The sequence below is a fragment of the Nuphar pumila genome, chromosome 1, assembly GCF_984573655.1.
Source record: "Nuphar pumila chromosome 1, dmNupPumi1.hap1.1, whole genome shotgun sequence".
Taxonomy (NCBI): domain Eukaryota; kingdom Viridiplantae; phylum Streptophyta; class Magnoliopsida; order Nymphaeales; family Nymphaeaceae; genus Nuphar; species Nuphar pumila.
In genome coordinates this window covers 42595639-42667727 of record NC_143249.1, presented here as the reverse complement: position 1 = coordinate 42667727, position 72089 = coordinate 42595639, and the positions used below count along the sequence as shown (strand labels likewise).

The window sequence follows — 72089 nt, the reverse complement described above, 5'->3', positions numbered from 1 at the left end:
TGACGAGCTTGATGCGATTCGAGCAACAAGACCACAAAATCAGATCCACAAGAAAAGGAGCATCCTTGGGTTCGATTGCTGGAGCTAATGCTCCCCCTGCACTAGCGTACATGTGGTCTCTCTCTCTCTCTCTCTCTCTCTCTCTCTCTCTCTCTCTCTCTCTCTCTCTCTCTCTCTCTCTCTCACACACACACACACACACACACAAAAAAAAAAAAAATCAGATCCACAAGAAAAGGAGCATCCTTGGGTTGCACTAGCGTACATGTGGTCTCTCTCTCTCTCTCTCTCTCTCTCTCTCTCTCTCTCACACACACACATGCCCGCGCGAAAAGAATGAAAGAGCACCAGGAAAATATCAGTACATAAAATTGCAACTTTCTTCCATTGCTATACAAAGTGCCCTCAGAATTTCTGGATACAGATTCATGTTCATTACACTAACACCCATTGTGCAACACCAGATACCCCAACTACCCAACAGAAACATGTCTCTCCCATCAAGAGGTGATGCGTTTCAAAAACTTGCATCGCCCATGTATTGGCAACATCACAAAGGCAGCATTTGGTTGTAGAATAACCCAAGAAGGTTAACAAGAACAATGTGGGGGAGAATACAATTTCAATCAGAGAGCTTCCATATACCAAAACTACAAGCTCTCCAACAGTAAATCTTCATGGGATGACGGTGCCTAAGGGTCATCAGCTATCTATCGAGATGGCAATTTTGACTCGAGTGTGAAAGATTAAGCTACCTCCTCTACCGTAGAGCCTGTGTCTATTGATAGGCTTGCAACTTCATGCCCATCATTAAAATGGTCCCTCAGAAATTCCACTGCCATAAAGGTGAAAGCTGATGCCGGAACATACCAGATGATTCTGGGGACACTCCCTTTCAACATGCCTTTTATGCCTTCCACCATCCAAATCCTACGAACTGCATCTGACCAACCATTATACCTGCAATCAGAATGAAGCAAAAGCTACATCAAATTTTTAATTGTAACCAAGCAGGTGGCTTTCAAGAGAAGGAAAGGGAAGTCAATTTCACACTCAAGGAGAAATACTAGATTTCAAACTGAACAGCACCCTCATCTTTGATCTTGGACCATTTCAATAAACAAGCTCTAGCAGCATATAACACTCATCTTTAAAGTAAAATAATAAATGACAATCTCTGTAGTGAAAAATGGAACGGGCCAGCATCCCTCTATGGCAATGCTAGCTTTATCACTACCACAAAGGGCCGAAATAACCAAGACTACTGGTGTATTGTTCCACTAAATACTTAACAAATGTGTATGCAACCACATTACATAAAAATGTGAAAATGATGCCTGTGAATTGTTGTGTGGGCACTATGTATTGCACAATTGCCATATACTAAGGATAATAATAATGAGTGCAAGTAAACAAGTTTCACCCTAACACACTAGGCATACTAGGTACCCGGCCACTACATTGTCCAAACTTAGAAGTATGTGCCTGTGTGCAATATTTTCTTATGAGATAAATACTGGATGAGCTAATGGCAAAACAAATTAAGATTCATGTGATAGCCAGTGGATGTTTAAATAAGAACAATTCTTTGTCCCTTCCCGATGTGCACCTTATTCACAATATTATTTTCCTTTCTATCAGCATCAAGCATAGTCTAGAATATAGATACACTTCCCAGAAGAACACGAACTTAAGGATTGAAGCTGTTCTTGACTCATGAAGGAAAGCAACTAGATATGAGGGGTAGATAGAAAGGCTAAGGAAGATATTCGAGGAGTCCAAATAGTATAATTTAGGACAAGTACTGAAGAAAAACTTTTATCATTTGACTGAAAACAAAGTTGAAAACCAGGGATTTCATCTGGAACAGATATGGTCATACCTTATCCCAGATCCTTGCACTTGCATCCTTGTTTTGATAACATCCAAGGGGGTTGTCAGATACGCACTGAAACCTGCAAAAACAACATTTGAGAATTAATGATCCTTTAGCTGCCTTTATCCTTAAAAAGTAGAGAAATTCAAGGGCCTTGTAGGAATAATCAAGCTGCCTAAGGATGTCCGCATGTCTTGAGCCCAATTCCTAAATCGCAAAAAGTTGCTCATAGAAATCAAAAGATAGGCGGAAGCAGAGTAAATGAACCACGAAAAGAAAATAGTTAACCATATCATTGAAATCAAAAGGCAAAAAAGGTTTACCTCCAGCTACTCCTCCTAATAGCAGGCCACTGGCAGAACTGTGAGCATTATTATTCAGTGCATGAAACCATTTTTGCTTCCCATACTCGGTAATATCTTTAAGGGCTTCATAGAACATAACCTGCACAATGAATCAGAGACAATTTTCAAGGACAGCACTTGATATAAACCTGCCCACCTGACCTGTTTATTAAAGAAAAGTTGTGCAAACCAAGAGAAAAGGAATGGCATGGATGCCAATTGGCATATGTTAGCAGTGAATGCATACCATTAAACCAGCAAATGGCACATCTCGTGCAAGTGTGGACCAATAGCTGCAAAAAATGTCACCAAGTATCAGACCTTACTGCATATGGTTTAATGCTACAGACGTGAATGGAAGCACACAAATACTACAGATGTGAGCATAAGAACGTTCATTGCATGATGACACCCTAAATAAGAAGCACAAAAGTAAAGAGCAATAATTAGTTAAACCCGATTAGGTTTACATGCCTGCATACTTCAAGAGTTTGATGCCCAAGCTCCATCTTTCAGGTTTCACATGTAACCTGTGGCATCTTTTTCCTTAAGGCAAGCTTATTCCTAATCAGAATAACTACTAGGTAGATAAGAAGTCTCCACACAGAAGTTGTGATGCCACACAAAATGCTTGATGCAAATGTCTTCAAGACGGTTTATACAACAGACAATAAGGTTTTTGACTTTTTGTGAAAGTGAGAGAATGCATGCACTATTTTCTCTTCCCAATCTATGAACAAAAAGAATCACAGAGAAGAAAGGATGCATCCAAAACCATGAGACAGCTTTTTGCAGTCAGTACCATGATTATCATCTGCCAGGAAAATAAGAAAAGAAAAGCATTTGAGCAAATAGAACAAAGTCATAGCAAACAATGCTTTGTTCTCCATCTCTCCATCTTAGAGTAGAAGAGAAAAAAATAAGTGTTGCAGGCTATGTCACATTGGTGTAGGTGCGGGTGCCGATGCGGCACTTTAAAAAAACTTTGGTGCAGGGGTTCAAGGAGGGTATATATATATTTTTTAACAGTTTTAAGTTAACATTAAGTGTGTGTATATGTGCATTTATGTATTTATATATATAATATAGATAAAACTGGACTTGGTTAGGGTTAACTGAATCTACTTTTGGACAGAAATGGATCTCAGTGTGGTTGACTTCACCAGACACAAAGGAAGTTGTGTCCAAGTGTCGCACCCGCATGAGTGCAGGTGTGGTGCCCTGTTAAAAGAGTCCGTTTTACATAACTTGCACTTGATGTTGCATACATGGTTTAAAATGTAAAAAAAGTACCATTTCCTCATTGGTACACTTCTCAGTGTTTGTTAGTTTCAGCCTATTCCTTTGTGGAGTAATTGGCTGACCAGTTGAAGGGGATCTTGACTTCAATCCTCTCACTAAAACAGACCCAAGGCTGGATAAGAATGCAGCATCATTGCAAACAAGGCAATAAATTCCATTACAAGTGGGAGTATGCAGGCACTTATCTTAAATAAAGACAGACCTAGGGAAAGTCTCTGACTCAGTCAGCTGGAACTTTTTGTTTTGGTATGAAGAGTTTAGGCTTAAGAGATGACCATAAAAAAATTTCTGATTGTCAGCTGGAAATTTTTGTTTTGGTATGAAGAGTTTAGGCTTAAGAGATGAGTCATGACCATAATTTTTCTTTCAAAAGACGCCTAAAATCCACATTAATTTTTATGCCAGTCAATGGAGTAACAAGAAGAACCTTTTCTATCTCAAAGGATCTGCACCGACCTGTTCTCCCCATTGCTTTTCAACACTGTGTGAATGATGAAGCTTGCTCACAAAGAAAGCTGTTGGGATGGCTTTAGCCAGGGACTCGAGTTTTTAGTATCCCTCTCCTAACTCACCTGTTCTTCACCAAATAACATGTTGTTCAATACAGGAAGCAGGGACTACCTAGATGAGGAAAACCCCTTGATTCTCATGAACTTCAGACTGGTATTGGGCACATTACGTGCTTTTTTTCTCCATTAAAGAGGGCAAAGCGTGAAGCCGAGATTTAATGAGCATGCACAAAGCAGGTGAATGACACACCAAATAGCTGGCCAAAAGCAATAACTCAGGGGCCAACCAAAAGCCACCTTAAGTAAAATACCAGGTAAGAAGCTTTGATAATTTTTGGATGTGAATTCTGGCATTACCAGTCAAAAATCTTGGAAAGTCACCCTCATTATTGGATAACAAGGAAAAGTTATTGGTCAATCGTAAAACCGCTTAGTAGGAAGATACAGCTGTCACCTACAAGGCATCTGTGAAGGGCAGGTAGGGAAGACACAGCTGTCAATGAATCTGACGTGTTTCCTGCCAAGGGCAGCTGATAGATTATTTTCTTGCGAGGAAACAGTCAGATTCATTTCTATACAAGTTGTCCTTGTTGACTACCCTTAAAAAAAAGTGACATCCATAAACAGCAATTGAGATCAAGCCTGCATCTAAAACCTCCATTTAACATAATTATCATTCCATGATCTTTTTAAATGGACGCCAATGAATTGGTGGGAATTGCAACGAATTAACACGAGTTTTTGTATGAGCATCATGGCATGAGTAGCATTCAAACTGTCAAAGGAAAAATATACATTTGAAGAATGATAGACATGTTGAGCTAGCTCATAACTTTGTCAAGTTTTATGCATATAATTGAGGTTGATGGATTTAGGTTCTAATAATTCGCCTAGAAAATTGGTGGGAAATCTGCTCTGATTTTTATGGCAGCATAAAAGGAGTCAAGCATCATCATGAACATCATCGGTAACATTCTGCTTAACAAGTGACTATAGACAAATGTGGAGGATCTCGCATTAGAATCTAGAATCAAACAGCACGCCTAAATACAGTGACACCTGAACAAGGATACTGCACCGTAGTCACATTTAAAATCAACTAGTTAATTGGTAGTAGCTCATTTGCTGCTAATACCAACAAAAGAAACTAGAGAAGATGATTGACAGGAATGAACCCACATAGTATGAGTCTTGCAAAGAAATTTCTTTCTCTATCAGCAAATGCCAGAAGATGAATATAACTCACGTAAGCCAAACTCCAAAAGTTAAGAATAAAAAGCATACCCTGCATACAATCCCCTTAAACCTTGTTGCTTCCAAATCGAACAGCCAGCCTGAAGCATACTAGTGTAGTACCCATACATTTGTGCTCCAGATTTAGGACAAATATTTTCCTTCAATATGACAGCATTCCAGGACTTTTGGGTGCCTTGGACCTGCATACGTTGTTTCATCACTTCACATGGCACATACACAAATGATCCAAGTGTATCACCTGAAGCACAAAAATTGGCAAAGTCTCAGAGTTCTATCATTGTGTAACAGCAAGAAGACATCACATTGTCACAACCACCAAACTTGAAGAAACAGAAGTGCATGTGTTTCCCTAAGAGTGAATGTGAAAGAAGTGCAAATAAATGAACAAAATAATCACAATTCAACTCTTAACCTAAATGTACTTTCAGTCTTCCCCACAATAGTCCTTTACATATTGTACTTTATTTCTTGTATCCCTTATCATATTGTATTCATTCTTGTATAATGAATAGTACTTCACGATAACAAATCCAAGTTCACCTCCAATTAAATAACTTCCAGTAATAATGAAGCACAAAGTACTTACCAACTCCGCCGGCAATGAAGTGGGTCCAGTGACCTCCCAAGTTAGGATGTAATTCCTCTATCCACTTTTTTGTTGATTCAATGACACCAAAGTATGTTGCCCCTGTGGCTAATGACCCAGTCAATCCTGGAGCTATCCCTCGATAAAACCCTGACAGAATCATACATCCAAACTTAAATGCATAAGTATGATAAATAACGGATATGCTTTTTCCATATCTATCACCAAGCACGACAACACTATCTAAAAAACTATGGCAATGTAATTTTAAAATATATAAACCAATAAACAGCTTTGTCAGCATATATTGGTGAAATTTGCAAGTCACAGTTATTTCCTAAGGTAGAATGAAATTAGTTATCAGGTTGCAAGTATACAAGTGGACCCTTAAATAGGCAATGTCAAGTTGATTCAATAAAAATCTCTTGGATACTCATAAATCGCAAATTGTATACCATATCCGTAATCCATAACTGAAGCATCACAACATACTTGAAACAAGTTTTATGACTATATTAAGCATGTCAAATGTTACCTTTTAATCCATCAGCCAGCCATACTGTCCGAACCATTTGTAAGATGCTCTTCTGTGTCTAAGAGAGACAAAAGGAAAATTGGTGACTACCAAAATCCTAAAGGAAAACCTCCCATAGATGAATTGAAGAAATATTCTCTAGCTAAGCAGTAAATATAATCTCAATTATATGAAAGTAAAAATAGCAAGCAACAGTAACACCCAACAAAATTTGTCAGCAAATCCAATTATGTCACTGCCAATTCTATACTACAGCAAACAAGAATGTGCAAGTTGGAATTTTTTATACAAAGACTAGCCAAAACCAAGCATCAAAGGCAAATATGGAATGCCCATACTCACATTGAAAAGATTTTTTAAATACAAATAGATATTAAAATAATAAGGCCATTTTGTATTCATCTAGTAAGGCATAAAGTTGATTCTCGCTAAATACATTTCTTTAATTTCATTATGGATCTATTCTGAAAAATCTAGGAGTACAGACTAAGCTGAAGATTCAAGACAGACCATGTTTCTTCTTTTCTTATTATTGTGTATATTTTAATTGGGTTCATGCATAACCAGATAATTGATTACACCGTTAATTTTGGCATAAACGTGATTGATGTTTTTTTCAGCTTAAACTCCATTGCTAACCAACTTTATGCATCAAAGAAAACATTTCTGTCTTTAAACCAGAGATCTCCAAAAATGCCCTTTTTGATAGGATCGGCAGAAAACTAGGCAACTTCCTCATCCCTCATAGGCTGGACATATAGTAAACAGCAACAACGTACCCCAACAACAAGCAGATGTACAAAGTCATATAATAAGCAATCAGCATAAAGATGACCAAAGAAATAATAATAACAGCAACAATAGATAGGTACAACCATGCCAAGTTGCATGACAACATACCTCGCATCCACTTATTACAGCTTGACTTTGAATTCGTGTCTTCAATGTGTCGATTGGATGCATAATGCCTTCCCCAAAAGCCCCAGCAAGACCTCCCCATACGAATTCCCTCCAGACTACAATAATTAAAAAAAGAAAAAAAGAATATATTAAAAACTTATTGGTGATGAATCATAGATAAGCAATAACATGAACATAAATTTCATCATCTCACTTCCTACATACCTACTAAGCATTACGCTATCAACTTCTCATTTGTCATGTAAAATTGTCAACTTAATCCCTCCCAATCTTACCTGATACTACAGTCAGAATTCATTCAACTAGAGCTGGCTTCAAAGCCTCTCCATGGGTGGAAAAATGTAAAGTTTGAAATCTTCATCAATGAGTATGATATACATGCACTTATCATGAATGAAAAGGATTCTGGTTCATTGGCAATCGCAATTCACAAACTATGAATTTAATCTCAAATTGGTAAGCCAACTAAATTTGAGTGCCCGGTTCCCTTTTTTAATCCTACTGATGCCAGTATCCGGCATGTGACTGCTTCTACTTCATTAAAAAAGATGATTCATATCCTAAAAGTGTTATCACAAAGAAACAATGTTCTTGGTTTAAGCAATTTAAGTTTATGAGTTCTTCTCTTTTCTCAATCTGGTTGCTTTAATCACAGTGCCATGAACTCTATTCCATACAACAAACAACAACAACAACAACAACTACGCCTTCATCCCAAAACAATTGGGGTCAGCGATGTGAACCAAAAAAGAAATTCATTTTGGGTCTTCCACATGAATCCTTTTCCTCCAATCATTTCTATCCAACGCCATGTCCTCCAATGAACTCTATTCCATGTTATACAAAAAAAAATTATACGATGAAACAAAGAAAATAACAAGAGTGGGGCTTTTGACACAGCTCTCATCCATGCCCTTTTGGGAATAGAATTTCCGGGTATACTGACGTTGGTGGTAGAGGGTAAAGGAAACATCTTTGCACCAAATACGCTATCTTCCGCAACCAGCAATTCGTTCCATTCTAATCTAGAAGAAGAGAATAAGTATTTCTACATCATTGTCAATATTAACTTATCAACTACAAACTTCATGTCAAACTGGTACTGGAACGAAGTTCCGAGGAAACCGTCTTAGTTCATGCTCATTGTTGAAATTCCCCATATATAGCAATAAAAATTTGCAGACACACTATTGAGAGGTGATAAAATACCATAGTTTGAATTTAAACTGATTGCTCGTGTCTCCAATTGTATTATCAAGCTAAGTCAGACTGAAGATAATCTATCAGTAGATGGACCGTTAACCTCAGCAAAATGAGATGAAATTGGAGAGCATGTACTTAATGCGACAGCAGGACGTCAAGAAAATTTGTGCCTCAATCGATTCAGAAAATAGAAAACGAACAAATTCTTGATATTTCCAAACTATGTCTAAAGCCCAAACCACCAAATTTATCAGAAAAAATAAACAAACCCCATAAAAAAAAAGATATAAGCCGATGAAATTTTTTGTAGAACGAAGTGTTTCGGAGGGAATGAGTTGGTTGCGGTGTTGATTGTGAAAAAAAAAACTAGAGACGAGAAGGAAGTACCAAAGAAATGATGAGGGCTTCCGTCCCACAAATCGGCTCTCGAGACGCGAGCTCTCCGAGATCCCGAGTCGGATTCGGACGCCATGATCGGTCGATAGAAGAGAGGATCTTCGCTCCCTTTTTCTTCGTGTTCGTATCTTTCAAATTTGGGGTTTAGGGTTTTAGTCTCTCTCTCTCTCTCTCTCTCTCTCTCTCTCTCTCTCTCTCTCTCATGGAACCTAGGGAACCAAACGGATCGGATACAAGACGGATCCGAATCTAAATCTGAAGTGCAAACAGTAGATCCGGATCTAAGTCCGAATCCGAACTATACATGGTGAGGTAGAATTGAATCCGGGTTCGAAATCTATGTTGCAATACTGGATTCAATAAACAGAGAGAGAGAGAGAAAGAGAGAGAGAGAGAGATTAAAGCAAGCTCTTTACATGTGAAAAATGCAACAAAACCAGATTTTGATCCAACCTAAGATACTGATCCTAAAAAGACCCGGATTCCAGAACCATCCGATTATGCAGATATCTGAATCAAATCAGAATGTACTTTTGGGTCCTGCTTTCAGGATCCGAAACTGGGAAAAAATGTCATCGATCTTTTTGCGTCCATAGTGGAAGTGTGAAACGGAAACAGGTCCACTTTTGAAACTGGATCAGACTCCTATATCACAATAGAGTTTCAGATCCAGATCTGTTATATTCTGTGGTCTGGTGGAATATGATCCAGTGCAAATGCATAAAAGCTTCCTTTTTGTTCCTTTGGAAAAAGTAAAATGGGTCAACTTAGATCGAGTTCTGACCCAAATACTACTAAACGAGTGTGCTCAATCCTACTTGCTTCTAATCTAACCTCGATCCAGACATATGCTACCTCTAACAATATGGACCAGATCTGGTTCAGACACCCAGTCTTAACTCCAGCCCATTTGCTGTCCAATTAATCCACGAGAGTACTTGGGGCGAAAATGATTGGATTCGGACACCACCAATCCATATATCCAATATGCTAAACGGCAGCGGCTGCGTATCATGAGCGTACATGCATGTTCATGAGCCACTCGGATGCGTTGAGGGTTATTCATCATCACTCTATTCTTAGGTGCTTAGTTTCTATTATAGGGGTGTCAACGGGTTGGGTTGGGTTAGAATTCAGGTGGAACCAGACTTGAACCAAATTTTGGGGTATGCTATCGGGTCTGGACCCAAGTTTAATCGGATCCATTATAAGAAAAACCATACCCGGATCCGATAAGAACAATATGAACCAAATCCGGACCATACCGGGTCAAACCATATTTTTTTATCATTGTTACATTGAAAATTTGTGGGTCTTAATAGGGTCGGGTTGGATCGGGTCTGGGTCGGGTATAAAATTTCACATACTATACTCGGATCCATGCATTAATCGGATCTTCGGGTCTGGATCCCAAACTTAATCGGGTCTTTTTATTTATCACCATACCCGGACCCTAAAGGATTTGGTTCGGGTCGAGTCGAGGTAAACCTGGCCCGTTGACACCCTTAGTTTCTACTACATCATTATAAAATATATGTCAAGTGGCACATGCTTAAGTTTTTTTTTTCTTCCTTTTACTCAGAGAAACCACCCCAGGCGCAGAGACCTAGCCGTGCTGGCTCAGTCTGTTGTACTTATGGTCGTTGTCCTGTAAGTGTAAAACTCTAAGGGTTCACCTTCAACCCCACGAAATCACCAAGCTATGTCTTACGCAGGGCACATGGGATTTGAACCTAGGCTGCTCGTCAAATGGCCTAGGCCTCATCCCACTTCGCCAAACCCTCTAGCACATGCTTAAGTTGACTACCAAGAAATTGAAGTCTCATATTAAAAGCCAATGCCAAACATGAGAATTTTGGCAGTCCTAGACCATTAAAATACCCACGTAGTGAATTTGTCCAATGCTCGATTCCTATTAAGTTGAATGGATCCAGGTATTCCATCGATTTTATTACAACAATTCCTATCATTGACATTCTAGTTATATGGATTCCTAACATTAATACTTACATTGGATCTAAATTTGTACCTAAACCCATTTGATACCCAATAACTTTATCAACCAAGGAAAAAGTTTCTAATAAAACCCTTATTCATGTTTGAAAGCAAGAAAAATTCTCACAGAAAAAGAAAATTTTGCATATGAAAAGTTTTGATACGTTAACTTTTGTAAATGCAAAACTCGTTTATTTGTTTATTTGTGTAGCGTGAGAAAAATGAGAGAGAGAGATGAAAATAATGGTGGATGGAAGAAAGATAAAGACGGAGGAAGCTCTTCCTGTGGCAGCCCCATGGGATGAGATGTGATGTGGGTGAATGGTTGCTATAATAAAAAAGATTTTATGAGAGGAAAAATTCTTCCACCCCTTTAGGTGGAGGAATTTTTTTTACAAAAAACTATACTTTTTAAAAAAACTTTTTTTCAAAAATTTTCTCTCGTTTAAAACAGTTGGAAAAGTTGTCATTTTTTTTACTTGCATTTTTTCGGCCATTTTCTCATATCCAAACTTGCCCTAATCTCAAAATTTTTGCATGCTTAGAATAATTAGTCTTGACCAGTGTCTTTAAACTTCATTAACATATAATATGGTCCTGAGGATAACATCTAACTCAATGAGTCTTTTTAAAACATAGGATATTTTTAGCTACTCTCTCGATTAATTCATATGTATATTTTTATATTTTTGTCTAATAATTGATATTTCTTTGGTTAACAGCGAGCATTGAAAAAAATTCAGTGAATAGAGCAAAACAAACAATCCAACATACTAGTGGATTGTCTTCATACCTCGAGAGGTATCATACGAGGGTAAGTTTCTTATTTTCTAAGTTTATTTTTTTCACGTAGTATAGTAATAAATATGTTTGATCTAATAGATTCTTAATTTGTTATTTGCATACTGAAATAAATAGGTAGGAACTAACGGCAAGTGTATTCTACAAAAAGATGCATACCCATTCAGATCGCACGACATTCATCAGTAACGAAGCAGAAGATACCTTTGTAAGTAACATTCATTCATTCTATTTTGTACATTATCATTAGTTATTGATAACCAATTATTAACGATGTGTAGACGAAGTTGTAATCTGTGAAGATTGAAAATTCAACATCTTCTTCACAAGGAAGCCAATCGATGACGTAACAAGATGTCTTTGCCAAGGTCCTTAGGATACAGTATGGACACGTGAGAGGGATGAGTACATTCTTTCCTCCATCCTACTCCTGTCAGGCCTGAATTTTGCAATTATCTACTCAACTAGAAGTGATGTAGATAGAGGTCCAACATTTAAGGCACGAGAGAAAGAAGCAACTAGGAAGGTCAGAGAGAAGATGGAGGCATTTATAGATGTGCAAAGACAGAACCCCCATCCTAGATCTAAAAATTTTAAACTCTTTGCTTTTATGAAAAGTGTATATGTTTTGATGAATTAACTCTTTCCTATAATTGCTACAATTAAATTTTAATCTATGTGAATATTAGAAGTGTATATGTTTGTTGCAGGCTTAGAGATGATCAAATAAAGTATAAGGGGCTTGTATTTAAAGTGTATTTGTTGCAGGCGTGGAGATGATGCAGTGAGTTTGTATTTGAATTGTGTTTGTTGCAGGCTTGAAGTGGATGTAGGGGAGGTTTGTATTTTTGAAGTATATGTTTGATTTTTGAAATGTATTTGATGTTTTTGTTGAATGCACGTTTGAAGTGTATTGAATGTTTGAGAATGTATGTTTGAAGTGTATTGAATGTTTGAGAATGTATATTTGAAATGTAATGTCATTTTGCTGAATATATGTTTTAGTTGTTAATTTTAGTATATTTGAAGTTTTTGTTGAATTAAATATTTGAAATATTTAAATAAAAAAATTTAAAACTAATTGGTAGTTTTAATTTATAGTTCTATATTATATAACTATAACATTCTTGTCTTGTAGTTATAGGCGAGATCCCTTTCTTGTCATTATAGCCAGCCTATAATGGTGAGTTAATTCTCCCTGTTATATCCTATAATGGCGAGTTAATGCTCGTCGCTATAGGCTATAACGGCGACACCAAAATCTTATAACCTATAGGTAGCCTATAACGGCAATCCAAAGATCTAGTCATTATAGGCTACCTTGTCGCTATTAGTGTTCCTAGTTCCAATGAGTAATCTCGCTGGTATTGGGTTACCTTTAACGATGACCTATAAATGTCGTCGTTATTAGTTAACAAAGGCAATTTCTTTACGGCAACTTAACTGCAATAATTTTTGCCGTTATAAGCCAATAGCGACGAGAAATAGAGCAATAGTGATGAGAAAAAACACTGCTATTGACCCTCATCCTTGTAGCGATTGGACTGAATAAGTTAATTAAAGACAGAGAGATCATAATAGCCTTGTGATGTTATTTTTGGCATTTCATTTATTGGATGTGCAATTCTTAGAGCTATGCAGTCAGTGTAGCCTTATGATGTTTTCATACATTGCTTCAAATTTCAATAATAAAATAAGCAGATAGTGCATAAAACTACTAATTGGAAGAATTTTATTAGTGTTTGCTATGTTGTTGCAACCTCTTGAAGTCAGTTAGTGAAATAATAGTTTTGAAGACTTGGATGAAGTGAGCATGAAAATGGAATTATTGACTCGATTGGATTTGTATCCATGGTGTATTTCTTCAATGAAACATGTGGAGATCATAGGTAAGAAGAAAACAATCTTCATGTTTACTTCGATCGTGCAAATAACTGTCAGATTGATTCTTGAACAATGTGATTTATGGGTGGAATGTTGGTTGTCTTATGAGTGTTGTGCAAGGGATGTGGTTCGTGTTAGTTGGAAAGCTTTCAACTTTTATGATTATTGTGATGGGTTGAGTTTAAGTATGATTCATGAGGAATGTATTTAATTATGGAGCCAACACTAAACTCTTGTGCTAATTAGGACAAGGTGCAAATTTGCAATTCCTAATTGTGTAACTTGACACCAACATAGGGCAGCCAAATCGCTTATGCTGAACTGAAAGAGTCTTAGCCATTCTAATCTCAAAACATAAAAATTGAGTGGATGTTGGAGTTGCATAGGTGATTGTGTGCATCGATAATGTTCCGGAAGTTCAAGAATTTTGTATTCTTTCATATTATTATCTTTTTGAGGATTTAAAACTTTTATTTAAGAGTCTTTTTCCATAACCTAACATGCTTTCTAGAGTTGAATTGTTTCTTTATCATGTTATTGTGATGATTGGTTTTACTGCTCTTTATAGAATTTAGTGTTAATTTGGTTGAAATAACTTTTTCTTCTGGTCTTACTTTTGTTGCTACCTTGTATCAAATCTTTTCCTGAAGTTTCGACGTCCAATATTGCAATCATTTTGACGGGGTTGATTTTGTGTTGTGCTTGAACCCATGCATTGTATGTTGTCAAATCTTGGACTCAACTTCCTAACTGGAAACTCATAGTCATGTCATTGTATGCTTCTTGTGTAATGGGGTTACTTATTTGTTGTCCAATTGTTACTTTCATCAATTAGTAGATTAGAAGAAAGAGTTTTAGGCTTATCTATGTAAGCCTATCCTTCCCTAGCAACTTGTTATGTTAATTAGTAGATTAGAAGAAAGAATTAGTCTGTATAGGCAAGCTTGTGCTTAAGCTTACCGCATGGAAAAACTTCAATATGTTTATTATATTCACATGGAGATATCAATGGTTAAAAAAATTGGTTAATTTTCCATTAAAAAAATAGTTCGTGAATTTTGCTCTCTCTAGGATTCATTAAAAAAAAGTTATACCCACTAGGAGGAAACATGATTTGGACATTTAGAGTAGCATATAATTGGATAGTCTACAACTCTCTTGCAATTTGTTATGTCTATTCTATGAGGGAATTTGTTTGACTTACTTTTTTTAAAAGGTGCCAATGGAATCGAAGGACATCCTTGATAGCATAGTTGTTGTGGCTTTATCTCATCCATCATTGCTGGTGAGATTTGTGATGTAATTTGATCTTGTTCTATTTTATTTGACAATTTTTTATTGTTTGTCTTACAAAATCGGCCCTATCTTCATATATTGCCAGTTGCTCTATTATGTGTGAAGAAAATTATTAAACTGTCAGTAACTTGCTATGATATGCATTATGTATATATGTATGTACGTATATATGTGTGTACCCAAAACCCCATATTGATGGTCATCATAACCTGGTTTGCATGTATTAAAGCTCTCTCACAACTACTTGAAAATCCACCTGAAAGAAATTTGCATATTTTTTGCGAGATATGGTTGCCCACTCATTTGGGCAACTTGAAAATGGACATGAATTAAAGCGGGATACTTCCAAACACATGTTTGATTAGGGTAATTCAATCCATGAAAGTGATATGCTAGACTTTTTGTGATTGAACTTTCTGCACCATTTTATCCCCATTTTTTCAATAACAAGCCTTAGAAGTTCCTTTCATGAGGTACATGCCAAAATACTTCAAAGAAAGTTGTTCGAGGGAGAAACCAAAAATAATTGATGCAACCTAAGTGTGATCGGATGAGTTATCGTGTTAGTCTTTTTTTTACTCATGTTTGTCAATGTATTTGTATGCTAGTATTTTAGTCATGTGAGATTGTTTTGGTCATTTTGTGCTCTTTTTCTTCTAGTGTATGCTTTGGGTGTAATTCACATTATTGAAGCTAACAAAGTTCGACAAAACCTTCTTTTGTAACATGAACCTCTCTTGGAAGGACAAGTATTGAAATGCGAAAACCTGTAACATGCACAAAACCTCTCCAAATATATCATTTAAAGTAGTGTTTCTTAGAGTGTATCTTTTACTAAAGTTTGATATTTTTGCTTGGATGCATTCCATTGTGTGTCACCTGAAGTTCATGAACTTGCACTGGTTGTGAGCCCTTTCGTCTGACATGAAACACCATCAGAAAAATTCATTAAATGGATCCTCGTGTTGATTCTTATAATGTTTGTATTTGATAATTTCATAGTTGATTCTATTTTTTAATCGTATTCCTGCATCCACTATCTCCCACTTTCACTCCCTTAACGTTCCCAACTCCTGCTCTTGACTACTATGGTGGAAATGTTATGCACATCTGTTTTTTATGGTGTTAACAAGAATTTCTAGTTAGGTGAGCCTTAGGTACTTAAATGGTGTTATTGAATGACATTGAGCTGGTTGCTTATGCTAGCATTGTAGATCCATCATTTCTTGTCCTTTTGAAGTTGCTAACTTGCATATTTCTATATCTAGTTACTCATGTTCTCTCAAATTTGTTTTGAGTTACCAGTAGTTTTTCTAGTGGCAAATGTAAATTATGATCCATATGAACAAACTTGATATTTTTAATTTGAAGTCAACTGTTTGTTAGACTTGAACATTATGGTTCATGTATTGTTATTGAGAGTGGTATTGCTTGCACTTTTCTATGAAGGTACATGTGGAAACTTCTTTAGCATTGCATGCACTAACAAAAGTTAATCCTACTTGTACAGGGGTATCACTACAAGCCTTGAGGGAGAGTGCTTCCTTTGAAAAGGTTAGCAAATTGCCTGATTGGTAGCGAGATAAGTTTGTCTTCTATATTTTTCAAATTGTGGCTTGTTTGTTGCTTGTTTACTGAAAATCATTGCTTATCATCTAAATCATTTTCTGCTAAGGTTGGATGTATGCATTCTCAAAGTTTCTATGTTCTTTAATTTGTCTTATATTTTTGACATTTTCTCATGCCTTCAAACAAAAATTTATGTGGTCAGTGTTATTTTTAAACAAATTTAAATGTTGATATGTTTTTTACCGTCAAAGTTTTTGTTTTCTTATACTTTTAAATGTTTTTATATGTCCATCTAATATTTTTGTTGTTTTAATTTCATTGCATATTCTAGCTAGAAACTTCATAATATTAGATAAAATGAACTTCCAACGTTAAAATCCTTGTAAGAAAAAATGAATGTAAGATTCCCATTAAATTGATAGTTACCTTCCAGATACTATGTTGAAAGAATTTATGGCAAGGAGTCATTTTTTTCTAAAGGAGAACATGAATAAGGATAGAAGGTTTCATGAGGAGAGAAGGATAATATAGGTTTATATATGTAGCATGGGTGCTTCTGTCAACTTGTTGACACACCTGTATCGGCATAGTCCAACTGTTGTCAAAAGGGAAAGCAGAATAAAAAAGTGATATAGGAAGCAGAACCAAGAAATGAGGGTTTTATAGATACATGTGAAGTGGAAAGCATGAAGTTAATAAAACGTTAAAACCCATTTAAGAAATGAACTTATTAGAATTGCATAAAATTTTGAGAAATTATAGAAAAAATCATTGTTTATAATTTATTATTCAATTTAACTAAAAGTAGGTCAAGCATTATAAGAATCAAGGCTAATTAATTATGTAGTTTTGGCCACCACTGAACCACATCATTCTGGGTCTAGCTTGCCCAAAAACTGATATGGTGGATAATGCTTTTATGCATTCAGACATGGGTGTGTAGGTCATTTCTAGACATGTCCTTGACCGTTTAATATCACCCAGTAACTGTTACTTTCCAGCCAAACTAGTGCATAATTGATCCGCTGTCATTTGCTTTTAAGATTCTTGCAAGTTTCTTTCTACCAATTTTTAGAGGAACAAAAAAGCAGACGGTCCTTCTTCTTAAAGATGATAATGCAACAATTAAAGAAGACATAGTGCATGTTCTTGCTAAGGCTAGTGGAGCTATCAAAGATAAGCTTCCAATGTTAGCCAGGTACCACATCAATATTTGCACTACATGAGAGTGAGATCTTCACTAAATCTGCGCTTGATATATTTAGTTTCATTGTAGCTCAGTGGACCTTTTGTTAGAGAGACTATGCTTAGAATGAACATGGAAAATATTCTGTGCAAGCTCTTGCTACAATAACAATTGATGATGGCCTTAAGTCACTTTCGCTGCTTTATAAGGTTTGTCTGCCCTTAATTCTTAATTATTAATTAGTCTACACCATATATCTAAATTGCATTTGAGTTCAGATGAAAGCACTCTGTTACATTAGTTATTACATGGGGTAGTGTTTCTTACTTGAAGTTCAGAACTTGCTGGATATGCTAAAGAAAAAAATGCATATGCCTGCCATATTACAATCTTTTGGCTATATTACGTAAATTGTCATGCCAGTATTTGAAACCAAGGCGGAGGAAATTGTGAGATTTTTATCAAGCAAAATTTTGGATAGTGTATGCACACATAACTAAATCTTGGACATATATATACATTTATATTATATTTCTATTGTTTTTTTTCAAGCTAAGTGTGTTGCTTGACCTTTAAGATTGTAGAAAATATTTATGGAACAGACTGAGATGAAAGAAGTGCACAATGCTTGCAGAAGGCAATTCTAACTATGGAAGCTTTTATTTTATGATATATAGGATCTAAAGGATATTGTGCAGTAGGTTAGGTGTTAGATCTTGCATTTATTAATCTAGATAGCATCTTATCATCCAGTTAAGATGATTAAATGTTTTTGGATATTGTGAAATATAAGTTTTCTTTAAAAGGGACTTTCAATGATGATAATTATCATTGCCTTTAGTAAAGAGCTGACAATACATATCATCGTTGCTTTTAAATAGAGCCGATGATATTTATCATCGAATTTAATTATTATAATCGATGATATTTATCATCAAATTTAATTACTATAATTGACGATATTTATTTTCAGCTATTTGAACATATATGATTTTTCAATGTACATACGACAATAATTATATCTGACTTTAATATATAACCAACAATATTTATCATCAACTTAAAATAATATAAGAGACGATATTTATCGTCGGTTACAACTAACATAGGCGACGATATTTGTTGTCAGTTATTTCAATATGATTTTTCAATATCAATATAATGATATTTATCATCGCCTTTAATAAAGAGCCAATGATAAATATAGTCATTGATATTAAATAAAGTTGACAATATTTATCGTCAAATTTAATTACTATACCCGACAATAATTATCATAGACTTTAATCTATAACTAACGATATTTATCTTTGGCTTAAAATAATATAGGTGATGATATTTATCGTCGGTTACAACTAACATAGCTGACAACATTTGTTGTCAGCTATTTCAACATATATGATTTTAGATTTTTCAATATCAATACAACTATAATTATCATTGCCTTTAATAAAGAATCGACGATAAATATCATCGTGTATGTTAGAGTTGATGATATTTATCGTTGAATTTAATTATTATAATCGATGATATTTATCATCGAATTTAATTACTATTACCGACAACATTCTAGAGTCGACCGTTTTATAGCCACTATATCCATTGTTGAATTTATTTTCTATAAAAATGATGATATATAATTATCATCGAAAATAGTAATATAAACGAGCGTAAAAGGTCAATGCATTTGGCAACAATATTTATCATTATTTATATTATTATACCATAAATCATATATAACTGATGATAAATATCATTGTCAATGACCTGTTTTCTTGTAGTGAATGAACATTACCAAAAACACAGAGGACTAGGTGATACAGAAAACCAAAAATGTAAAACAAACACCCAAATATATATATATATATATATGTAAACCAGTAAAATATGTAAACTAGTATAAACCAAGATTTTCATAGGACTTTTTGCAAATCTAACCCTACAGATGCATTTGGTGTGGGTCCATTTGCTTGGAATCGACTATTGGATCATCATAATGGGATCAAGAAATGTGATTTTGTATGTTTCAATATTTACAAAAATTTTGAGTTGTTGATTTTCAAGCCTTAAGAGATCCTTCTTATACATGGTTATCAGATAATCTAAGAGTCTGTTTCTATAAAACCACATCTCGATCGCATTTGTATAGTAAAATTTAAAAAAAAAAAAAACACATGAAAATCTCGGTGCATACCAGTTTACATATTTTGCTGGTTTACATATTTCAGTTACTATATATATATATATATATATATATATATATATATATATATATATATAGAGAGAGAGAGAGAGAGAGTAACTCGTAACAGTGGACAGGCAAATCATCCATTGTTGGGCTAGACACATGCACATCGCTGATTACACGTGCGACCATCAGTGGACAAATGTTAAGCAAAAAATAGACATTAATGGTCGTTGCTATAGCTTGTTTTTTCATCGAGGGCATTAGCAACCTCTAGTTCCTTGTTTTTGTGCAAAATCAATGAACAAATGCTCATTCGACAAAAACCTGCCACTGTTATGAGTTCTCGTATATGTGTGTGTGCATGCATTACACACATGTATACATATATGGAGAGAGAGAGAGAGAGAAAGTATATTAATCATTAAATTAAAAGAATAAGCAATTGACAACAATGTATAGGACAAAACGAAAGCAATAAAAAAAAGAGGAACCAAGAAAAAAAAAACAAGCCTTGAGCAACACAGAAAGATGAAATATGATAGGAACAATAGTATACCTTGAATCCTTTACTACCTATGTTACATAAATGCGGGTCCAGATGCGGGTGCGGATACAGGTGTAAATGCAACGATGCAATACTTTAAAAAAAACTTGGGTGTGGAGAAGATATATATATTAACAATTTTAAGTTAACACTAATGAAATAAAACAATTATCATATCGTCAATTCATCATGCATAAATTCATATAATAAAACAAATTAGCAATCTACCTGATGAAAGCGGAGGAGTCGAGGATGTTGGAGGAGTGTGGAGCCTGATTTCTACTTAAATATAAATCTCTAATTTTTGTAGATCGAATTCTGTGGTAAGTTGGCAAGGGTTGCAGAGGGGTAGCACCCCATGCTCGTAAGGCAGAATTTTTTTTAGTGTAGTTTTGTAATTTTACCCAAAATAATTTGCCCTAGACTCCTATATAAAGAGGGCAATTAGTCTTTTGTAATTGTGGGTATCTCAATCTTAATAGTAGAACTTAGTGCAATCATGGACATAAGAAACTCTTGCAGAACCAAGTAAAATCCTTGTTCTTTGTGTGGTTGTCTTCTCTTCTGGTTTTTGTTTCTTCGATTTATCAATAGTGTATTGAGTTATTTCCTAATTGGAGAGGAGGTGGCACGATCATACCCTACCCCTTTCCTCAAATTTTATTTTTTTAGAAAAATATACCAAAATGGATTCGATCAAAGTTGAATGAATCTATTTTGGACAAATATAATCTTGGGTGCAGGTTGACCACAGCCAAGAGTATTTGACCGCACATGTTCTGTGTTGTGGAAAACATTAAATTGAAGTGGCAGAAAATGGATGCATCAATCGCTCACATGCGTGCATAAGTACATGAGCACAATGTGGTGTGCTTTGATGGTGCACAAGAATGGACGCATCGACCATGCACACATGCACATGCATAAGAGTATTTGGGTGCATAGGCACTTGAGGTGAAACGTGGCACTTTAATGATGCACTTTTAAAAGGTGCTTGGGGCGCAATGTGGCGCTTTGCTAGCATACAAGAATGAACATATCAACCACACACATGGGCGCGTTTGGGAGCATGGGCGCTTGAAGCACAATATGACACACTTTGCACTTCGCTCGCAGCAGCATGAGGCGCATTCAAAGGCACCTAGGTTCATTTTTATCGTACAGATCTCACCTTGACTTTTGACCAAACCAACTTTGACTTTTTGTTTCTTGATTTGATTTCACTTGTTTGAGAGCATTTAAAGAGCACTTAAATGGTGAATTTAAGGCTTTGGGATTGTTGGGCGGTTCTGCGGTTTTTTACCATTGGTCAAAGGCCGGTGGTCATTCAAAGTTAGTTTGTTTAATTTTTAAAATATTGGTTTTATGTTCATTTAATCTCATTTATCACACAAAATATTGTTAGCCTTTCTAAGTTTATAAAAAGTCTTCATTTTCATCTTTTTGGATCATCAGATTTTTTTTATTCTCAAAACTTTCTTTCTTTATATCATTTTGCTCTTGTTTGGCTTGTAAGTTCCCCTGTGTAGAGAGGTCACTTTCATGAAATGAACCTCACATTTGGAAGCAAGAAAAAGTCTCATATAAAAAGAAAATTTTGCTTATGAGAAGCTCTCACATGAGAACTTTTCTTTATCAAATATATTATCTTGCTTGTGTGACATGAAAAAATCATTTGGAAAGATGTTAAAAGTGTTTTGATTAGGGTAAGGGCTGCCCTCAAAACTATTTTTTTATAAGAAAAAAAATCCATCTCTTGAGATGGAGAAATATTTCCTATCAAAATTAAGGCAAAATAGATTTTTTTTTTCAAAAATTTTCTATTGTTTGGAACGAACGGAAAAGTTGCCACTTTTTCTTTCCCACTTGCCATTTTCTCGCTTCCAATTGTTTTTGCATGCTCTTTGGGCATCCTTGGAAATGAGAAAATGATAGGAAAAATGCAAGAGAAAAAGAAAGTGGCAACTTTTGCATTCGTTCCAAACAATAGAGAATTTTTCTATTTTGCCTTGATTTTGATAGGGAAAAAATTCTACATCTCAAGAGATGGAGACATTTTTTCTATCAAAAAGTTTCAGTTTTGAGAGCAGCTCTTACCCTAATCAAAACACTTTTAACATCTTTCCAATATGATTTTCTCACGTCACACAAACAAGAGAATATTTTTTATAAAGAAAAGTTCCCATGTGAGAACCTCTCATAGGCAGTGGCGTAGCTAGGATTCATGTGAGGGGGGGGGGGCAAAGAGGGGTGTAGCAAAAAAAAATTTGTGTGATAGTCGGGGGTTTGGGGCCAGCGCCCCCCAAAAAAAAAATTGGAGATAAAATAAAAAATGACTACAATTATTAATAAAAATCTAGTTCATATGGACAAATCAAACTATTTGTTGCAGTCAGGGCTGGGCTAGGACTGGGCTTTAAAAAAAAATTAACTGTTTCAGGAGGTAGGACTGGGCTACAGCCCAGTCCTGCCTCCCCCCCCAGCTCCGCCTCTGCTCATAGGTAAAATTTTCTTTTCTTATGAGATCTTTTCTTGCTTCTAGACTTTATTGTATTAAGGCAGGGATTGGATTGAACAAGGTCTGAGGTGATTGTCCTCTCTACACATGCAGAAGTGGAACAGAAGCTTCAAGTAATGACTAGAAGTGTAAAGTACAACCATGATAGCAAAATGGCAAAGACAATGGAAATACCAACTAGGTTTTTAAATTTGAAACAAAAGTGTCATCATTCATTCTTTTGACAATAACCTCAAAAAAATTACATTTATAGATATTGCGCAACTAAAGAAATAAGTCATTCAGAAACCTACAATTTTTAACATCAAATAGTTGAAGCCTTTTCTTTTTTCGGATCAATAAGTAAAATTTCTATATAAAATTAGAGCAAGACACCCTAAGGAATTTCATGCGTAAAATTGTAAGCAAACCCAATAAAGAGAGGGCTTTTTGCAAATTGGTCCCCACCTTATAGTTTGTTTGCAAGAATAGCCTCTTCTTTATGCCATTTTGCAAATCAGCCTTGGCTCACCATTATTACAAATTGGTTTTTCTGTCAATAGCTGTTAGTTTGACCACACTTAACTGGTCACCAAAATGCTCTTCATCAAATAGTTGTTAGCATATTAACTTTTTGCAAATTAGTACCTACTTTATGCACATTTTTGAAATTGGTCCTCCTACAAGGGCAGAACCATCAATTTATCTACCCGTTAGAAAAGCTAATAGTTGTTAATCTCAAGGACTGATTTTCAAGGGTTAATGAAATGGCATGGACCGCTTTGTAAAATGGAATAAGGTAGGTACTATTTTGTAAATCATCTCTAAGGCAGAGACCAATTTGCAAAAAAAAACTTAAAAGAGATGCACATCCAAAAAAAGAAAAAGAAGAGCAAAGGATGAGGAATGAAAACCAGTTTTCTACATGATATATCCAACCCATTAGCGGTCCAAACACATTCAACTTCATAAGAGCCCAAATATAATCACTTTTCATAGATGCATATACTTAATGGTAACTTCGCCAAATGCATATCAAGGTGCATTCCTCTCTTTCCACATGGACACCCAAGAGGCGACTATAATGCACCACCCCAAAGGAAATTACTCAATTGACTGCCAAAGAAATTACAAACATTTCTTACAGGCTATGTCACATAGGTGCAGGTGTGGATGCGACGGTACAACACTTTAAAAAAAACTTGGGTATGAGTGTAACACCCCTAATTTTTGTAAACCTTGTACATTATATATATATATATATGATGTTTCTTATGTATTGATGTGTTAATTGAATGATTTATGGGTTTTGGATCATTGTTGAACCGAAATTGGTTCAGATTTGATCCATTGTGTTTTAGTTATATAATTGTCATTATTGCCAAAGATAAAGGGCAATTTGGGCAAAAGATTTGTTTGGTATTTTTGTGTAAGGCAAATGACTTGTTTGTCTTAGGGATATGTAATAGTGTAAGGATTTTTATGAAATGACTTGGGTTTTTAGGAGAATGGCAGTTTGATAATAAGATTTATAATTAAGGACAAAATTGGTAGAGTAAGGACATAATTGAAAATAAACCTAGTTGTAAGGGCTTCTAGGTAATTTTTATAGGGGCAACTGTCCTTAAAGCTAATAACTCAGCCCCCACTAACTGATTTGGGATTGCCACCTTAATCATGAGAATTAAGAGGAGCTTTATTAAACCTAAATTCTCCCATATTTTCCCCATTTGTGCATACTATCTCTCTCTCATCTTCTCTCTCCCCTCTTCTTTTCAGTCCCTCTCTCTCAACTGCATGCTCTCTCTCCCCTACTACGTATTGTTGGATTGCCTGCATGTTTTTTCCCCAATCATGTTACTCTCTTCTTCCTTCCCTTCACATTGGAGATAGAGGTGAAGGGCATTTGACTAAAAGCAGATCAGTAGGAGTGTGGACCAGCTATCATTTTGGAGGATTTCAGATTCACTTTTGGGGTTATAGCTGACCTATTGATGTTCTCTTTGGTTTTGCTGAGATTATTCAAGGTATGCTCTTAAACTCTATATCCCTAGTGAGTACTATGTGTATAGGATACTTCATGCTTGAAATATCTTTAAAACATGATTATGAAAGAGGGGTTCCTTAAAGATATGTTTGAAAAACTAGTTGATTTTAGAAAGTATGATTTTCAGACTTAGAGATACAGTTTCTTGTTAAAATCCATTTTTGAAATAATGAAGAGTGGTTATCCTTTGTATATTTTGGTTTAGATCCTTGAGAATGGTGTTTTGAAGTTAGAAATCGAGTTTAGATGCCTCAGGGGTCGACTTCTGCAATGTATGGGTCAACTCTTGGGTTTCTATTTGGATGCCTGAGGAGTTGACTCCAACAATGTAAGGGTCGACTTTTGTCTGTTGGATTTGTATTATGTTATTTCAAGGGTCGACTCTTGCAATGTAAGGGTTGATTCCAAGAGAAATCATGAATGATATCAATAGCAAAGAAGGTATAGAAGTTATTTATAAATATTTCATGAATGAGAATGAACTGAGGAGTTATTATATGGTTTATTCAAAGAGTCTTTTAGAATGCTTTTCACCTATTTGAATCATTTGATAAAGGTTAATCGAGGATCGCTAAAGTACAATGAGATCGATTAGAAAGATTAATTTTAGTAACTATTTTTATCCTTCTATCCAAGCTTCAATAGTTTTTTTAAAAGATGTCATTCAATTCTTATGGTAGATGAAACATTCTTAAAAGAAAGATACACGGGTATATTGTTGTCGACCCATAGTATTGATCCTTATAGTGAGATATTTTTAGTAGCATTTGTAGTTATTGATAAGGAGTCAAAGAATTCATGAGCATGGTTTTTGAAGCATGTAAAGGAAGAATGAATATGTTTCAACTAATATAATGAGAAAATACAACTTACAATTATCTCAGATAGGCATGAAGGTCAAAGGTATGTTGTCCCTCACACATGGTTTACATATCGTGTTGAATATTGCATGAAGTATTTGACGGAAAACTTTTCTAAGAAATTTGGTTCACCACTCAGTACACTTTGGTGGAGTATAGCTTAAGCACCCACAAGATAACAATGCAATTATTTTCTTTAAAAACATTAAGTGCAAGATGAAGTCACATATAATTATGTTGTCACTGACGTAAAACCAGAATATTGGGTTAATAGTTATTTTTCAATAAAAAGATATGGGTGCTTAACGTCTAATATAGCAGAGAGATTCAATTCACGAATTCTTGTCATACGTGACAAACGCCTAATTCATCTTATTAAAAGGTTTTATCTCATGCTGATGAAACTTTTTGAGAAAAAAAAGAATACTGAGTAGCATATGTCAGGCATTGTGGTGTCGAAGGTAAAAAAAAAGTTAAAGTAACTGAAGAGAAAGACACAATAACTATGTGTGTAAGTAATGCATTACCATCGATGTCAGTACAAAACCCATGACCCATCTCACGGTTACAATATTAATCTTGAAAAGCAAAAATGCTCTTATAAAGAGTGGCAGGTTAGCGAGATTCCATGAGAATATGCGATCACATGCATTTTGTATGAGGGCAAGCTACCAAAAGATTATTTCAATAAGTTCTCCACAATTAAATCGTATCAAGTTGCATATAATGCATATTCATTCATTTCGATGGTGGATAATATTTCACACAACGCTCTATCAACTCTTATATATGTCTATCCACCAAAAGTGGTTCGTAAAGCAAGGAGACCTAAGGTGAAGAGACGGAGACCAAAACACAAGTATGTTGTTTCATACAAGTGTAATGTATGTGGTGAGGTTGAATATAATAGGCAAAAACACAAATAATTGTATGTTAGAGTACATATGCTTTGAAAAATGTATGATTTATTAAGTTGTTTAATAAAATATTTATTTGTATTTATCTAATATTTTTTAATTAATTACTCTAATGACTCTTGTGTCTTCTATGTATATGTTAGGTATGTCTTGACTTGATATATGATTGTGATATACTCGTCATACTATACATGCAGTACTTCAAAATAATCTAAGAATTGAACTTTATGCAGATACGTATTTATATGTCATGTTCTATTCCACATACATAACGACCTTAAACTCAAATTATGTTTTCTGTCAAGTCGAGCAACTACCACTAGGTTCTTTGGAAAATATACATGAAGGACAGGGTGTTCAAGCTGTAATGAATAGACAAAATGCAATGTATGAGCATGCTCATTTTTTTAATGAATGAAATAACTGCAATGCATGAACAAGTTTATTTTTTTTAATGAATGAAATGAATGTAATGTATGATTAGGTTCAATTTTTAATGAATGAAATAAATGCAATGCATGAGCAAGTTCAATTTTGAATAAATGAATGATTGTATGAACAAGTTCATTTTTTGAATAAATAGAATGAATGCAATGTATGATCATGTTTAATTTTTTGAATGAATGGAATGGATGTAATGTATGAGCAGGTTCAATTTTTTGAATGAATGAATGCAATGTATGAGCAATTTTTTATTTTTATAAGTAAAGGATGTTCTTTAAACAATTAACGAGGTTCTACAAATTTTGTAGGTGTAAATATTGTCAATTTGAATTCTGTAATTGTAAATAGATGAAACTGTAAATAAGTGAATTATGTAAATATTATAAACAAGTGAATTGTATAATTATAAATTGATGAATTGTGTAAATGTTGTAAATTGAGCAAGTAAAATTGTAATCTTGCAAGGATGAAAACGTTTGTATAAAATATAAATGAACAATGACAAATATTTGTGAAGATGAAGGATTTTTCATAAAATATAAAAAAATAATGACCAATATTTGCAAGGACGAGGAAGTCTCCATAAAATATACGCAAACAATTAACAACATTTGTGAGGATGAAAAAATCCACATAAAATATCAACAAGGTTATAAGGTTGAGTTTAATAAGAAGTTTGCATAAACTTCACATAAAATATATGTGAACTTCTTGAGGTGTATGGAAACTTAATCCAATATTTGCAAAGTTATGTGGTTCAGTTTAACTTCAAATATATTTTAAAAAATCTATATATATAGAAAAAAGTCTACACAACTATATTTTCAAACTTCTTATAACTGAAACATGTTGAAACTTCACAAATATTGTAAAGGAGATTCACAAATTTACTGAAGACTTAAATATAAACCTCCCCATATTTTTGCGAAAGTCCCTACAAGCATTAATTTTGATGCTTTGATTTTTAAAACGATGATTCTATAGTAAAAAACGATGATTCACAGTTTAGGGTTTGTTTTCGCCAATAAAAAGTGATGGTGAAAAAGATTTTAGAACATCAAGGAAAGGATGTCATGGTTGAGGTGGAGAAGATAGAAGGTAGAGATGTTGAGGTGGTGAATGATGTTGATGGTCCTTAACAAAAGAAGAAGGCCCCAATTGTGGAGAGTGTGCATAGGAGGCGATTTTGCTTCACACATTTGTTTGAGAGAAGAGAGGGTCTATGGACAAAAACAATAATCCAACTGAAATTAAGAAGCCAAAGATTGAACCTAAAATGTGATGTAGAGATATGTTTAATTGAAAATAAGCTATTGAAGAAACAAGTGCATGCTCTCAGGTCAGATTGTAGGATTCACAGGCTCAAGAGTCAGATTGCATAGGTGGTTTTGCCTCAATCATTTGCTCGAAAGAAGAGAGGGTTTGTAGACAAAAAATAATAACCTGACTGACATTAAGAAGCCAAAGATCAAACAGTCTAATATTAAGCCATGTACTATGAATGTTTGTAACATGTTTATTTTTTAATGAATGAAATGAATATATATATATATATATATATATATATATATATATATATATATATATATATATATGAGCAAGTTCATTTTTGAATGACTGGAATGAATATATATATATGAGCAGGTTCATTTTTTAATGAATGAAATGAACTTCGACAAGTTTTAATTTTAGGAAGTTTGCTATATATATGCGACTTTAGTCTAGTATTTTCAAAGTTACGTGGTTCAGTTTAACTTCACATATATTTTTATGCGAAGTTCATGATGTATATACAGATTAAGTAGGATATTTGTGAGGTTATGAGATTCAACTTAACAGGAAGTTCACAAATATGATTATGTGAATTTCGTATTATATATGCGAACTTAGTTAGGTATTTATGAAGTTTTGATGTTTGGGTTTAACAAAATGTTTGCAAATATTATTATGCGAAATATTATTGTGTGAACTTTGTGATGTGCATAAAAAAATATGTGAACTTCCTTTTAAGCGGAAGTTCGTGATACCCAACAAGCATATCGATATATCACACAAAATTTATGAGTTTCGCACATGCGAAGGGTAAAAAGGTCCTAACAAAGTTGTCTATTTGTGGTTTTGGTCATCGAATAAATTTTGGCAAATTGTAAAGCATTTAGAGAAAATGCATCATTTTTTATCGTACGATCATTTTACCAATAATGATTATGTTTGGACTTAGTACATGACACATGCACAAAGTTCAATGATTTATTGATCACAACTATTGGTTCAATTAACACATTCATAAGGGCACAAAATTCTACTCCTAGTACTTTAATTCTCAACACAAGTGTAGATGTATCAATATTCAATATACAATTGTTATTAACTTAATTAGAATGATCCATACACTCCTTTCAAAATTCTAGGCTACTCAATGCACAATGAAGTTTGGCATAAGTAGTTGAGGTTGATAGAATTGCATCACCAACTCCAAAATATTAAAAGCTTCACCAACATTAAGAAACTAACATTTGTTGCATTAATTACAACAAGCTATCCCCAACTTGAAATGACTTTGTGAGCAATCTCATTAAAATTACTGCATTAATCACTTTCATCGTGGTTGTTTTCCAGTATTCCTTGTTCTTTATGACCCATATGATGCACATAACTTTGACATAGAAATAAAGGGAAACTGGAATATGTTTACCAATTAAATATGTTTTCTGGCATGAATTGTGATTTTCATATTTTTTTTTTCAAATCTAACTATGGAGATGCATTCGGCATGGTCCATTTGCTAGGAATTGCCTATTGGATCACCATAATCTAATCAAGAAATGCAAGTTTTTATGCTTGAATATTTATGAAAATTTTAAGTTATTGATTTTCAACCCTTAAAAGATCTTTACTATACATCGTAATTGGATGATTCATGAGTCTGTTTCTTTGAAACCAAGCATCTAGATCACACCCGTAAAGGGAAATTTTTGAAAAAAAAAAAAACTATGAAAATCTTGGTTCATACCAATAAACACATTTGGTTGGTAAACATATTTCAGTTACCCTTGAAATGGAATCTCAACCATTAGATTAGAGCCCTGTAATTGTGTTTTAAAGTTATAGATAAAGTTGTACCATTTTTCTGTTATGGCACATAACTTCTGCTTTTTGAAACCATATATGAAGTTGCGCCATTTTTCTTGTATTTGTTGGGTATGGCGACAAGCTACCACCACAAAGAAGTATCCATCTAAGCAGATGAAACATTGGGATTTTCCCACTAGTTTACTTTGCAACTTACAAATAGTGTTCTATAGTTTTATGGATCTTGAACTTGGACCACGATATGAAATTGAGAGAGCCAACCTTTATCCAAGAGCTAACTTCTGGTTGAACCCAAATGACTTGAAGACAGGCACACAATAAAGTTGGTCTAGGTCTAGTTCAAACTTGGAGTTGTTGTCTGGCTTTCAATTCTGGTGCAGGTAGATCCATGTTTACACTTCTTAGAGACCATATCCAATATTATGACTAAACGAGTTGGAGTTGGTTAAATCACCATTTTTAGGTTACAAATGAATGTTTAAGTTTTCAATTTTAATTATTTGCTATATTGTAACACCCTGATCTGGGACCTCAGAAGTCCGAGTTCAATTGGTATTACTTCTCAAAGGGAAATAGTTCCTAAGTTCACACAGAGAAAATGTGGCTAAAAAAATTCATTTTATTCACATAATCAAATTTTTCCTTATAATGTTCATCGTGATATCTGCCCATTTCCATTCAGGTATGGGGAGTGGTTGCAGTAATCCACCGGGTCGTTGGTACTCAATCTTCACTTGCTGACACACCAGACACTTACTTACAAATTCAGCAATGTCTCTCTTTATACCGCTCCAGCAAAATGAATCTTTCAAGTTTCGATACATTTTGGTGTTGTCAGAGTGGATGACATATCTTGAGTGGTGTGCCTCATCCAATAACTAATGTCTGAGCTGATTATCCTTTGAAATGCACACCCTATTACGAAATTTGAGAAGTCCTTAATCATCAACTTTGAAGTTTGACTTCTCACTTTCAGAAATCTTCTGCCTCACTTGGGCTAACTTAGGATCTAAGGATTGCTTTTTCTTAATTTAATCCCACAATTCAGACCTCAATGTGGTTTGCACAAACAATAACCGACCTGGTAAGCATTGAGCTTCTGCTTTTTTATGCACGACTGAGAAAAATAAATCCCAATATGCGAGTCTGACTAATGCTTCTGACTTTCTGCTAAGAGCATCAGCGACTACATTTGCTTTATTCAGAGATACTTCAGCTCAAAATCATAATCTTTTAAAAATTTCAGCCATCTCCTTTGTCTCAAGTTCAAGTCTCTTTGCGAAAATAAGTATTTAAGGCTTTGATAATCGGTAAAAAACTCAAATTATTTGCCATATAAGTAGTGTCTTCATATTTTTAGGGCAAAAATGATTGTTGCAAGCTCCAAGTCATGCGTCAGATATTTGACTTTGTGTGTTTTGAACTGGCAAGATGCATAAGCTATCACTTTACCATGTTGCATCAGAACGCAACCCAATCCTTTGTGAGAGGCATCACTATAAATAGTGAAACCTCTAGATTCAGAAGGTAAGACCAACACTGAAGTAGTGGTCAAACGCTTCTTTATCTCCTGAAAACTTTATTCATACTTGCCATTCCACTCGAACTTTATGTCTTTCTTAATGAGCTTTGTCATTGGAGCTGCTAATAGGGGAAACCCTTCTATGAATCGTCGGTAGTATTCAGCTAATCCCAAGAAACTATGCATCTCGATAGGATTCTTGGGTCTAGACCAATTGGTGACTGCTTCAATCTTCGCAGGGTCTATCATAATTTCGTCTTTAAAAACAAGATGTCTAAGAAAAGACACTTGTTTTAACCAAAAGACACACTTAGAAAATTTGGCATAGAGTTGATGTTCTCTAAGTTTCTACAAGACTATCCTCAAGTGTTCTTTGTGTTGCTCCCGCGTGGTGGAATAGAAGAGGATGTCATCAACAAATACTACCACAAACTTATCCAAATATGATCTGAAAACTCTATTCATCGTATTGATGAAGGCTGTTGATGCATTAGTGTGATCATCGCAAAATTTTTCCTCTCGTTTCTCTTTTCCTTTCTCTTTGCCTTTCTAACCTCTATTTCCTTTTTGAAGGGAAATAAAAGATAGAAAAGAAGAGATAATGAGAAACAGAAGAAGAGAGAGGAGCTCTTTTGCAAAGTCTCACTTGACCTTAAATTTTGAAAGTATTTAAAAATTAACTCGCCTCCATTTTGAAATATTTGTGAGAAAATTGGGAGACGGGATTCGCTCGTCAGTACGAGGTTCGACCGTTCTTGGCGCCTTTACCAGGGGTAATCAAACCAAGGATCGAATTTATGCTTTTTTGCTTTGCTAAAATATGATCTAAGAATTTATTCTGAGTCTAAATGCAAAAAGAATCATGCTTGTGCAATGCAAATGCAGATATGTATGCTTTTGAGAAAAATGCTTTTAGAAATCTGAGATTTTCTAAGTGATTCTGAAATAAATATGATGAAGAAATGATTTGAAATAGTTGAATTTAACTTAGAACCTGAGATAGATCAGGAAAGAGATTTGAAGTTCTAAGTCTTTGAAATAATCAGAGTTTGGGAGAATAAATCTTGACTTTGAAAAGAATGATTTGAAGCTGAGATAAAAAGGAAAAGAAAGGAAGTTTCAAAGTCAGAAATGGACTTTGAATTTGAATTTTTGAACCTGGATTTAGGAGAAGAAATGAAGCTTGAAATGGAATTGAATTTCAGATTCGAAGTCAGAAATTAGAATGGGTTTTGAGAAATCCAAATTGGGTTTGAAAAATAGAATTGGGTTTTAAGACATCAAGAAGGGATAATGAGAAATGAAATTGGTTTTTGGAATTTAGAAATCAAGATAGACTTGGATTTGAAATCTGACATCCTAAATGGACTTGGATTCAAAGTCTAAGATCCAAGGTGGAGTTAGATTTGAAATCTGAAATCCTAAATGGAATTTGGATCCGAAGTCTAAGATCCAAAGATGGGGTTGAACTTCTAGAATCCTAAATGGAATTGGGTTCAAAGTCTGGGACCCAAAATGAAGTTGAATTCTAGGATCCTAAATGGAATTGGATCCGAAGTCTAAGATCCAGGATGGAGTTGGATCTGAAATCTGGAATTGAGTTCTAAATCTAGAATTGAATTTTGAAAGTCCAAATGGGACTTTTGAAGATGGGTTTGGGTTTTGAGAACCCAAATTGAATTTAAAGCTTAGGAAAAATCGAATTTTGGGATTCAAAATCAATCCCAAAACTTTGATTTTGAATTTTGAGAATCAAGACTCAATCTTTTAGGTAGAACTTTGAAGAATAAATTTGATTTTGAAATTTTGAATTTAGAAGATGAATCAGGAATCTCAAAGTTTAAATTGAGCTTTTGAAATTTGATATGAGATGTTAATTTGAATTTGAAATTGAATCCTGAAAATGAATTTAGAATTCCAAAGCTGAATTGAACTTTGGAATTTGATTTGAATGGAACTTCGAATATAAAAAAATGAATTTTGAAATTCCAAAGGCAAATTGGACTTTGAAATTGAATTTTGAATCTTGAAATGAGATAGAATTGAAAATATAATTTGAAGAAAGATATTCAAGATCACTTGGATTTTGAAAGAGAATTTTGAAAATATGATGCAATTCTATCCTAAATGATGAAATGAATTTAAAGAATTTGAAATTGGATTTGAAAAGCATATTTCATTCTTTAAGTGAATTAAAATAAGATTGAAGATATAATACATCCCTGACTATGGTCATTGAATGTATTATATAATAATCATATTTGAATTCAGGTGAAGAATGAAACATATTTTGGTGCTTTTATAAAGTTTAAAATGAAATTGACTCTCAATATATCCTGACTATGGCCATTGATATATATTTCGAGTTAATTTTAAGTTAAACTCTAATAACAGAAGAAAATATTTTGAAAAATATGATGATGATTTTTTTTTTGAAAAGGGATCCAGTATGGATCCAATGTTATTCCATAAAAGATGAAAATCCTAAGTTTTGTTCACACCCTGACTATGGCCATTGATGTAAATCATCAACTTAGGATTAATCACCTTTTATAAAATGGTGCACGTGTCATTCGTATTTTTTCATTCGTGAATTTTTGAAAAATAAAGGCAAAATGACATGAAACAAACGATTTATGACTTTTATATGCTCACATATTCTATTATAAGCTAGAAATATAAAATTCTCATTAATATCTAACTATTACAACCTTGAAATAGGTGTTGAATTTACAAAAAATTCTTAATCTAGCAAGGAAAGTAGCATTTTCCACCTATTTCCTGCAAAAATAAAGTTAGCACTGAACAAGGCACAAAATATAAAAAGGAAAAGCTAAGGGGTTGTATTAAACTAGAACACACATGATGATGAGAAAATTGCATATGCTAAGCATTATGTCGATGAAGAAATATACATTGGGATGTGTTTATGGTATGCTAAGTAAATGAGGAGATGCATATATCCTAAAAAGAGCATATATACATACACACACACACACACACACACACACACATATATATATATATATATATATATATATATATATATATATATATATATATATACAAGTATGACATTTATGTTAAATGAGGAATATATACACTCATATATGGTAGGTGTGATGTGCTAAATGGAAATGTATGGATGATAGGTGAAGGAAATATACAGATGTTAGTGTATATAGAAAGTGAAGGTGTATTGTGAGTAGCCATGAACACGACAGGTAGAGTGCATATTGATGGGTGCAGGTGGTGCTGGAACAAGGTGCGATTATGGGTACCGGACAGTCCTATGGCACACAGAAAGGTGCTGGAGGTAAAACAGGGGAGATCAATATTACAAAGATGAGATGGTTGGGGAAAGGGTTGTTTAAATGAAGGCACTGCTATGGAGGAACAAGACATGCACGGATCACTGCAAACAATAGTATAGCAGCAGAATGGTGGGATGGTTAGCTGTAGGTAAAGGGCAAAGAAGAAGTAGCAAATGGTGATAGACATTGGATGATGTGGGTAATTCACAGTGATAGGGGCTATAAATGGTTGTGTATGGGTTAGGTTAGTGAAGGGTGGTAGGTATTGATGATGAAAGTGACACACTATGCACAGGAAAATGCAGGAGAGATGGCAATAGGTGGGGCTGGGCATGTGTAACAGTGGTGATCAATGGTGGAAGATATAAAAGGCATGAGAATTGTTGGGGCTGTAGCAGATGAAATGCAAGTGATGGAAACGTGGATGAAGCACAAGTCTGTGCTTGTACTAATGACTAAGGCTGGGCTTGGGACTGATCCTGGGGGTAAGATGGAGGATGCTGGCAGGTGTTTGTGGCAAGTGAGATTGAAGGGTGAAGTAAAGGAGGATTGTATTGGTAATGGTACATACACAATGGTGACAGAGTACGCGGCTGGGCAGTTCAAAGGGAGGATGAATGAATGTAACCACAGTTGGTGGCTGGTAGTATTAATGGAAGGTATACAGGGGATCTAAGGCTTCAAAGGTAAAAAAAAAGTGGCTACAGCAGGTGGAATGATGGTATGCAGGTACAGGCAGTGGAAGGTAACACACATACCACAAGTAAATGAGTGGGGATTTCAGGTTGGAGTCCAAAAAAAAAAAATAACAAGGAAAACTCCAAACAACGAAAGAAGAAAAGTATACAGATACATAAAGAAACTCTTAGTTCAAGACAAAAGGGAGAGGTGGAACTGGTTGTCAGTAGAAATATCATTGAGCATTCCACCATCTCATTTGCTCTTTGTAATGTTAACAGGTTACAGTTACAAGCGTAGACCATAACCTTCTTTCTTGCACATAACATGGAAAGCTCAGTGATCGAACATGAGATAATGCTGGCTTGAGAAATGATAATTTCTTAGGATCTCACGGTTACCCTGTATACATTTCGCCATCTTGATTAAAAGCAACAGTGAAGGATAACAATGCTGATTCAATCTTAAAACAGATATTAAATGATTTGACCAATACCAATGCATCATTAATGTGTAAACTGTAAAACCCTCAATAACCAGCAAGTAGGGATATGCTCTTAAGATGTAAAATAAGACAAGCTTGGTGATTAGCCAAAGCAAATTGTATTGTCAAGATAGGAACTGGAAGTGTTCAGTGGTTGTTGCCTCCAATGTTGTTTTGAAATCCAAAGCTGCAGGAGTCGTGAGGTGCAGAAATCAGAGATGGGATATTCAGGTGAAACGCAATAAGCAAGTGTATGCTGCTGGGTTATGACCAGAAAATGAATGTAATGAATGATCTTTTTAGATGCACAATACATGCTACCGAAATGAATGAACATATACTGATGCATAAGGTGCAGGGGAGAGTGTGAAAATGCAGCAAGAGATGGACTGGGGGTATGAAGGTTGATGGACCAACGAAATGCAGAGGAAGCATAAACAACGTGATTTATACAGGGAAAATCTAACTAAAATGATCTAAATGCAGACCATGGTGCTTACACTGAGCTTGATAAATGCTAAAATACTCAAGGATGTATAGTTGAGTCAAAAGTAATTCATGATAATGACATTGTGTAATATTAGATGAGAGAAAGCTTGTAACGAGAGTAAAAGCAAAATCAGATCAGACAAAAAATGTGTAAATCAAACACAGGGGCTCAGATCAATATATGAAACAAATTTAAATCAAAGGGGTGTGGTACTAATGAGGATTTTGCAGTGCAAGCACAGATATACAGGTTCAAAATTAGCTAACTGATATACCCTTGGCAAATGATCTGCAGTTTTCTCATTTCATCAACCTGATGTTGCTAGGGGAGTGTTGTATGAATGGGGTTTTCACAAGAAACCCACAACTTATGTACCGGTAATTCATTTCCTTGAGAAAACCTGTCCTTCTCAATCACTTATCATGCACCCTTGCATCACCATCCACCATATGCTCAACCCACATTTTTGTTCTGATCGCCATCCAGATAGCAACATAGGAAGATAAAGAAGGGCAGATCAGCAAATGGGCCTTAGCAAACCCATGGGCACATCGACCAATACTTTTAACCAAAAAAATTCTTACGTCATTGAGATGAATATCACAACATGACCTCAGTTAACAGGTTGATTTCAGCCAAAGATGAATCAGCAAACAAAGAGCAAATTGACTTGTCAGGTGGCCTTTACAAATTAATTTCAGAAATAGACATCAATGTAACGGGAATACACAGAGACAACTTTAGAAATTAAAGGAGAATGGCAATACCTAGATATACCATCTTCATCTTTTGAACATGTTTTGAATCGGGAGCATCAACACCCATCACGAAAGAATTAAAACAATCGGGTTAATCCTTAACAAGACTCCGACAGATCAGAATCAATTCAAAAATTTAATTGATACCAGAGATCTTTTGATCTGCTTTCTCAAAACACTTGCAGGAAAAATTGACAGAACGTCATCCAACCAGCCTGTCAGATTTTGAAGTTTTATCCCCTGAACTCGTTGCAGAGAATCAGAATATGTGAAGCAAAATGAAATTAAAGTATTGAAATACTTATGAAATGAGAAAGAAAAAAAAAGGAATCAGCATGTGAATGACTAGTGAAGAGATAGAATCAAATTCTGAGAACAGAGACAATAACGTGAATGGAGAATTGAAAACTCTGAGGAAAATAATAAGAAAAATAAAAGCAGAAATCGAAGATCAGCAGGAAAATAGAATGAGAGTTCAGATGAACTATATAAAAATTACTGAATATGATAGCATAAACAGAGCAAGGATAAATAAATTACAGAACAACAACAACAATATATATATATATATATATATATATATATTGGAACGCATCCGTTCCTTTTGATGTTGCATACTTACATAGATCGGTACTTGCTATATGCAAGACCAATACTATGTGGATGCTCTAATGGGGCGGGGCAAAAATGTGAAAAGTGAAGGGGGACAAGATAAGAGAAGGAGGGAGGAGGTACTTACCGTGAACCTCAGAGTCTTGGAGAAGGGAGGAGAGTTCTTTGTAACTTGTAGCTTGCAGGGATTCTGAAGGAAGAAATTATCATTTTCTTCTCTTGTGGAGCTCCCTTCTTGGACAAGGGGGAAGGAGAGGAAGGAGCTCGATCAGAAGAAAGCCAAAGGGGAGAGGGATCCAGCGCAATGGGCGAACCAGGAGGGGTAGAAGACCGATGGAGGTTGTTAGCAATGGAATCAAGAGGGAAATGGATGCTAGAGGAGGAAATTGATCAATGCCCTAGAAGAGGCTTGGATGCCTCTTCTTAAAGAGAGAATGGAAGGCTCAAGAAGGGGGAGTTCGTTGAGGATGGAAGGTGGAGAGTGAAGAGGCGAACCTGCGAACAGGAGCTCGTGAATCGGCCGTTTGCAACTTTTTTCTTTTTTCAAAAAGGAGGTCCCTTTAAAACATTTTTTCATAAAGTGGTTTTAAAAAGAGTTTTTTTAGTAAAACAAACTTTAAAAAAGTTTAAAACTACTCGTTCTTCGTATAGTTTTCCCGATTTTTTTGTTTTTTTTTTGTATTTTTGTATTTTTGGAATAAAACCCTAAAATTTATGAGAAAACAAAGATTTAAAACTAATTTTTTTTTGTATTTTTGAGAAGTATTTACAAAAGAGGGGTTTTCTAAGAATTTGAGGCTATTCTTTTGAAAAATTCTTCAGAAAGCGAGTTTGGATCCAGAATTTGAGGTGGTATTCGAGTTTCAGACTTCGAATTGAGAAAATATAAAATAGTGGATTCAAATGGATACCGGATGAGCTGTTTGAGCCATTTAAAAAGTTATTTTGGTAATTTTGAGAACTTGGTTTAAATATTGGATGACAAAGCTCAGATTTGGATTCTGATATTGGATCTGGATTCGAAATCGAGTCAAATATATAAAATGAATTTAATTTCAGTAAATTTTGAGGAATAAAATGAAATTTAGATTTAACAGTGCCTCAGTTACTCAGAAAATGAGGTCAGGGTCAAAAAAAGAATATTTATAAAATTTTGAAAAATTTAGGGTGTTTACAATTAGTCAGACCAAAAAGCATGACCAATAATTCATAATGGCCATATCTTGATCTGAATGCAGTCTTAGCCACATCATCTTTCTTAATTTTCAGTTGATGATAACCCGATCTCAGATCCAACTTCGTGAAACCTGCAACTCCTTGAAGTTGATTGAACAAATCATCAATCCGTGGCAACAAATACTTATTCTTAATGGTTACTACATTTAATTATCGATAGTCTATACACATACGCAGTGAACTATTTTTTTCTTAACAAACAATATTGGAGCACCCCAAGGAGATACTGACGGTCGAATAAAACCTTTCTCCAGTAACTCTTGCAGTTGCTCCTTAAGTTTCTTAAGTTTCGCGGGTCCCATCCGATAAGTAGCCTTCGAGATGAGCGTTGTTCCCGAAACTAGATCAATTTGAAACTCAATTTCTCGATCAGGAGGGAGACCTAGAAGGTCTTCTAGAAAAACATCAGCATATTCCCGAACTATATTCACGTCAGATATGGTGAGATCCTCTCTCTCTCTCACTTCGGTCTTCACGTAGGCCAGAAATCCCATGTATCCTTCTGGAATGTATCTATTGGCCTTCAGGCGAGATATGATCATTGGTTTCGGTAGTTTTCTAACACCCTGATATGAGAAAATTGGAGTATGGGGGTTTTGAAAACTAATAATCTTCTTTCTACAATCAATGGTGGCATGATGATCCGACAACGAATTTATGCCAAGAACGACGTCTATGTCCTTGAAATTGAGTTGCAGTAAGTTCACAGGCAACTCACGATTTTCTATATTCACTATACAGTTGATATATATCGTGTCCATAGTGGTGGACTCGCCTATAGATGTTTCTATCAAGTAAGAAACACTCAATCGTGAAGGTTCTATGGGCAACCATTTCCCAAAAATTGAAGTAGCAAAACTATGAGTAGCTCCGGAGTCAAATAATACATGCGCAAGAATACCAGAAATAGGGAGTGTACCTTCAATCACTCCAATACTAGCAAAAGCTTCTTGAAGTACCACCGCGTAAGCATGTCATGGTACCACGGGCTTCTGATTCGGGGGTGTGTCACTCCTTCGATCCGGTTGGGAGTAGTCATTGGCATAGTGACCCATCTGCTGACAGTTGAAGCACCTCACATTCCTTGATTTACACTTGCCCTTGTGCCTCTGGAGATCACAAGTCCTGCATACGTTGTTCGATTGGGCTGGCTTCTGAATCTTTTGCCTCTTCGCTTGTGATCCCTTCGCATTCTTGGTTTGCTTACCTAGGTTCTGACCAGGGGTTTGACCTCCATACTGCCTCTTATTTTTTCGCTGGAATCTTCCTCTATACTGAAACTTTCTTCGAGATGACTATGCCCCATTGCCACCATTGTGTTGGGTCTTGTCTTCAATCTTAGGCATTTTCTTTTCTTGGGGCTTTTTTTCGTCCTCATCTCCCAGAAATCGTATCTGGAGGCATAGTCCACGAGCTGACTATATTTCTTTATCTGTTGTGGCCCGACCAACCTTAAAATTTCAGGTCTTAAGCCCCCCTCAAAATGCCTACACTTATCCTTCTCATTTGTCACTAAGGACTTGGCAAAATGAGAAAGGGAGTTGAAATGAACTGTATACTGGGCTACCGTCACATCACCTTGCTCCAGCTTCCTGAATTCCTCTTCTTTTTTCACTCTCTCACACTTCAGGAAGAATTGTATGTAGAAACGTCTCACGAAGGTAGACCAAGGCAGATACGTATCTTGCTCTAAGGTGTCCCTGATGGATCTCCACCAGTACTCTACATCACTGGTCAAATTCGACACCGCTATCCAAACCCTCTGATCTTCTACACATTGAATGACATCCAAGGCCTTCTCCACTTGCATTAGCCAATTTTTTGTTGCGACACCATCCGGAGTGCCATCAAAAAGTGGAGGTTGCATGTTCTTGAACCTCTCGGCCCAATAGGTGATGCCAACAATAATCGTTTGAGGCTGACTCTGCTGAGCTCGGGTCACTTGCAAGAGTTCATATAAGATTTGATTTGTGGTGTACTCAGGAGGTATCTTCATTTTCTCCCCTGCTGAGCTTCCTGCTGGCGATCCTTGTGGGATCTCCATACTATGTCCCTCATCCTCACGAGCAGCCTGACTTTTAGGGGCACCAACAGACGAAGGAGCTCGATGCTCTTGAGCCATCCTCCATTGTCAGGGGTAATGAAGGCGCTCTCCGGGAAGGCCCAACAATGCGCTCAACTGATCATAGAACCAGGAATTGGAATAATTAATCCACATGGTACTAAAGCACGAAAATTCTCAAAAAATACACCCAACTTTTTTGTTTTAATTAGAAATAGACTTAAATTTTAGAAATTGTTGAAAATACAAATTTTTCATGGTTAATCAAAAGAGACCAAGTTTTCTTCCACCAATGTTGCCATTACCATAGTTTCAGTTAGCCATTTGTAACTTTATAGCATAATGACAAAAGTTTTTTTTTTTTTTTTAATTTCTTATTTTTTTGGCAAAATATGAACAATAAAAAACAAATAAAAAATATAAAAAATAAAATGTTACAAGGAAATAATAAAAAAAAATTAAAAACCACACGATTTTTTCACCATAGATAGCAGATAAAACACAAATATCATGTTTAAAATACGATAGTTTTTTTTTTGATGAAAAACTTGCGAGAAATTACCACTTTTAACTTTCAGGTAATTTCTGGCGAGATTTTCATAAATCTTGTGAGATTTGTCACTATGGTTGTAGAGGTGCAAAGCGATAAGCAGTAAGTACGTATCCAAATTTGGTCCAAACAAATAGGATACAGACGGGAGCAATCCAAATCTAAAATAGAGGCAACAAAGTTGATTTCAATCGAAAATATACACATTTTACACACAGATTTGGTTAATTCCAGATCTCTATCACAGATCCAACCAAAAAATTTATCGATTCGGATCCGAGTCCGAGTCCGAAATTAGAAAAGTTCCGTCCTTTTAAGCCCGAATCCGTCTAGAAAACACATTCGGATCCTATCTAAGATCCATATCCGTAAAAAATATCTGATTCGGATCCGATGTCCCGACGAATCCGATTCATTTCGAACCTGCCTGTTTGCCTATTCGCGTTCTTCGTCCCCCAAAGATCTGGAAATCCCATTCGGCGGAAAAACGAAGAGAAAAAGAGAGGGGTAGGAAAAGCCAGAGAGCGCTCTAGGGTTTCTTTCTTTGTTGCATCATCACTCCTCGCTCAGCGCTCGGCGTTCTCTCGGACGAAGAAGATGGCGATGACTGCTCTGAGAAGGGAAGGGAGGCGCTTCCTTCCCTCTATGTCCCAATCCGCACTCAGCATTGCTCGATCGGGCCTCGTCGCGGAGTGAGCTTCTCACTTTTTTTCTGCCTTCCGATTCTATTCCTTTTTTTCCATTCCGATCTCTTTACATCTGAACCGTAGGTTCGATGATCGGATTCTTTCCTGTTTTTTTGGCATGACCATCATTTGCTGAACGCAAACATATCGTTTCAATCGTGGAATGTTGAGCATATATGTTAATCTCGGTGATTTGATTGTCTGGTTTTCGATTTGTTGATTTTCGTTCGTTTGTTTGATATAGATTTTGTAAAGTACTCGGGATGGATTTGTTCAAAAGTGTTTCGGGGATGCTGTAAACCTGTTATCGGTGTTTTGGGTGAGGAGATATTGATTTTAGGGTTTCAGGTGTTGGAAAAGCAAAATACTGATCGTGATTTTAATGTTTTTGTTAAAAAATTGGGATTTGATAATATTTCGATAAGTGATCATGTGCGTTAGTAGTGATTAAACGGGCCGAATGTTCATGGTATGGTTCAAGAGCTATATATGATGGATTTTACTGGCCTCTAATAGTAAAGGAGGTTTTGGTTTAGGAAGTTGTGGTTTCGGGCTTTAAGGATTGATACATGATGGAGAAATTGCAAATTCTGCGTCAGTGTTGGAAATAAACAGGCAGGTTTTTTATCACTTGATAAATGCCAAGTATCTGGGTATGCGGGGGTGCACAAATATGCGAACGAGAGAAATTGGGAGAAAGAGAAATAGCTTGATAGTAATGGTTGTGACAAACGTAACTGTTTCTGTTGCATCATGGAAAAATGCTTCCTTGGTTATTAGTTTGCGAAAGAAATCTACATATGTTTGAAATGCTAAAATGTGCTTTTGTCACTTGATAAAGGCCAAGAATCTGGGTGTGTGGGGGCGAACAAGCCTGCAAGCAACGGAAATTGGAAGAAGAGAGCAAACTTCAAAGTAGTAGTTGTGACAAAAGTAACTGTTTCTGATGCATCATTGAAAAATGCCCCCTTATGTTTGAAATGCTAAAATGTGCTTTGTGCTTTTAAAAATGGCAAAATTCAATACCATTAGTAAAAGCTTTGCATGCATTGACTGCAACGAATCATAGTATACTCTTTAAGATGGAAGGTTTTCCACTTGAGCAATATTCAAGACTTCTATGCAATGATTTAATGCCAAGTTTGAGGACTTGTTATTTGCAAGAGAATGGTAGGGTCAGATGATCTGACAAGATGTTGGCAAGTGGCTCAGTTGAGATGACACAATTTGAAACAAGGTACTTGCATGATTAAGGTTGTGTTTGGAAACACAAATTCAACCGATTTGGTGTTGCATTGTTGTTTCTAGGACATGCCTTGAGTGTTTGGGAGGCATTGTGTTACCAAAACCATGCATTTGGCAACACAACCCCATCCACAATACGCCATTTGGACTCCCTTCTAGAGAGGTAGTCGTTGGTGACTCAACAATCTGACACAACCCTAACGTTGCTCTGATGCGTCTCTGGATGGGGCTTGTTGAGGTGCAACCTTAACATTCTTCTTCTTCATCTCTTCCTGTTCTTCTACGTCTTCCTTTTTTCATCTGCTTCTTCTTCCTCTCTTCCTCTTCTTCTACTTCTTCTTCCTCTCCCTCCTAGAGAGGTAGTCATTGGCAACTCAACAATCTGACACAACCCTAACATTGCTCTGATGCGACTCTCGATGGGGCTTGTTGAGGTGCAACCTTAACATTCTTCTTCTTCCTCTCTTCCTGTTCTTCTAAGTCTTCCTTTTTGCATCTTCTTCTTCTTCCTCTTCTTCTACTTCTTCCTCTCTGCATTTGCTTCTTCTTCTCCTCATCCTCCTCTTCTTCTTCTTCATTATCTTCTTATTCCTGGTTTACAGATGTAGGCCAACTTAGTCCAGATTTTACTTTGGTTTTGACTCTCACAACCCACAAATATGTTAAATTGTTGACTATTTTTTGACTCCAAAAAGTACTCACTTTTTTGGAAGCCAACATCAATTTATGGAAATATCAAAACACTTGAAATCCCCAATCAGGTCCCAAATATCTTGTGGAGTTGGAGATACCATGAATCCCAACTTCTTGTTTTGGCAACAATTGGAAACCTTGTTTCCATCCCAACACAAGGCTTGCTGAGGTTTCATGCCTTTGTGACTACACTGCCTTATGTTTGTGTGTAAGGGAAGCTCAGCCAAATTTGGGACTCATCTGCCATACTCAAGCCTAACTTTCTTTTTCTGCCAAGTAAAGGATAGGTGCATTTCTATTTATTTTAGATGTAAAAAAAAGAGAAAAGAAAATTTGAAAAGACTATGTTCTGAATCTCAGAATTTATCTTCAGAAAAAGAGTCAGTAAGAGATTTGAAAAACGATAATTTAGGTCCTCTTGAGAAACTAGTCCTCTAAACATCCTTTCTGTTAATTTCAACTTATTTAGGATACATGGCCAATGTTTTATTGGTCGAACATGTTAACAAAAAAATAATCATTTTTTCAACTTTAGATCCAAGCTAAAATAGTATAAAACCTAGAAGCATTTCAGGCAAAGCCTAGTGTGAGCTGATAGTCTAGAAAATTATCATCTGATAATTAAGGTGTTTTATGAAAAGCTTTGGATATTTTGAGCATGGAATTTTCTTTGGAGATTTAAAGGTGGGGTTTTATAGGCAAAACGTGAGAAATAAATATTATAAAAATGAAGTTGGCTCTTTTTCTGGGGGTGGGGGTGAAGGAGTCACACTATAATTTTGATTTTCATGAAAAAACAACGGGGATCCTGAGAAGACTACATTTTTTATTTTCTTGCTGATGCAATAACTTTGAAATGTTGTAGGTATTTGTAATATATTTTAATGACAAGGAGATGTGACAGTCACTCTATGTTACAGTCCTTGCTTCATCTGATTTTATTCTTTCCCTACTGACAACTGGTTCAAGTTATATATCTTCATAGCTTCTCTAGAATGTAGTCATTCTATAACTTCCAAAGGTTTATAAGGACTCAACTACACAATGCTGTTAAGTTGTACATGTGTGTGTGTGTGTGTGTATATATATATATTTGTTTCATATTGTACATACATACATTATTTATAATGATGTAATAGGTAATATCCTCTAGGGGTATTTTTGTTATTTTACTCATGTAATATGGACTGTTCATTAGGAACAGTTTTCCTTATTTATTTATTTTTCCTTTTTATATTTTGCCCTTTAAAGCAAGAGCTCTATGGTCTTTTGACCATAGAGTCATTGGGGGCTCCCCAACAGTCATATTTCGTTGGGGGCTCGCCAACGGTCATAAATATGACTGTTGGTAGCTCCCAACGACTCTATTGGGAGCTTCCATTTGGTCTCTCTCTCTTGTAATGTGTATAAATAGGGGCTTTGTTTTCCTTCATTGTTCAATGCTTCTCTTAAGCATTCATACTCAATAATATCATTATTTTTTATATTTTGTGTTCTTCTATTTAGTTCTTTAATGTCTTGAATGCACTTAGTGCTTTTGTTGTGCCTTTGTACTCTTGTGTTGTCCCTTAGTTGGACTTATGTATGTGCATGTGCACTTTGTGTTTATGATCTTGTAAGCCCTTAGAGACTCTCATTTTGTATTTCCACATATTTCATTACATGGTATCAGAGCCAAGAAATCCTTCTTGGTATTTTGCCTCTTGGGATTCTTTGGTTCGAGTTCATGCTTCTTGAAGGATTCGTGATCTTTGTGTGGCTTGGACTAAAAAAAAATCTTGACCCGGTATTTATCTTATATCTTTAAGTGATTATTGTGTTATCTATCTCATGCATTATGCATGAGAAAACACTCATTTTCCTTATCTTTGAAAAAATATCTGTTATTTTTATTGAAAACTAAATTTTTTAAATGTTTCTTTTTAAAATTATCATTGGATTTATTTTTATAAGGTTTATAATATTTGTTTGATCTTGTGAAATTATATATGTGTATGCTTTTATGAGATATAGTTTGAATCTTAGTTTTTCAAAACTTGCTTTATTTGATATGTATGTGTATGATCTGGTATTCTTGAGCATGTATTGCTGGCATTTAGATGCTTTATTTGAAGAATTCATGGTTATAAATATCAAATGATGTTCGTATTTATTATTAAACTTTTTTTTTGAAAAATTGTCATATATTTTAAAATAATTTGAAATGGTGTTGTGTGTCTTTCACAAGTATGATCTTATGAAATTGTGTTTAACTTGAGATTAATTTTTCTCTCTTTACTCTTGGTGTATTCTTATGTGAAACTTAAAGTAGCTTTTAAAGTATTAAAAATTATGATCTAGGTTACGAAATAATAATTTTATATTGATATTTGATCCTTGTGCACTTGTGATTGCCTTACATGATGAATGAGATTGTCTATTCGTGCATAAGGTATTGATCATGATTTTTTATGGGAGTCATTCACTTTAATAAATGTCTCTTATTGGTCATTTTGTGGTCCTTATGATTGTGTTATTTTCTTAGTCTCATGGCTCTTTAATGAACATTATCTTACATGTTTTGCATGTGATTTAAATACTATGTTTTTATTGCATACTTAGTTTTTTTAATAAACTATTAAGTTGAGTATTATGAGAAACTTCTTTGTGTTTGCCCTTTGTGGGTATTATAAGTGTTTCCCTCATGGCTCACTTTCACTTTAGTACTTGTCTATTATTGATGGATGCGCATCTTTGGTGGATATGTGTATTCTTGATTAAAGACTCTTGATTCATTACATGCTTGTTATTTATAAAATATTAATTTTTATTTTGTGCCCTTTTTAGTATATAGTGATTTAATCTATCACTTGCATATATGCTTAAATGTATTTCTATGCATATCTTATGTGATTCTTAGAAAGTTTATAAAATTTAATATCTCCGTCTTGATATGTAAATCTTTTCCTTACCTCTTGAGGACATTAGTTTGTTTTCCTTACAAGTTCTCTTACTTTGTGTGTTTTCTCCTATTATGCCTCTTATTTAAATGTCATTTTATTTAGACAAGAGATGTTTTTCAATATGGTGAGTTATGTGCACCCATTGGTTATTTACACTTTTTTGTGTGTTTGTTTTGCACATACATAGCATTGTGATTATGCTCTTGTTCTAGTCGTTGATGCACTTGTTTTAAGTGTCATTTTATGTAGACAAGAGGTGGTTATACACACTTTTTGTGTGTATTTTAGCCCATTAGTGGCATTGTGATTATGCTCTTGTTCTAGTAGTCGATACACTTGTTTAAGTGCCATTTTATGTAGACAAGAGATGTTGGTTATTCATACTTTTTGTGTGTATTTTTAGCCCATTAATGTCATTGCGATTATGCTCTTGTTCTAGTAGCTAATACACTTGATTTTTGAGGTTTGGAGGTCTAGTGGGGTGATTGCTTGTGGTGGTCGAAATATTATTGAGATTTGCAAATATCATTCCCTTTGTTATGTGGGATTTTTAAAGAATCTCTCTATGAAATTTCTAAATTTTTTTTCTACTTGTGTTTCCTTATATGGAAAAATGTTTATTGATGAAAATTTCATGCATTTTGCATGCTTGTAATGTTTAATAAAAATCTTATTCTTTATATTATGCGCCTTCTTGTGTGTGCCCCTTTGTGGGTTTTGAGAGTGTGTTCTTTAAGAGAACACTTGTGTGTTGTCCACTTGAGATTGGATACTTTGGTTCGTAATTGAAGGCTACTTGGTTCTTTACATTAAATTTATGCATTTTATATGCATTTTATTGATAAAAAATAGTTATTTTTTATTGTCGTTTCATGTGCATTAAATATGCTTTAATTGCATGCTGGATATATGTGTGTGTTTCTTTTTTGTTTTTTTATGGGAAAGATATATCATATATGTGTGTGTTTCATATTGATTATCTTGTTCACATTATTATATGCATGAATTTAATTAGATCCTCTTTTCTTGAGGGTTATTTTTGAATTGTTATATTTTATATGCATGTTGTTATTGATGATTTGTTATTTGAAATGTTTTTCTAAAAAAAATTCTTAGAATATATGCATAATTGTTTATCTCTTGTTGATGATTTATGTCCTTTAGTGACCGAATTTTCTTATGATCAATATGTATGTTTTCTTGAAATATATGTTGATTTTGGGTTTATGATTTGATTTCATAAAAATTTATCCTTGAGTAATACTTTTCTTATATTTCTTAATGATTATCTACTATTTCTAAAAGTTATTGTTACTTTGTTTGAAAATTCTACTTAAGTGTTATTCTTATTTTAAAAATATATTGGTTTTAAAACTTTATAACTTTTGGGTTAGGATATTTTCTTTGTGTAGCTACAGGTTCTTAAAGATGCTATAAATTGAGAAAAGCATATCTTCGCTGCATCATACCATGAAGATGAAGATAGCATATGAAGGAGTTTGGGGATGATCACCAATAAATACATTTGAAATCTTGTATTTGCAAAATTCTATGATGTGTCAAAGATGGAGATTTCTCTTGAAGACACTTGAAGACTTGGATCCTTCCCATTGAATCTTTTTTGTATTTTGAAACTTTCGGTATATCACACCGTAAGTTTGAGGGGGAGTGTTAAGTTGTACATGTATATGTATGTATGTATGTATGTATTATCATACATAAGTATTTGTTTCATATTGTATATATATACATATATATATTCATATGTATATATTATTTATAATGATGTAATAGGTAAATATCCTCTAAGGTATTTTCGTCATTTTACTCATATAATAGGGACTGTTTATTAGGAACAATTTTTCTCTTGTTATTTATTTTTTCTTTTTGCATTTTTCCCTTTTAAGCAAGGGCTCTATGGTCTTTTGACCATAGAGTTGTTGGGGGCTCTCCAATTATGACCGTTGAGAGCTCCCGACGACTCTATTGGGAGCCCCCATTTGGTCTCTCTCTTGTAATGTATATAAATAGGGGCTTTGTTCCCCCTCATTGTTTAATGCTTTTCTTAAGCATTCATGCTCAATAATATCAATATTTTTTATATTTTTGTGTTCTTCTCATTAGTTCTTTAATATCTTGAATGCACTGCTTGTGTTGTGCCTTTGTGCTCTTGAATTGTCCCTTAATTGGACTTATGCATATGCATGTGCACTTTGTGTTTATGATCTTCTAAGCCCTTAGAGGCCCTCATTTTGTATTTTTGCATATTTTATTACAAATGCTACCTGAAACCAATACATTGCTCCTGTTCTTCTACAAGATTACCTTGAAGTTCTTTCCTGTTTATCATCATGTAAGATTTCTCATGCTGAAAGTGGAAAAAATGGACTTGTTAAAATATTGCATTTTCATTTGAACCATGCATAAGATCCATTTAAACTGATGTCATCTGTTCCTTATGAGTTGCTGAACTCCATATGAAGAATTTAAGTGAATTAGAATTCCTTTTCCCAATACTGAAACCGGATACAAACATGAGTATCTAACGTGGTAGAGGGGTATTAGGAATGTGAACTCTCTGTCCTGAGGTTTCACCTGAATCCAAACACATCCTTAGAAAAGAAACGCTTGGCCAGTTTACTGAACTCAGTCATGACCCGTTCACATGCCTAGTTTTGGTGTTTAAAGCTGGACTCGGCTTGGATCTGAAGTACCAACTTTTGTGAAACATTATATTGACCTTTGGCTAAATCATCTGCCCTTTGGAGTTCTTGTAGATACTGTAGTTTCTTTTGTTGCTGATGTTCATCACGTAACGCATGAAAAATGTTGTGTTTCTGTAAATCTTTTTTCTATGTATTCCATCTGTGCTATAGTTTTCTTAATTTATTCAGTTTCAAATTCTGGAAAACTGATGGTTGCTAGGACATACAGGGAGCTGGTCCCACTTGGAGCACGCTCTGTTTCAACCCAAGTTGGTATGAAGCTATTTTTTGCTATTTCATATGAACTTCACTAATGTGCTAAACTCTCATAACACTGTTTTAAAGTGAAGTTTTGGTATATATTGGGAGGTCTCATTGACAATATTCTTGTTGCAGTTAGGAATCGCATGAAGAGTGTGAAGAACATCCAAAAGATTACGAAAGCAATGAAAATGGTTGCAGCCTCAAAACTGAGGGTAATTCAAACCAAGGCAGAAAATTCACGTGGCTTGTGGCAGCCGTTTACTGCTCTTCTTGGGGATGCTGCTAGTATGCTCTATCTTTTTCTTGCTTTTCTTTAAAATTCAAATATTTGAAGAAATTAGTAAAGGAATCTCTTTGAATAAGTAGCCTGTGGTTTTCATTAATTGTTGTACTTTGGTTTGCATGTGTTCAGTTGTCTCAAAATGTGCAACCAATATACTGCATAGTCTTAAAGAGCAAAATATACATAGATGATCTGTGTTCACTTGAGAGCCAGTCTTTACAGGGAATGTGACTTGATTTGTGCCATTTACGAGCCAGTAGCTGCTTGATACTGGTTTTCTCTGTCAGCAAGTTGTTAACTTATTAAAAAGGAAAAGAAACCCTAGTTAGGGGTTTAAATAATTTGAACATGGTTGGTGCCACATCGATGTTCAAGGCGGTGATTGAAAACCTTTAGCTAGGAAGCTTTTTTTTTATTGCTATTGGCCTGCTTTCTTACTGCAATAGCAAATGAAATATTGATGTGTTCTTAGCCTTGGTAAAGTTAAAGAACTGATAAGGCATTTTCATCCAAAAAAAATCGTTATGATTAGTATCTCGATACCCATGAAACGATTCAATGAAGTTTGTCTCAAATAGTCATGTGACCAACCGATATTGGTTATTCCACCAACATTATACATCTGTACAAATGAATTGAATGGATTTCAACTCTCAAGTCTCAGGTTTGCCTGAGAATGTCCTTTGGTTCCCCTTAATCAGGGAAACTATCAAGATATATGGATTAGGCCTTAAGGTTTTGTTTTGTGTTCTTGATTGCTGGTAATATACTTGAAGCGGTTGACCATATCATTGATGGTTAATACAAATATCTGATATACAACTGTGTGGGAGTGAATGGTTGACCAGTATTGTGGAGGAAGCATTGTTTTCTTGAAAACCTAATGATTTTCCATCATATAATTACATAGTATTCACAATCAATGAGTGCCCATTAAATTGAAATGTCATGGACTCATGGTTGTAAATTGCGGTTTAGACTGCATATAAATAATCTACAGAAAAAAACACATTATTTTGCAAGGGGACTGACATGATGATCATGGTATTTGCCCGTGCTTCAAATGTCTAATATTGACTAAATGACATGTAACCCTTCTTATTGGCTTGGTCCATGCTTGTTTTTTCTCTGACCAGTTCTATCTGCTATATTGTGATTTTATAGGTGTTGATGTGAAGAAGAATGTTATTGTCACGATTTCCTCTGACAAAGGTCTTTGTGGTGGGATAAACTCTACATCTGTGAAGATTAGCAAGGGGTTTCACAAGTTGAGTTCAGGTAATATTTCTGCTCCTGTGGGAACTCTTCTCCTATAACAGCTAAGTTGTTTTTTCTCACAAAAAAATAGATTTAGCTCTGTATCATATGGACTTTTTTTTGGTCCAAAAACTTTACCTCCAATGATATGTGCGATGACATTTTATTTTTTCTTAACATCAGATGGGAAGATTACCAAGTACATAATGCACATTATAGTGTTATGAGTGGAAGTTTCTTGGTACGATCTTTAGTGTAAACACTTATTCATGTTTTCTCAAACACTAAAACTCAGAGACAACTTATATTGTAAAAATAATCTAAATTGCTTGGAATTCAACCTAAATAGTGAAATAGGTGAAGTCACACGGGCACTTCACTTAGCTGTCAGAGCAACACACCACTAAGTATGACACCTTCATGGACTCTGTCGAACCTGTGTTGGACACAATCAACACTGTATCCCTAACTTCATCTATTTCTCTTTATAATGATGGTTGAATATTTTGTATTTACTTGCCTATTTTCTTTTGACTGTCATTGATTTCACTGTATTTCAATTTTCAACCTGGGTTTATTGTTAAATGTTTTCAATCATAATGATCTATAATCGTAATGATTTATAATCGTTATTCAAGTTCTTGTACTTGAAATCAAATTCATGCTTTGTTTTATATTAAGAAATTTGTAATGTATGTAATGATATGCACAGACAAGAGTGTATTATATATATTTATATACGTATGTATGTGCTCATGTGTGTCTGCGTGGTACAATTATGCATGCATTTATGCATATGTGTGTCTCTGTGAGGTACAAAGGTGTCCCATTTTCCTAGCTTTTACAAAACTCTCAAGTCATGCTAAGTGTGTCCATGTCAATCCTGTACTTATGTGTCTATGAGGTACATGAAATAGGAAAAGTTACAGCCTAACAAGTCTAGAAATTAACCGACTTAAACTTAGCTTCCTTCATGTTCATGGTGTTCTCCTGTCACATCCACGTAAAAATTATTCTAACCGTTCAGGTTTCGGCCATTGAGTGGAAAATGAAAATGAAAATAATAAAAAATAACTTGATCAAACAACTTGAAGTTATATTGGAAAAGTAGATTTGGGGGTAACTCGGTTAAAAGCGCCTCATTGTTTAAGTCAGTACTCTCATCCAGTGAACTAATGCTGTACCAACTAGTCATCCTCATCGGGCCTTGCCATTTACCCACAGCGGAATCCTATTCCTGTTCTTCTCTAGAGTTAAAACATATTATTTTCCAGAATATGAAAACAACATGCTTTACATCGCATACGGCAAATGGATTTCATGAATTAATTCTGCTCTGAAGGTGTAAGCATGTGTTTCTCTTCTCTTCATTTGCTTTTCTTTTTTGTCCTTTTGTCGGTTAACGCAAATGTGAGTATCATGAGTTGATTCTCACTAAGATATACACATGTTATTTTATTGAGTTAATTATCCTATGAAGAAATATGCATGTTGTTTTCGTTATTTTCTTAAGTTAATTATCCTATGAAGAAATATGCATGTTATTTTCTTTCTTCTTTGTCACTTGTTTTTTGCTTTCTATCTTTAGTGTACATTTTTTTTTCATCCTTTTTGTTATTTTAACTAGCATTTTGTTCACATTCATGTTCTTCTCCTTTTTGAGTTACTGATATCTTTGAAGCTCCCTCTGTTTGATTGGAATCCTGAAAACTAGTATGTCCTCTACGTGATGCTGCTAGCTTTGTTGAGACTGTTTTATGCCACCAGGTCCTGATAAGGAGACAAAATATGTCATTCTGGGAGAGAAGGCAAAAGTGCAACTTGTGCGTGATTCCAAGAAGGATATTGAAATCTCCATAACAGATTTGCAGAAAAATCCATTAAACTACACCCAGGTTTGTTCATTATTATTTCTTTGGTGTCATGGATTCACTGGTCTTTTTGTTGGTTTTTCTACTCTCCAGTGAGCATAGAGATAAATTAGAAGGAAAGAGGTTCTATATTGGGAAGTTGTATTAGACCATTCTTGTTTTATCAAACGAGAATCTGTGAAAATTCCATCTTTTAAGTTATTAGGGAAGAGGTTCTTCATTTGTAAACTGTGTTCATATCCTACATCTTTGCAAACAACTATCTTCGAGTAATCCAACTCAAGTTTTTATGGAGTAGAATTTTCACTCTACAGAAGTTGAATGTACTTGAATATATTCCAAATTTTAGGTAGTAGGACTTAACGTAATGATCCGATAACTTTGCTGCAACTAAATTTAAGGGGTATGCAGTCATGCACAAGGCTTTTTTTATGCACCCTTGCATTGCTCACATACAAGTTGCTATGCTGAAAGCATTTTTTACGTCTTGATTGGCGGTAACTAATCATCTTTTTCTTCTTTTGTCTATTGTTAAAATGATTGATGCTTTCTGATGTTAACTGCTTATGTTACATTCAGGTTGCTGTTCTTGCAGACGACATTCTAAAGAATGTTGAATATGACGCATTGAGGATTATTTTTAACAAATTTCATTCAATTGTCTCTTTTATCCCCACAGTGACAACTGTCTTATCACCTGAGGTGACTTTCTTGTAGATTTTTTTTAGTGATGTACAACTATGTACTTGACCTGAATTGTTTATCTCACTTGGGTCTTGATGATTTAGGTTGTTGAAAGAGAGTCTGAAGGAGGAGGAAAGCTCGGTGATTTGGACTCTTATGAAATAGAAGGTGGTGAAACCAAAGCAGAAGTGCTTCAGAATCTAACTGAATTTCAGTTTTCTTGTGTAAGCTTCATATCTTGATCTTGCCCAATTGTTCATCTTCTGGTTATTTTTGTTTTGAGCTAAATGATAGCTGTCTGTTTCATGGATTAAACCTTGCTTTACAAGCAATCTTATATATAGATCTTTTATTCACTGTGGGTTTATTCAATGTTTTTCACCCTAAGCATCTGAGGGTTGCTGGATTTTGTCAAAAGGAATCAACCATTGTTGGCATCATAAAATGCATGTTAGTTCATGATGCATGGTATTAAGATGATCTTGATATCGTAATGCATGACCCCATGCTGACTCTTGTAAGACACTATTGTCTGCTGAATTGTCAGGCATATAGTTTTAAGTTCTACTATCCATGAAGTATTTCAGAGGTTACCATAGTTAAGTGTATTGCACCATTTTGATTAAGTCCTTGTGGGAATAAGAGCTCTAGAAAACGCTTGGCAACTGGATCCTGCTTATAATATTTCCTTTTCTTTTCTTATCATGTTTAAACTTGTTTATCTGGACTCTCTAATTTACAGATTCCATTTTATTTGGGATGAACCTAGGATCTAACCAATGCCTTGATAGGGTTCCATGAGTGGTTTCATCTGCAGATGAGGCTGTTTCATAAGTTTTTTTTTTAAAATTTATAACCCGAAGAAACTGCACCCAGCACCAATACCTGGTCGTGCTGGCTCAGCCTGCCATAGCTACGGTCGTTGTGCCGACAGCGTAAAACTCTGAGGCTAGGACCCTAGCCCTCGGGGCCTATGCTATGTGTTAGCTTGTGCAGAGAGAATCGAACCTTGACTGCCCCGGGGCCTATGCTTCATCAATATCAAGCTTGACCCATCTAGGCAGGCTCCAGTTAAAGATTATGTAGTTCGATGAAAACTCAGCTTGAGTTATCAGCACCGGTCATGTTTCTCTCCATTTTAAGCATCGTTTGGCCACAATGTCGCATAAATCATATCCTTCTTTATAGTTTTCATCCGACTTGTCCTGATTCAGCCTGACATTTGTTTTCAATGTAAGCATCGTCAGGTCACAGTGTCTCATAGATCATATCTACTTATAGTTTGCATCAGACACATCCTGATCCAGCCTATGACATTTTCTTCAACTTGGAGAAGTAGAACGAACATACAATACCTGCACATTGAGGCCTACTCTGGCATGTTCCTTTCAGTGCATTCAGAACTGCTGCTGTTGTTTCATTCTACTCTAAATTCTTTCTGTTGTTTAGGCATAAATTTTTTGGGTGTTTCTGATGGCAGGTCCTATTCAATGCTTGTCTGGAGAATGCATGTAGTGAGCAAGGAGCAAGGATGTCTGCTATGGACAGTTCGAGCCGAAATGCTGGGGAAATGCTTGACCGCCTTACACTTACTTATAACAGGTAACTTTACTAAGGGCTTGGAAGCCAACGTGAGGACTCACATGGTACCAAGCTATGTGAGAGACTTGATTCCTAATCGAGGGTCTGAAGTTGGATTATCTTTTTTTCTTAAGTTTCTTTATCCATTCATGGAATACTTGCTTTGCAGTGGAACTTACATGTTTTTTTTTTGCAGAACCCGTCAAGCTTCTATCACAACCGAACTGATTGAGATTATATCTGGCGCATCTGCATTGACCGGTTAAATCACTGGATTGTTGCATCAAAGGTTGCAACCCTGATCAATTGTTTATGGTGCTTTCTGCAGACAGGTTTCCATTGAGCTTCATAATAAAAGAAAGATTTCCCTTTGGTCTACAACATTGTGGAAATCTCATGGCCAGATTTTGGCATCTATGATTCGGAGTCTGTCCTCTGTTTAAAATCTATTTTTGGAATTCATGTTTGTGATAATCTAGGCTGAAAGAAATCTGCAACCTGTTTTCCTTTATGGCATGACTGCCGTTGGCAGCTTTCTGAATATAATTTGCCATTCTCGTTACTTGTTGTTAACTGTACCATCTGGTATAAACTTATCATTTGCTGTTGCTACAGTAGTGCCACCATAAACTTCTTGAACTTGACCATGTCTGACCAGTCGCTTTTTTTGTGAAAGAGGCTCATAAAAAAAGCGGGAGGCCAAGGTAACAAATTGGCAAAGATCCCATGCTCCAACCCAACAGTTCATTTAAGTGTTGAGCTTCAACATGCAACATGTGAATTAGGATATATATAAATTAACCTGCATCCCAGCTACATTCTCAAATTCTAAAAAGATATCATGAAGTGTCAGGATCGACTTTTCATTTACCTTTGCACACAAACAAGGCGCATCATTAGCAGAAAATAGAGTGGGGATTTGAGCATAGCAATGAAAAAATTTGGGTATAATCAAATCTCCATTTTCAATAGCTGCAAGGATCCTCTTATACAAGAGGTCCATAACTATGTCAAAGAGGTAGGGGGAAAGAGGATCCCTTTAGCAACCCACATGAAGTATGAAACCAACCCCCAACAGATCCATTATTCATGACGGAAAAGGAAGCAGACATGACAAATAACACGATAAGACTGACCCAGGTTTTGCAAAACCCTAAAAGGAGAACACCCCTACTCAAAATCTCCCAATCAACACGTCATAGACTTCGGGAAGATCCATTTTAAGACAAACCGAAGGTATCTTATATGTAAAAAGAGAGCCTCTGACTTCATCGGCTAGATGGTACCCTTAAAAAAAAACCTAGTTAAGAGAAATAATGCGAGAAAGGATGGGTCGCATCCTAACCACCATGACCTTGGATGCAATTTTGTAAATAAAGTTACAGAGTGAGGTTGGTCGAGATTGGTCGGCAGTCCATAAAAGAAGACGGGTGGGCCTTGAGATTTTGGAATAAGAACTGGACGAGTTTCTTTAGCTCTACGAATGAGCTTACCTTTTTTAAAATATCCTTGATGACACCGGTATCATTAGGTACAACAATGTCCCAAAATTTTTGATAGAAGCACGCAGAGAATCCAACATACTGCTCCTACCAGACAAGTTTGTTACAGTGGCTCATAATTGTCATTATCACCAGTTATACAATGATACCATTGGAATTCGAACTTGCAACATCCCAGCATAAAGTGGCGTGCACTAGCTGCTCCTACCAGACAAAGCGGAGCTCCTTTGGTCTTAATGATGACACGAGTTGGCAGAGGAAGATTGACAAGCTTGTTTGTGAAATAATCTTGAAAGAAAAAGAACTACAGTTTATTTCTTTTTAATTTATAACACGAAGAAACCACACTTGACATGATGACCTGGTCACGCTGGCTCATGCTGCTATGCCTACAGTAGTCATGCCGTTGGCATAAAACTCTGAGGTTAGGATCCCTTTACCCAGAACCGAAAAACTCTAAAGTTTAGACACCGAGTTTTGTCAAGGCCTTCATTGAGAGGCATTAAGGTCAAGGTGATCCAACCCAGTGACGATGGGAAGAACGAACAGGTCGTCCAGGTTCGCAGAATAGGCTCCACGAGCCTAGCCATGAGCACTTCATGAAGTTTACCAAGCCGATGATATGTTTGGTTCAGCTTGGCTCGTTAAAAACTGGATATATAAATAGTTTATGTCCAACTTATGTGGCAGTAAGAACGGTGGGTTAAGCCTTTTGGCTTGCAAACAATGTTCAGACATAAATTTTGCTCTTTTTCACGTTAGAAAATGTTTTGTTCTTTAGCTTGGCTCATCACGCTTTCAAGCTAAGGCTCGGTTCGAACCAGCCAAGCTTGAACACCTTAAGCATGGCTTCTTCGGCTCCTTCACTAGCCCTAGACCCAGGTGTGTGTGTTGTTGCAACTTTATTCGAAGGCAGGCCAGCTATTCTTGGTCCAGTTCGGCAGTGCCTGTCTGAAAATAGGAGGCGTCCAAAAAGGGAGAAATATGAAAAGTCCCCCAAAAAAATTCAAGAGACCGCTAGAAGGAGGGCTTGAACCTCCGACCTTGTGGTTAACAGCCACACGCTCTAACCAACTGAGCTATTCCAGCTTACCGATATAATGACAAATAAAATATTATATTATAAGATTAAAAGCAATGTGCATGGCTCTTCACGCGCGGCAATTCGGGTGATGTAGATCCATATCCGAATCCGAGCTTGCCTGTAGAAAAGATGGGTAGATCCAAAACTGAATTAATGTGATAAACTGGGTGCATGTAGATCCATATCTGAGTCAGAGCTTGCCTGTAGACAAGATGGGTGCATGGAGACCCACATCCGACTCCGAAATTACAAAACTGGCAGTTAAAATAGGTCTAGTTAATCAGGGTTTCTATTGTCCCGTCCTTTTTTTCAGATAAGCAAGAGATCCGTTTGGAATGGACCTTTTTCTGACTTGAACATGGAGTGAGCTGGATTCAGGTTGTTTGGATAGAGCTAGTTCTGCTATGCATCCAAGATCGGACCTCAATCTACTTGTAATAAGATCCATTTGGAACAATTATTCTGTTCCAAGGAAATACATTTGCTGCAGGGGTGCAAACGTGTGACAGAAAGTCGGATAAGAAACTTAGAAAATTATGGGCAGGAGGTAAGGATCAGAGTCTGGAGCAAAACTAGGTCCAATTTTTATATGGTAGAACTGGTCCTACTGGACTCGGCAAAAAAAAAAAAAGGGTTAGAAACAAGGATTTTATATTCAAAAAGTACAAGTGGATCCGATTTGATCCGAATATTCATATATACTATAGAAAATATTGATCTAAATCTAAACAAAGTCAGATAAAAATAAGTCCAAAATCTGATCCAGATGGGCATTTAGGTTTATTTTAAGATCCATATCCAAAACAAGGTGTCGGATTCAGGTAGAGTGTGGTCAAATCCTGTTCATTTCACCCCCTTTCTTTTATGCAGTAGTGTTGTATCTACGTGATTCTGTGCACTGGTCCAGATCCAATTCCAATTAAACTGCCATTAGAATCTATACAAAGATCCTACCCACTTGCCACTCATGTAAAGCAATGTCGAGTAGAGCGAGAAATGTCTGAATTTGAAAGGATCCCAAGCATTTACACCAAACCAATGCCACAAATCTTGTTTGGGGAAAATATTTTATTTCAGAATTGTTGGGAAAATCTTACGTTTTTTTTAAATCTAGTTTTTTTCTGGAGAAAAAACACTTGCACACGCCACGCGCACGCACACACACACACAAGAATATGTTAAATGGAAATAAGTGAACTAGAGTATGAACAGTGAACTGAGATTTTGTAGTTTTTCTTTCTTTCTTTTTTTACTTGAATTTCATTTACAAATGTGATCTACAATCTTGGTTTTATAGGAATATGCTCTTGGATCATCCGATCATGATTCATAAGCAAGCGTTTTTAAGGCTTGAAAATCAATGGCTCAAAATTTTCATAAATATTCAAGCAAACAGCCAATTCCTAACTAATGGACCATGCTGAACACATCTGCAGGATTTTATTTGCAACTCTAAAATGCCTAGTTCACACTTTAGCTCTCATATTCTAGTGGCCCATATACGTATGTGTGTGTCGAAAATAAGTCAAGCCATCCTGCCAAAATCCGGGCTAAGTCTAGACCTGGTTTGGTCTGGCCCAAGGTCCAAAAAGACTGCAATTGCCAACCCTTAATGTCACCCAATAATATCTCAAGATCATCAAAATCTTGGTGGTATATTTTACTATGATAAGTATCCAGACCAACTACGAATTAAATAACTCTTTATCATTCCCATCCATCATTGCATATAGGTCTGAATCATGTTGGAATGGGCAGAAGTTTGTTCACAGCAATATATGGAAACAAAGATGTGAATCCCTCTAAAGGAGTGCTCACATGCAAGGAGTTTGAAAGCTCCGAGTGCGCCACCTGATTATACAATTCTAGCTAAAACAAAGGCCTGGCTAATGTGACATAAAATGCAAAGCCTGGATCAAAACAGAGGAATATCAAGAACTGAGATAAGATGAATCCTTCCCCTCCATTGATCTTTAGAATGTTTCACATCTAAGATCTACAAAAAGATTTTGCGTCATACAGGAAAAAGAAAAAATCTAAGAACATAAAGCTCTTAGAATTGAATTTAATAATTGTGATGAGCAATCAATTAAGAAGCATTCAAGTTCCATGTCTTCTACATTTTCTTCTAGCAGACTAAAAGCAAATGCATCCACTCCGTACTTTTTACCTGTCATGATATTTGAAGTAGTTTAGTTGTCAATTCAGATCATAAACATGCACATTTGCTGTTAGTTGAAAAACTTGCAGTAAAGCAAAGTGCAGCAGATCTTTTACCTGAGCTGCATCAGATCATTTCTCATGTAAACTTAAAAAAGATTATATTCTACCAGGAAAAATAAAAGCAGCATTATGGAGACACTAAGAGATTTAGAATGACAATCAAAACAGATGCCTCTAATTGCCAATAATCAATTGCCTGATATCCAAAAGTACATGCTTTTCTTCCTTTTCCATTCATTAATCAGGGAAGTTTAACCCATCAGTTGACCTGTACCAAATTATGCAATTGCAGATCTCAAGGGTAGGAGAAGCCAATCGAAAGGCTTATCTTTCCAAATGAAAATCCTCCCTCAATAACAAACACAAGTTGTCAGATCTTTTATGCATATGATTATGGAAGTTGGGAGTATTTGTTGTTCTCTACCACTATCATCACTGCTGGTAACATTATTTCCACATTTCTATTCATGTAGGAAGAGAACAATGATAATCTTCAGCAATAACTGAATATTACATGGGGATGAAGAAAAAAATAACCAACCATGTTCCACTCCCCAAATGAAAACAAGTTTATCATACACAGACTTGATAACATGGTGTATATGCATAAATTGTCACTTTTTTAGTTACTAAAAATGGAAATTGGTTTGATACATTCAATTAGATCCAATTGCATGCATACCCATAGGCATCAGGAGTCACCTACAAGATTAGAGCTATGCATGAAACGTGTTCTACATACATAGCCTTGATAACAAATTTCATACACTAACATTATTGCATTTTCCTGTTAAGGTTAGTTTTTAAAATGGAAATTGATTTAGACCATTCATACATGGATCTTAGTTAGATTCACATTCATCCAATTGCATGCACATGCATGTGTTAATAATTATCTAAAGTATTAGAATTATGCATAACATAATGGACATTTGGTCCCATTTTTTCTCATTCAATCAATTAGTATAAAAAACTTTTTATGAGTTACATCCACATTAGCATAAGCACTGTGGGTAAATTAACAGATAATTTTTCTCAGTTCATAAGTCACTCTTTGTAACCCATGGCTTTATGGCCTTAATTCTCATCTTTTATAGTTTGGAACTTTGGATGCCTACGAATAGGTGACTTCTCTTAGGGCTAAATCTACCCAATCTATTTAATCTAGCTTTAACCTACTTGCAATAAGGACTGACATGATCTATCTCAATTGGAACCTAGAATCGGTTATAAAATCCTTGTTAAGCACTGAGGGGCTGTTTCATTATCTGGAGAGAACTGTCAGATGAAAAAAGTTTGCCTGCAATTAGCGTTCCGAACATTTTTCCATATTGTAACAAAGATTGGTGTCTCGAGGAGGATTCAAAATCAATGTGGAATAAGATAGCGGGTGGCATGAGAAAGGTGGCTAAGGAGGTATTGGGTGAGTCTAAAGGCGGTGCACCGCTAGGTAAGGATACATCATGGTGGAACGAGGATGTCAAATTAGCTATTAAGGTTAAAAGAGAGTGTTATAGAAATCTAAGAGTTGTGATAATGAGAATTTGGAAAAGTATATGATAGCAAAGAAGGAAGCTAAAAAAGTAGTTTGAAACGCGAGGGATAAGGTATATAAGGAGGTTTATGACAAGTTGGATACCAAAGAGGGCGTGAAGGATATTTGTAGGCTTGCAAAAATGAGAGATAGAAAATCGAGGGATATGGGTATGGTTAGATGTATCAAAGATGAAACACAAAGGGTTTTAGTCAAAGATGAGGAGATTAAGGAGAGATAAAAAGATTATTTTGATAAGCTATTTAATGGAAGTCATGCTCAGGATCTTGGAGACTTGTCCATTCCTTTTCATGAGATGAATCGTAACTTTATGCGCAAGATTCAAACAAAAGAAATTGCAAAGGCTCTGAAGAAAATGAAATCAAGAAGGGCAGTTGGCCCAGATGGTATACCTATCGAGGCTTGGAAATGCTTGGGAGAGAAAGGTTTAGAATGGTTGACAAATTTTTTTAACAAGATTTGGCGGACAAATAAGATGCCTAATGAGTGGAGGAAGAGTACTGTGGTGCCTCTATATAAGAATAAGGGTGATATACAATATTGCACAAACTATCATGGTATAAAACTCATGAGTCATACTATGAAACTTTGGGAGAGGATGATTGAGTCTAGGTTGAGGAAGGTTGTCATGATATCGGAGAATCAATTTGGTTTTATGCCTGGAAGATCAACTATGGAAGCTATACATCTTCTTAGACAACTTATTGAGAGAAATAGAGAGAAGAACAAAGATTTGCATATGGTTTTTATTGATTTGGAGAAAGCATACGATAGAGTACCTAGGGACGTTCTCTGATGGACAATGATGAAGAAAGGTGTTTCTCTCAAGTCCATTAGTATAATTAAGGATATGTATGAAGGAGTAGTAACCAATGTCCGCACTTGTGGAGGGGTGACAACCAATTTTCCTATAACGGTTGGGTTACATCAAGGATCTGCTTTAAGCCCTTTCCTATTTGCTATAGTGATGGATGAGCTTACGAGATCAATTCAAGAAAATGTGCCATGGTGTATGTTGTTTGCTGATGATATTGTTTTGATTGATGAGTCTAGAGCTGGGGTTAATGCTAAGTTAGAATTATGGAGACAGACATTGGAAGCAAGAGGCTTTAAGTTGAGTAAGAGTAAGACATAATATATGGCATGTCGGTTTAGTAAGCAACGAAGTAGTGATGGGAGTGTAGTGAAGCTTGGTGAGCAAGAAATATTGGTGGATGATTGTTTCAAATATTTGGGATCTATCATTCAAAAGTATGGAGAAATTGATGGAGATGTAAATCATAGGATAAAGGTTGGGTGGATGAAATGGAAAAGTGCAACTGGAGTGCTGTGCGGTCGTAAAATGCCATTGCGGTTGAAGGAAAAGTTTTATAGGACGACTATTAGGCCCGCTTTACTATATGGTACAGAATGTTGGGCTGTCAAGAGACATCATATTCAAAAAATGAGTGTAGCTGAGATGCGTATGCTTAGATGGATGTGTGAAAATACAATAAAAGATAAGATTCGGAACGAGGAGATACGTAAGAAGGTAGGCGTTGCACCTATTGAAAATAAGATGAGAGAGAATCGTTTACGGTGGTTTGGACATATTCGGCGAAGGCCTAATGATGCTCCAATTAGAAGGATGGAGAAATGGAAAAATATATTAGTTAAAAGAGGTGGGGGTAGGCCTAGGAAGACTTGGATGGAGATGATAGGAAAGGATATGAATGCTTTGAACCTCACCGAGGACATGGCATTGGATAGAAATGATTGGAGGAGAAGGATTCATGTGAAAGACCCAGAATGATTTTCTTTGTTGGTTCATATCGCCGACCCCAATTGTTTTGGGATGAAGGCGTAATTGTTGTTGTTGTAACAAAGATGGACAATTTTTTTATGGAGAAAATTGACCAAAAAGACAATTTTCACTGGAGAAAACATTCAGAGCTCATTAGCTCTGACAAAATTTTCTACACAAAATTGTCTAAATTTGGCAATGTGGTTGCTCTTGCTTCCAATTGCCTGGATGATTGGATCATTCCTTTTGCCTGTGAGAGACGACCACCATCAGAGGACTGGCACTGTCGCATCTCAGCCTCAAGTGACCTACTCACTTTATCTGCAAAAAGCACCATCAACTCATTCTTTGGCTATTAGCTGAGGTGGAGTTGTTCAAAGTGGTCATTCTTGTGGGTATGTAACATGGGTGCTGGGTACTCCTACATACAGGTCAACCAGGTTTTGAACTGAACTTTGACCCATTTTATCCATCTTATGATCCAATCGGTGTGTAGTTTATGCTTGAGATCAAAAGTTCTTACTGTTAAATATACATTGTTGATCACTATTTGCCAGTTAACTTTATACCTCGTCATTTTGTGATCATTATTTGTTATTCCATTCTGCCCCAACACACCTCAACAAAATGGTGCTGCTACAAGAAAAAATAGAACTTTGGTTGAGACAGTAAATGCAAGTTTATGTCAATGTAGTCTTATTCTAAAGGTTTCATTTCAGTGCTTAAGAATCAGATTAAGGTGATTTCTGATCTACTGGATCATAGGATCTTTAACTATATTCTACTTTTTTATGAGAAAAATGGCTGAAGTTGACTGACAAAATTACTATCAGATATGTATAGAATTTCGTTACACTTCCCCATTGGTAGGCTTCAAGCTTGAGAACCCTCGGTTAATCTTCTTAACAAAAGTTAACCTCCATATTAACATCAAATAAAGCGCAACTAGAAGAACACAAGAATTAAGCACTAAGCAGTGTTGTTTGTTGGCAAATCACTAGGTTTATGAACAATACCCCATCATAAATCACATACCTATCCCACCGAATCTAGTCTATCATAGTAGATCTTAAACTATCAAAACAGACCACCACATTATTCGTGAGAAGGTTATGGAGTACGGACCAAGATTCAATTGATACTATCTTAAGTGAACACCAACTTGCTTGCATAAACACAAACTCTCAATTTCCTGCCATCGGATCCTTGAAAAAGAAATTGGCATTACAGAATTTCAGGTCAGTTTTTCTTTTTTTTAGGGAATGAATTTCAGGTGAGGTATTAAGAATACAATTTAGTGGCATACGTGTGAGGTTAAAAATTAACATCTCATTATTTATGTTCTAGGTACCATTGCAAAATAATATTATGTATACAGGAAATAACGAAATGCCTAATGCATTCGAAGAACATCTGTCGGTAGAGTTGACTAGGACAGAAGGACTAGGTTCAATGCATGGTTTTTCTTTTTACCACTAAACCTCCCATTGCCTGTTCTTTTTCACTAAACAACCCCAACTGGTTGAATCTTCAAATCAAGCTTTGGACAACTTCACATATGTGATCATTCCCCTTTAAGCCAATGCATGTCTAGGTAAATATTTTATCACCATCTATGCTGGAAAGCAGAGGCTCAATCCTACCTTCTCTTACTCGATATTTGTCTGTGACTAAATTCTAAAGAAAAATCTGTTCCGGAGACAAGTTTTAATCGCTATTGGAACGTTGATTTCAAGATCCCAACTGGGCTTAATGTTTGAAAGATTTTGTTTAAACTTTATAGAAATTCTAGTCCGTAACTTTCTGTTAAATGGTACAAAAAATGGAATTTTGAATTATCGAAATTCAACAAAATGTAAACAATAAATATCACCGAAGAAAAGAAAAAGGAGCTCCATTAACAGAATTTTGCAATAAAATCGATGGAAAATCTGGTAAAATCCAAATTTCCATCCAAAAACTAGATGGTTTCAAAACTTAACAAAGAGATCCGCAGAATTGATTGGAGTGCAACTTTTTTCTGATTCAATTTCAACTATACCAACTAAGGAACACACAGAACATGTTTTGATCGGCTTGAAAATACAATTTAGTGTGTTCAATTTTGAATTCACACAAGAATCAATATCATAGATTAATCTACTCCACGCATCAATCATGTTCAGGAAGCAGACGAAAAATACTGCACAAGTAAGAAAGAGATGATCGGATCTACGAAGCCGCTCGGGTGCGCCTACCTAACCGGATCCGACGATGATGTTGTTGATCGGAATGAAGATCAGTTTGACGAAGAATCCCACGAATCCCATCACTACGAAGCCGATCGCCGTCCGGAACGCGACTTTCGTGAATTCTGAATCAGATCGAGAGGAATTCAACATAAATCAAGAAGAAATTAAGGAAAAAATCGAGAAATCGACGGATTCCGGGAGGGAAAAGCTAGAGATTTTGCGGGAAACTCGAACCTTTCCGGTCAGGCTTGTGGCATCTCTTGACGAGGCGAACGCTGTCCTTTGCGAATTCCCTCAGCGGGTCGACGACGGAGTCCAGGGCGTCCATTTTCCGGCGACGGAGAAAAACCCTAAAGAACTCTGCAGAGAGATCAGATCAAGCAAAGCCAAAGACACGGAGAATAAGGGGGAAAAGGAGAAAAGAGAAAGAAAAAAATTTGGAAAAAATACCCAATATAGACCCACTTTTTTCGCTGTATTCTAAAAACTGGCTGTTATTTTAAAGAAGATGTCTTCAGATTTTTTTTTTTTTGAGATATAATAGCCACGTAGTAGGGGTGGAAACAGGTCGAATTCGGTCTGGATCCTGATAGATCCGAATATGAATCCAAAATACCTACAATAGATCCGAATCTGAATCAGATTCGAGGAGGTTAGATTGAATCTGAAATTCTTATGATAATACTGGATCCAGAGAAAAAATAGAACAAAACAATTTTTTCACATGTAAAGAATGCATCCGGGTCAGATTTTGTTTAGGATCAACTCTATATCCGAATTAAAATGATGATCCAAATCCGACCCGAAAGTGATCCGATTGAACAGATTGGTACCTGATCCAAATCCACATTCAGATTTTACTTAAAGAATCCATATCCAAAAACTTATGTCAAACTCGGATTGGATATCTGAACAAATCCGATCCATTTGCAGCCCTACCACGTAGGCCCTTTATTAAAAAATATAAAATGTCTTTAGTAGTAAATGGACAGTTTAATAAATTTATTATATAACTCTTGGTTAACATGAGTTAATTGAATTTTTTTGGTGCTAATATATGAGTTAATGTTTGCTACAGTTGATTGTATTTACAGTGGGCTTAGCAAACAAATTTTTTTCTTTTGTTTTTTTTTCTGCTTCTAACAAAAAAAAATGTGATCTACATGTTGGGACTGGATTTTGTTTTGCCAAAATCCAACTTATAAACAGTTTTTTTTTTCTGAAAGATCAACGGCTATGATGCATCATTTTTTTCTAACTCTTAAAAACATGTTTTTTGTCAAAAAAAAAAACATGGTCCGAGAGTCAATTACTACTAAATCAACTATGTTGAACACATCTATGAGATTAGATTGAGTCAAAACAACTTGCATCATAAGATTCATCTCGATTGTAGATCTGCACTTGATGATTGAATGAAGGTAAAATTCATATAAACCGTTAAATTCCCAAACTGGTCGTCAGGCAGTTACTTGGCTTGGAGCTTAAATTTTGGAACTTGGACAAAAAAATTTCCCATTTTTTCCTAAAGAATTTCCAAGGCCATGTTTGGAAGAGATAAAAACTCATAGAAAAATATAGTTTTGCTTATGAGAGTTTTTGCAAAAAAGTTTTTGGCTTGTTTGCGTAGCATGAGAAAAATAGAGTGAAAAAATGTAAAAAAACTAGAGAGAGGAGGATGGTGGTGGGTGGTGTTGAGATGGATGGGGAGATGGTGGGTGGTGGTGAGATGGGTGGTAGGGAGTGTAAAAATAAATTCTCCACCTCCCTCTTGGAAGAATGTTTTCTATCAAAAAGTATATTTTTTGAGAAAAACTCTCTCAGCAAAAAAGTCTCTCTTTTGAAAAAGTCAAAAAATTGGCACAGATTTTCTATTTTGCATCCTTTTCCTTGTATCTTTCTTGCTTCCAAACATATCATAAATGTCAAATCGATCTACATGATGGGAAGCTCAGCTTATCTAAACACTCCATGAAAATGAAAATTTCTAATAACAAAACAAATCTACTATTTTATGACCAAATTTCAAACTAACTCTATCTATAAAGTATGGCATCAATCAGACAGCCCACAGCTTGATTTTTGAAACCAATTATAATACGGAGTATTAAGGTAAAATAGGATCCAAGACTGATCCAACAAATGAATCCCATAGATCCGAGACCAATTCAGCAAACGAGTCTCACGTCTCATCAAGTCGACAATGATCCAGAAGGCTTGGTAACTCTCAGGGATAACCAAATGGATAAGATATCAAGACCCCTAATGCAAATGAGATGCTTACAAGGGAGAGTTGTGAGAAGGATTGTAATGCAAAATGATCATCCTAAGAAGGACTGTAATGCAAAATTCAAGGAGACTAAGTCTCCTAAACAAATATAACTTTATTATATTAAGAGAACCTCACCACCATGGGGTCGCCTGCGTGGCCAGCAGGGTAGTTATCATGGTGGTGAGCTGAAAGCACCAGATCAAATCCTGCTATCGCACAAGTGTGTCCATAGCTTTTTAGAGGTGAGCCACGTAAGTCCGGGTAGCTGTGGGTAGGGGTGGCAATCGGGTTGGCGGGTCAGCATACCTCAACACGAACCCGACCCGTTTATTAAACGGGTTGGCATTGGCGGGTTAGCGGTCAGGTTCGGGTAAACGGGTTGACCTGCCAGCCTAACCCGTTTATTAAACAGGTCAGTCGGGTTGGCATACCCCTAACACGAACCCGACCCGTTTAATAAATGGGTTAGGCGGGTCAACCCGTTTATGACACGAACCCGTTTAAGCGAAACCCGAACCCACCCAAGAAGCGGGTCGTGTTAGATTTTGCCACCCCTAGCTGTGGGGCCAGGGGCGTAGCTAGGATTCATGTGAGGGGGGTGGGGAGGGGGGGGCAAACAGGGGTGTAGCAAAAAAAAAATTTGGTGTGATAGTATGGGGTTTGGGGGCACCGCCTCCGAATTTTTTTTTTGAGATAAAATAAAAAATGGCTACAACTATTAATAAAAATCTATTTCATATGGACAAATCAAACTATTTGCTGCAGTCAAGGTTGGGCTAGGACTGGGCTACAAAAATGGATAAAAACCTATTTCATATGGAATCAGGGCTGGGCTAGGACTGAGCTTTTAATTTTTTTTTTAACTGGGCCGGGAGGCAGGACTGGGCTACAGCCCCGCTCCGCCTATGTGTGGGGCCACACCTAGGGGTTTTCTCACTTTGGTAAGGGTTTTTTGTCATAAATAAATAAAAAACAAAGACAAAAATATAAAAAAAAACCTCTCATCTTAAAACCATTGAAGAAGAAATAAAGAGAAAAATCAGTTCCTGTCGTAGGCGTAGTGTAAAACCCGCAAAATTTTGATAATTATCAAAACAAATAAATATTACAATTCTTGGAAATAGATATTGTAAAGTGATATAGAGTCGATCCAAATAGACCTTGTATCCATGCTGGATCAAATGTATCCAGTATTTAGATTCAAATACAATGTATGGATTCAGATCTTGGATGGAGTCAAAACCCACTTAAAATCAAATTTCAAATTTGCAATTACAACTAAATTCGCAAAGCACATCTTTAAATTTTCATCTCTGGTGAAAATCGCCCTCGTTATGAACATAATCTACTGATATACACTTTCCAATAATTCACATGAAATAACGAGGGTTTTTTCTCATTTGGGTCCCAAATTCGGGAATTTACTAGTCATATATATTATAATTTTGATTTATGATTCTCGAAAATTTATTCCTCATAAATAGTACTTATGCCACTTCGTATGTCTTACTTACGCAATTTCGGACTTCGCTCATCATTGAGGTAGTTTTAGACGCAAAGAAGTGCAACCAAGTAAGAGTTGGTGCACTGGTGAGGTTGGTTGTCTCAGCGGGAAGAGAACGTGGTTCGAATCCCCTTGTACGCCAGAATTTTTTTCAGAAAATGTTATTTTTGTAAAATGCGTCAAAAGATGATAAAATGATTATTGTTGCAAAAATATGCAACAAAACAAGAAGTGGCATACTAGTGGGGCTCGTTACCCCTTAGGTTGAAGAACCCTGGTTTAAATCCTCTGTGTGCCAAAGATACTTTTTACTAAAAACATTTTTGATTGAATTTTTGAAATTCGAAATAGACATCAAATGCTCATTTAAGAAGGTATTAAAGTAGTAGTATATGTTTTTCTCTTTTTCAAGAAGGGAGCTGAGAGGGTGGCTATGGTTGGAAACCCAACCGTCTAGAATGGAAAACACCATTCCACAGATTTTCAGAAAGGGGTGGCTCTATCCCATTATGGGTCTCCCACTGATTTAAGAAGGTGGGGGTTACAATGCCTCAATTATGAGGTAGGTTACTTGGGGAAGGAAAAAAAAAACGGAAATCCATAGAGGGATTACAAAAATGAGTTTCATTGAAACTCGTTCCCTTTCTCTCAACCTTTTCCCTCTCCAACGAGTAGACTGTCTCTACTCCTCCTCATCTCCATTCTTTCTGGCGATGGTTGGCAAACGAGGAAGCTCCGACGTTAGCAAGTAGACGAGTGCTCCACCGTCAGATTTTGTAGCAAATGCCGTGTGACTCTCCTTTTCATTTCGCTGCCACCATTGATCCCGACGAGGAGCTTGCGCGGGGATACCAGATGTCTGCAAGGAAGAGCGCTTCATCGTCGGATTTGCGTCTTCACGAGGTAGGGATACCTTTCTTTATACGTGTGTGCAATGTCATTTGATCTAGTATGTCTGAAAAATACCATGTCAAATTCGGTATGTGGGAGTGTGAGAGTATTCATTTGATTAGTTGCGATGAAATTAAATTCCTATGGTTGCACACAAGTTACCAATTTTTCATTCAGATTATAATGGTTATCTAGTTTCACGATTTTTGAAGAGAAATGAAAAAAAAATGTATATATTTTTAAACATCGGTCTACGCTGGTACATAACCCAACTTGCATACCCACGGCAGGGGTCTGATGGTGTCTCACATCGAACCTCTAGTGGGATGCTTAGAGGTAGGGTTACTCTCATAACACAGTAAGCCACAGGTCGGACCGAGTCGACCTGTACACTTTCTGTTGGAGATATGCACTCACCCATATTAAAATGTTGACAGGGTGTTAGTGCCCAGTTCAGACCTATGTCAGTCCGGTTAAATACAGGGATTGTTCCAGAGAGTAATGAGACATGATAGCTACTAAATAGCTAAACCGCACCATAGTAATACACATCACATTAGTTAATAAGGCAGGGATCAAGCACCAAATCTTGTATCGTCGGTTCATGAAAATAAGGTTTGAAACGATCTAGGAAGGTCACTATGGACAAGATAGTACATTCAGTGAATTAGATTGAACTGATATACATCTAGAAATATATATATATAAAGAAAAGAAGGTTCAGATCAGCAACATGATGCCTTAAGCTGAGCAAGTAGCATTTAAATGAGACATTGAAAATATGATTCAATGCATAAACGAACCGAGTTTATGCAGTATACCTACGTCAAACATCAGATCAGTCCATTAACGTGACCCTTGCCATAAAGTTGGGGTC

At 35.7% G+C, this 72089-nt stretch overlaps 3 protein-coding genes and 1 non-coding gene across 4 annotated transcripts; 1 reads left to right on the top strand and 3 right to left on the bottom strand.

Moving 5' to 3' along the window:
* Positions 1 to 358: 358 nt before the first annotated feature.
* Positions 359 to 9039, bottom strand: LOC149848824 (Mitochondrial substrate carrier family protein). The gene is made up of 9 exons (XM_090012613.1): positions 8921 to 9039; positions 7310 to 7425; positions 6410 to 6467; positions 5875 to 6024; positions 5316 to 5526; positions 2468 to 2513; positions 2200 to 2320; positions 1883 to 1955; positions 359 to 960 (listed from the first exon to the last, which is right to left on the bottom strand). Exons 1-9 carry the CDS (start codon positions 9003 to 9005, stop codon positions 747 to 749), a joined length of 1074 nt encoding a protein of 357 aa, XP_089868739.1. The 5' UTR covers positions 9006 to 9039; the 3' UTR covers positions 359 to 746.
* A 33366-nt stretch (positions 9040 to 42405) lies between these two features.
* Positions 42406 to 56729, top strand: LOC149848823 (ATP synthase subunit gamma, mitochondrial-like). Its single transcript, XM_090012602.1, has 9 exons — positions 42406 to 42648; positions 50457 to 50500; positions 50624 to 50776; positions 51939 to 52052; positions 53799 to 53926; positions 54482 to 54604; positions 54691 to 54810; positions 56067 to 56188; positions 56364 to 56729. The coding sequence occupies exons 1-9, from the start codon at positions 42554 to 42556 to the stop codon at positions 56431 to 56433; spliced, it is 969 nt and encodes a 322-aa protein (XP_089868728.1). The 5' UTR covers positions 42406 to 42553; the 3' UTR covers positions 56434 to 56729.
* A 1955-nt stretch (positions 56730 to 58684) lies between these two features.
* Positions 58685 to 58758, bottom strand: TRNAN-GUU (transfer RNA asparagine (anticodon GUU)). Its single transcript has one exon. It is a non-coding gene; the product is annotated as a tRNA-Asn (tRNA).
* Positions 58759 to 60628: 1870 nt separating this feature from the next.
* LOC149848821 (protein transport protein Sec61 subunit gamma-like) lies at positions 60629 to 66964 on the bottom strand. Its single transcript, XM_090012592.1, has 3 exons — positions 66780 to 66964; positions 66552 to 66667; positions 60629 to 60923 (listed from the first exon to the last, which is right to left on the bottom strand). The coding sequence occupies exons 1-2, from the start codon at positions 66871 to 66873 to the stop codon at positions 66552 to 66554; spliced, it is 210 nt and encodes a 69-aa protein (XP_089868718.1). The 5' UTR covers positions 66874 to 66964; the 3' UTR covers positions 60629 to 60923.
* Positions 66965 to 72089: the final 5125 nt, after the last annotated feature.

Bases quoted from the DNA above. Each gene is read 5' to 3' on its own strand.
- LOC149848823 (XM_090012602.1), top strand. From the start codon at position 42,554: ATGGCGATGACTGCTCTGAGAAGGGAAGGGAGGCGCTTCCTTCCCTCT. The intron at 42,649-50,456 runs GTGAGCTTCTCA...TAGGACATACAG, and splicing joins CGATCGGGCCTCGTCGCGGA to GGAGCTGGTCCCACTTGGAG. The intron at 54,811-56,066 runs GTAAGCTTCATA...TTCTGATGGCAG, and splicing joins CTGAATTTCAGTTTTCTTGT to GTCCTATTCAATGCTTGTCT.
- LOC149848824 (XM_090012613.1), bottom strand. From the start codon at position 9,005: ATGGCGTCCGAATCCGACTCGGGATCTCGGAGAGCTCGCGTCTCGAGA. The intron at 2,514-5,315 runs GTATGCTTTTTA...CATTTTTTGCAG, and splicing joins TTAAGGGGATTGTATGCAGG to CTATTGGTCCACACTTGCAC. The intron at 961-1,882 runs GTATGACCATAT...TTCTGATTGCAG, and splicing joins GTGCAAGGATCTGGGATAAG to GTATAATGGTTGGTCAGATG.
- LOC149848821 (XM_090012592.1), bottom strand. From the start codon at position 66,873: ATGGACGCCCTGGACTCCGTCGTCGACCCGCTGAGGGAATTCGCAAAG. The intron at 66,668-66,779 runs GTTCGAGTTTCC...GATCTGATTCAG, and splicing joins CCACAAGCCTGACCGGAAAG to AATTCACGAAAGTCGCGTTC.